At 33.7% G+C, this 72089-nt stretch overlaps 1 long non-coding RNA gene and 1 pseudogene across 1 annotated transcript; both read left to right on the top strand.

The window, feature by feature from the left end:
• Positions 1 to 1440: 1440 nt before the first annotated feature.
• Positions 1441 to 12463, top strand: LOC141498078 (uncharacterized). The gene is made up of 3 exons (XR_012471549.1): positions 1441 to 1832; positions 1949 to 2047; positions 12371 to 12463. It is a non-coding gene; the product is annotated as an uncharacterized LOC141498078 (long non-coding RNA).
• Positions 12464 to 16836: 4373 nt separating this feature from the next.
• LOC141499078 (transmembrane protein 19-like) lies at positions 16837 to 61649 on the top strand (annotated as a pseudogene).
• Positions 61650 to 72089: the final 10440 nt, after the last annotated feature.

The following is a 72089-nucleotide window of genomic DNA, read 5'->3' as shown; positions in this document are numbered from 1 at the left end:
ACTTCCTTTCCTCTTGACTTCATTCTTCATGATGGCTAACTCTAGATTAACAATTATACCATCCTGGTTATAGAGTGATGTTAATAATCATTTTCTATAGTTATTCTGTGAGTTCTTGCCACCTCCTTTTAATGTCTTATTTAGTTCTGTTAATATTTTTACCATTTTTGACTTTAATCATGTCCATTTTTGCATGAAATGCTCATTTTATATCACTAATTTTCTTGAGGAGACCTCTTGTCTTTCCCATTCTAATTCTTTTTCTATTAATCTTTGCCTCACTCATTTAAGAAAACCTTTTTTTTATTTTTCCTTGTCTATTCTCTGGAATATTGCATTCAATTGGGAATGTATTTTTTCTTTTCACTTATTCTTTCACTTTAGTCATTTCAACTGTCATTTCACTTCAGTCATTCAACTCTTTTTGATATCTTTTGGGTTTTTCTTGAGAAGGATTCTGGAGTAGTTTACCATTTCCTTCTCTATTTCATTTTACACATGGGGAACTGAGACAAACAGAATTAAGTGACTTGACCAGGATCACACAACTAATAAGTGTCTCAGACACTTGTACTTTCTAAACACTTGTTCATCAATGAAGTAGAGAGTAAGTCATGGTCCTGAGGGAATGAGGCATAACACTAAGTTATCTCAGAAAAGGAAGTGAAGATTGAAAGATCTTAAAAGGGGGGGACTATGGTTCTCTGAGTGGTGTGCTTTGGTGGTTCTAGGTGGAAGATCTAGGGCTAGAAGTTGGGGGTTCAATCAGGAAAGCAAGACTAATTTTTCTTTTTTTGAGATCATTCTTCAAACAAACCTGAATCACTCAGAAATCATAATAGTCTATTGACATTATTCCTGGTTGCCTGAGTACAAAAGGAGCTTGCCTCACCATTATGAGAAATTCAGGCAAGGGAGTATCTTTCTCCTGCTATTAAAGTTGCCTAAAGTTAACTATTGTGCAACTTATGATCATATTATTATAGTGGGATTGAATTAAGACACACCTAGCCCAGAATGCTATCCCTCTTTTTAGTCAAAACTTGTTTTCAAGATATCAGTGTGACATTGTGTGAATTTTGCCTGATGCCTTAATTCTGCCAAGGGAATTTTCTTTTTAAGCCTTCTCATGATAATGAGAGGTCATGTCCCCATTTAGGTGGATTTCAGACACTAAGTGACTAGGCTTGGGGGAGTGTTAGTGGTATGTTTCAAGGATGAAGACTTCTTGGAAATTCATATTACACCAGGAAGCTGTTTATTCACTTACTCATATCCAGCTGTGCTCTCTCTGGGAGAAAGAGAGAGACTGTACTTAGTTCATAGCTTTGTCAAGATATGAGCCTAGCTATCTGGCTTTCCAGAATTCCACTGGAATTTGAACTGTTTGTCACAATGTTCCCACCTCACTGAGTTCTTTCCCGTGGAAGCACAGCCTTAGGTAGCAAGAGTCATATTTTCCAATGTTTCTTCACTTTTCCTTTTTTTTTTTTGTTATAGTCAAGGAATTAAAACTTTTCTTCCATCCTGGTCAAAGAGAACCCTTTCAGAAAGCAAAGGAATGACCAATAGAAATAAATCAAGACTATGCCTTCACAACAGAGCAGTGGAAAGAGTCAGAGACTTAGGTTATAATCATATCTATCTCTTCTTTTTAGCTGTGACCTCAGACAAGTTATCCCATAATCTCTGATAATAGAATAATCATAGTCAAGAGTTGGCAGGTATTCTAAAGATTTTCTTGGCTAGGGGTTCATATTTTTTCTTTTTTTTAATATCATGAACCCCTTTGACAGTCTGTTGAAGCTGATACATCTCTTCTTTACAATAAGGTTAGTTGCCTATATTTATAATTGAAGAATATGTTTAATTGCATTGTTAGGAAAAATAAGTGTGATTTTTTTTTCCCCTGATCCTAGTTCACAGAACTCTTGAAATCTATTCACAGACCTCTCAGCTGACGCCAGATTAAGAACCCCTGATAAAGTCTGTAAGAGGAGGAAAACAAGGAATAGAGAATTTATATAATTCTCCCAAGGCCACAGAGGTAGGAAATCATCAACCTTTTTCAGCCTCAATAACTTCAGCTGTATTATGGGAACAATATACCTGTTCCAGCATATCGTGTTGTAACAGGTATTGAAAGAAATAATTTATGTGAAAGGGTTTTACTCACAAGTAGCTATTATCTTTAGGTTGAATCTTGAAGAGGGCCTACCATGTCTTCACAATTCAATTTCATGTCTGGCCTAGCATTTTTTCCTAACTCTGTCCATTCTGTTAGATTCTGAAGTTTTCACAAGAAATGTGCTCTGTTGTTTTCTTGAAGGTTTTGGTATATTCCAAAATAGTGGGTCATGAAATGTTATTTTCTAGCAGTAGAACTTATGCCCAACAGAAGTGAAATTGTGTCACAGAGATAAATTCACCTAAATGACTAGGTACTTAAAGAGAACCTATTTTAAAAAGTGAGGATTTTAATTTGTCACCAAGCAATTTTTCAGAGCCCAATAAACTAGAATTTTTAAATCTGTCATCAAAACTTTTACATATAGCTCTCCTTAATTTGGGTTTACAATAGTATTCAAAAGTGAATGTTTTCACCTTTGTGCCCATTTCAGCGACTAAGATGCTTCAGCAACAATATGTGTATACATGTGAGTATATATATATATATATATATATATATATATATATATATACATATATATATTTATATATAAACACATTATTTATATGTATATGCATATTTGCATATTTGTGTATATATGATTGCAGGGGAAAGTTCTAGAAATTCAATGTTACAGGAGCCCTTTAGACAAGATTTGGGTTAAAAATTCAGGCTTCTGTGTTTTCTTCAGCTTTTTCTATAATCAAGACAAGTGGAAAGTGAATATTGACCACATTTCCTAATTTATGTCTCTGAGATCTAACTAACATAGGCAACCCAAATTAATAGGTGAAAACTTCCCTTAATGAAACTTCCTTCCAAGATGAAAGATTATTTACCTTACTTCAATGACAATTCTGGTGGTTGATACATAATCATAGAATCTTTGAACCAAAGGGGATATTGCAGGCCACAGAATTATAAATTTATAGTTAACATAGCCCTTCTGTCATCTCTTCTGACCCAGAAAAATCAAGATGATACAGCTATTTAATGACATGACTGGGTTTTGATCTTACTTCCTCCAACACCAAACTTAGGAGTCTTTCCCCTCTGGCACCCTATACCTACTTTTACTCCCTCATAATAATAATGAAGAGTACAAGTTCTAGGAAGGTGAAGACATTCCCATTAATGACCCAGGTATTCAGTAATTAGACTCCAAGATCTCCCAACTACCAATCAATTGTTCTTTCCATTTTAGCAAAGTAATAGTATCTCCTGAGTGGACACTTAGACTAGAAAAGAAAGTATAAGCCAGGGTTCTTGCACTTGAAAACCATGTATTTTCAGTTAGTTGGGAAGATAAATTTATACATCAGAAATTAAATGTTCATTCAAATCACAGTATCATAGAATTAGAAACAAAAGGGATCTTAGAGAGGACAAAATCAAATAGCTAGCAAGATGCATTTCTTTCAATGTATGTTTTCCTGGTTCTGAGTTCAGTGCAGTATAACAATCTACCTCTGTGATATGGGATAAAGATATTATATGAGAAATTTATAGGTAAATAAAGGAGGAAGAGAACAGGTGATACACTCTCCACTGAGGTGGTAGAATTTAATTTGAGGTTTTAAGGAATAAAATACATGCAGATGGAGAGATGATAGATGATTCTTCCAGGTAAGGGCAAAGAATGAGAAAATGTTAGAAAGGAGCAAGATATGATCGGGGAATACTAGGGACACTAACTTGGACTGGTTTTATAGAGAGCATGAATTACCAGATAGAGAAGTTTGACCTTTGTCCTGTAGCAGTAGTTTTTGATCAGGGAAAAAATATAATGAAAGTCATGTGTTAATCTAGACAAAATATACAAGGTGGAGTGTATAAAAAGAGACTAGATGGCAGCAAGACTAATAAGGAATCTAGTATAAAAGCACCAAGGTTGAGTTTATGAAGGCATAAACTAAGGTGACACTCAAGAGTGGAAAACTCCTGGAGGGCAGGATCTGTATTCTTTTAATCTTCATATTTCATCCAGTGTCATCCTCAGTATCTTACATGAACCCTATCAAATTAGCAACACTGTTAACAATATTATATAAAGGTGATCACTCTGTTTCAATATGTGACCCCTATTCTTTATCTTGGTTGTCAGTATATCTTTACTTCTTCCCTGCAGAGGGAGAAGAGTTTTAGAAAATGGCCCAGCCAAAGGCAACAAAGGAGGAAATGAAAAATAGGAAAAGAGTAGATGTAGAGACCCCAGAATCAGCCTGGTTTCTGAGCAAATGTAATCAACAGAAAACAGATGCATAGTCCCACTGTGTCTAAATCCCCACAAGGTCTGATGACAGTATTTGTCCATCCTTTATCCATCACCTCCAATGCCTGGGCAGGTGCGCCTGGAGGTGTTTGTGAGCCAGACCTGGGTGTCAGTCATGTCAAAGTGACCCCAGGTCACTCGTCAAGCTTTTCTTCAATTTGTTTCACATTTTAGAATCCCACCTGTTATTTGGTCCCTAGGAAGGATGCATTTATGAGGTTTTTTTTTTGTCAGAGAGAGAGAGAGAGAGAGAGAGAGAGAGAGAGAGAGCACAAGAGCTGGCTGCCTCTGGGACATTTCAGGAGCCAAGCTCTGAACTCAGGCACAACCACATTAGCACTAGCATCTGGGTCCCTGAGCCCTAATGAACTTTCACGTTTGGCTCGGGCTCAGCATTGGGTCTTGAGCCAGACTGCTGCCCAGCTGACGGCTGTTGCTCTGAAGCCAGTAATGGGAGAGGGGGGCAAATGCCTCACCTCTACTGGGAATTGGGGAAAATGGAGCACTTAGGACTTAGCACAATGTCATATGCACTGGGAAACACATGCGCACTGGTTAAGTATTTAGAGGGGAAATCACCCAGGAAAGAGTACAGGATTTGATCAGGTTTTCAAGGGAAGATTATCTCAAGGTGATTGGAATCTGCAAAAGTTCCTTGCATATAGTAATTGCTTCATTTGTTGTATTTATGACCTTAGAACCTAGCATAGCATCTGACACACAGTAGGTACTCAATAAGTATTTGATTGAGTAATAAGGAAAAAAAATTTCTTTGGCTGTGGGGGATGAACTCTTGTGGCATCTTGGAAGTCAAAATGCATATTGATTAAGTAACATATTGCAGGATTTCTAGCTTGTTTGTTTTAACCTTGCTTCTGCCCTTAACTTTCCATGTGCTACTGAGCCCATTATGAGAGCAGAAGGGTCAGGGTGAGAGGTTAGTGAATGCATAGCCTTATAGATTCATTTGCATAAATAAATTTGAGTGGAGTATTAATTGGATACTTATCATTCCAATATTTTTATGCACCACATACTATATACTTGAATACAGTCCTAGATCCTGTCAGGGTGCAAAAGAATAAAAAAAAATCTATTCTTGGCCTTAATAAGTATGCAATCCAGTTCATTAGGAATTGGGAGAAAAGGGAGAGCAATCCAGTATCAAGTGTGATCAATACATCATGTGTCAGGTTTCAGCTGGACTTGGAAGGATGGCTAGGATTTGGGTCAGTGGAGTAACCAATTTCAGAAATATCATCCAAAAAACCTCCCAGTGTTGGATTCTCCTCTTTTCCTCCCCAATAATTAACTAAAATATTAGCAATGGTATTCCCTTTAGTTCAGAGACCAAAATTTGTGTTATCACTATCAAATTTATTTGCATGATAGAATAGGCATATGTCTAACTTAAAAGAATGGAGAAGTTTAGCTTGGAGATGAGAAAGCTTACTGAAAATTGATAACTTTTCAAATATTAGAAAGGATGTCATGTGGAAGAGAGATTGAACTTGTTTTGCTTGTCCTCAAGAGTCAAAGTAGGAGAAATAGGAATAAGTTAAATAAATAAAGAGTGAAGTCTTATTTAAGGGACTAAAACACCAAATATTTATAGGACTCCAAAGTGGAATGGGCTGCTGCATGCAAAATGTAGAATATTAAATACTGAGGAAATTGAGCTATTGGAACCATTGAACAAATATCTAAATTTTTTGTGTGTGAAGCAATGAGTTAAATTACTTGTCTAAGGTTATGCCACTAGTAAATATTAAGTGTCTGAAACTGAATTTGAACTCAGGTCCTCCTGACTCAAATGATAGTACTGGATAAGGAAAGAAGAGGACTTACATGAGAGATATTACAAAAGTGAAATCAATAGGCCTTGACAAAAGAATGAATATGAGGGATGAGAGATAGTGAAAGTTCCAGGATAAGGATAGTAAGGATGGGAGATATTGAAGAATCTATGTTGAAAGACTGAGAGAACAGTACTGCCTTCTACAACAATAATGTGGAAGAAAGTAGAAGGAAAGGGTTTAAAAGGGATTTGCTTATGTTTTCACATGAAACCTGGAAGAGTCTTTATTTTGATGATTTAAAAGAAAAGGTTTATGTTTGAGTACCAGTGTGAAGGACCTCCCATATATAAGTTCCTGTAACTCTGTCTCCAAATTTCTAGATTTGCTAGTGCTGATATCTATATCCCATCTTCAGAAGATGCAGAGAAAGTAAAAGAAAAATTTAAGTATAATAATTTAGCTTTTCCTTTTTGTCATATCTAGCATCCATCATAGTACTGTTACAAAATGAATAGCCAACTCTGAATAGAATGCATTCCAGGAAGTAAGAATAGTCAGGGAGGGGAAGAATAATTTTTCTTCTCTATTCCAAATTTGCCAAAACATTGTTGGAGGGATGTATACACCTTTGGCAACACCTTTGTAAGCTTGTAGAAAAAACAGAAAGGTATTAATAGATAACCTATAGAATACAATTAAAATATAAAGTAAAATTCATATTATGCTGAATAAAGTTTGATTAAAAGAAAATATTTTTTATCCTGTAAAAGGGTTTGGGGGATTAATTATTTTATGCATTTTTTAACATCAATCTCTTTATATTATTACTTCATCATCATATTTTAAATGGACTTCAGATCTAAAGTCTTAGGAAAGGTTGCTAATCTGTATATATATATATATATATATATATATATATTTATATTTTATGAACTACTGAACAAATTTCAAAATAATATTAGTAGTTAATGATAGTTTGGGGATGTAAATTAATCTTCTGTAGACTCTCTTAAACCAAATTCAGGACAACTCTACTAGCAGATAAGGTGAGGATATCTCCTATCCTGTTTTCATATGATCTGGTTCTCCTCAGCTATATCTGTATATTTTGAAAGTCATTTTCATTCTAAAGTAATTGTTTGGACATTATGAATATTTTGTATGATAACATTAACTTCTACATGGACCTTAAGATTATTTTAATCGATTTTGTGTCTAAGTGATTGTGCTTTAGTCTGTAATATTATTGCAATTCCAGTATTTTTTTTTGTGGGTGGAGGGAGAAGTAAGCTAGCTAAAATATTTTAATGTCTCTATTTATACTATAGGGATGCATAATCTGTTAGTTCATGAAATATAGTGCACTCTTGATTCAAACTTCTAGCTACTAGGTCATAGCTTGATGGTTACTGGGTAGATTACTTTGTAATTACATAGTCATAGAGTGTCATTTCTATGATTTTTCTGAATAATCTACATTAATCACTAAGTCAAGGTTCTCTATGGACAAACACATCCATAACGTCTAGTACCAATGACCTGGTCACGAATAGGACCATAATATCTTATATTTTCATAAATAAATCTATATTCTCAATCATTTTTGATACTTATTTGTTGACATTTATCATATGGTTTTCCATGAATGGTCTTTTGCTTCTATTCTTTAATCTTAATTATTTCAAAGAGCATATCATGTTCAAATAACATTTTGATATGACTGGAAAAATAGATGTATGTTAAGACAATGATAAAGTGCTTAAGTTCATTCACCATTTAATAAGAAGGATATTTAGTTCTAATTTATGAAATTAATAATGATAATGAAATAAATAATGGGAACACAGTTCTTTTAAGAAAGACCTAATTGAATTTAAAAAGAATCATAATTGGTTCAAAATCATCTGTTGAAAAAAGTCTCAAACTCATGCTTGTAATAATTGATAAATTCACATAAGTGTACTAATTTTAATTTTTGCTCACAATATAATACTTTTTTATTTCAAACTCATTTATACAGGTCTTTGAGCTGCTTGTCACATGCTCTAAATTGTCTATTAATAATCTTAAATTTTGATGAGTAACTGATCATCTTTCAATAGCCATCTCATAGTGATAACTAGTGGTTGGGGAACTTTCTAAATATATCATATTTCATTTTTCAATGGCAAAAAGTGAACATTAGGACTTGTATTGCATGTATATTAATCACTTTAAACATGTTCTTCCCATTAATTTTGACTTCAGGGTGCCATTATGTCTCTTAACAAAATTAATCACAACCTTTGCTTTAATATCTTTATGTTCCATTTTTCTTACCTGGAGGAAAACAAGGTATTTGTGGAACTGGTTTAACCTACTAATTCAACATTAACTCCAAATTATTCATTCTCTTCCTTCTTTGTGCATTAAGAATTATTTAAATATATCACATCCAAATTCTATTTTGATACGACAGGAAAATGGATGTGCATCAAAAGATGAATAAGATACTCTTGTTTTACTCGTCATATAATAAGGAGAACATCATTCTATTTAGATAAGATAAAAATGTAATTAAGATAGATAAAGCCATAATGAATTTAAAGCATCCTCTGAATAAAAAAAGCCACATTTGATATTGCTTGACCATAATGACATTTTGCAGGTGCTATTCTCCAAATGGAGAATAAGTTTCTTTTTAAAATACACATATTGAATATACCAATATTCATAATATTTTCAAAATATTCCATTTATTACCCACACTTACATAAGTCATACATATGGATGGAATAATCATCAAAGAAAGCACAAATGGTACAGTAATTTTAGCTTATTCATTCAATTATTAATATATCAATGATAAAATTTCTTTATATACCTGAGATCTAGTGGTGTACCTTTGATGATCCTCAATATTATCCTTTATTGTCTATCCTTTTAGATTTTTAAAAATGAGGAATGTTTTATATGAAATTCATGAATGCATTATCACTTGAAAATAAGGGTTTTTTTCCCAACTATTTTGTCAATACATGTAATTTTTTACACTTTCACTAACTGAAAATTTTATTTGTCCTCAGAGTCATGAACTTTTCCCTCTTCACATCTCAGTTGCTCCTCAATTTCACCTCCTATTTCCTCCAATATAGTCATCAGGATAAAGCTTATTGTTGTTACTCTGATAATTTTTTTTAGGTTTTTGCAAGGCAAATGGGGTTAAGTGGCTTGCCCAAGGCCACACAGCTAGGTAATTATTAAGTGTCTAAGACCGGATGTGAACCTAAGTACTCTTGACTCCAAGTCTGGTGCTTTATCCACTACGCCACCTAGCTGCCCCCTACTCTGATAATTTTATACTGATTAGGGAAACATTCTTGTTTGACCTGAAATTGTGGGTACTATTGACAAAAATGTCATATGTAACACCTTCCTATAAGTGAAGAGATCTATTTCCAATTTTGTTAACATGTAGTCTTGATACAGAATAAAATTTTTTGCATCTTTTTTTCCACTTCATAAGTACTTGTGGTTTTACCCAATTTACTGGTCATTGTCATCTGTCTACTCTGAAATATTTCCAACAAGTTGAATATTTTAATTTCTCATTTATTTCATTTATCTTCTTAAAGTACTAATAATTGTAGCTGCATCATTGACTCTTGCCATTCTCCACGTCAAATGTATTACCTTGGTGGGTACTATTATGGTCAATCCATAATATCATGAGACTATGTTTTTGGTTTCAGAGACCTTTTAATCTCACTGCTAAAGTGATAACTCACTCAGTTGGGTCTTCAGAGCCTAGTTGGCCATTACTGAAAGATTCATACCAAACCTTCATAGATGACATAATGTTTTAGAGTCTACATAGCACTTTCAGTGCATTTTTCCAGCAGGTATTTCCACATATTCTTGCTACTTCCACCCAAGCCAGCCAGGTTTCTGATGTGTTGGAATTTGAGATGGTTACTATCATTATTGTTTTCATTAAAAATAAGAAAGATGATGGTGGTTAAGGTTCAAAGAAGATAGAAGAAAAAAAGAAAATGAAGATTCCTGATTGATGGAAATGATTTATTAGCTGTACCATGTCAGAATAACTAGGGTGCTAGGTAAAAAATGTTGAAGCAATATTGTAGACAGGTTAGAACCTAAAATGGAAAACTAAAATGAAAAGATACCTATAAGAGAATCAATATGACCTCATTCTAGAAGGTAATAAGTATACAAAAAGAATAGTACAATTTCCTTAGACTCTCAGACTAGGACTGTTACCATTTTCTTTGTAGCTTAGAGGTTCTAACTTTAGAAAAACAAACAGTCCAACATCATATTATGTGAATAAACTTAAGGCACCCATGACCTTAAAGAAGTAGTAAATGACTCAAAAGACTGATATGAGAAATATTTGAATTAAGTTTATGCATAGATATCTAGGCATTCAAATAAAAGAATGATTTCCTTTTCTCACTGCTTTGATACAGCATCCCATCTACTCACATTTTCAATTTCCCCCTTTTATATAAGAAAATAGCCTAGAAAAATAATATATTCTGAAACAAAACTGAGTTCTTTTTCTACTAACTTTATACCTTATCTCTTTAATGGCTCTTGGTGGCAAATGATTTTTGCCATAAAAAGTCTTCTTTTCCAGATTTTACTATATTCAAGTAATTGATGATTTTATTTGTATTAACCAGGAATCAGTAACTGAGGGACAACTAAGTGGCACAGTGGATACAGCACCCCTCCTAGAGTCAGAAGGGCCTGATTTCAAATCTTACCTCAAACACTTAATAATTACCTAGCTGTGTGACCTTGAGCAAGTCACTTGACCCCATTGTCTTAAATAAATAAAATCTGAAAATAAAAAAAATCAAGTAGGGTATATTTTAGATAATCCTCATTGCTAGATTATCCTTCTCAAGGATGAGTAGGTGTTGAGTGTAATAACATAGCATTCAAGCTTTCCCTAGTTTTTCTAAGTTCACTTATATCATATTTGTTTTTACTTATAGAAAGGTCTAGTTTAGTTATTAGGGAAATAAATTTATCCCATCATGATATGTCTGTATCGACACAGGAAATAGATGAAGAGGATGCCAAAAGATTTGATGCAAAGAAGTATTCATCTACCTGCATATCATAATATAATTTATACTAATTAACGATGCTTGCTTAGAAAGTATCCCCCTTTAGTTTAAATATGATGATCTAAAGAAGTCTGCTCCAACTATTGGCAAAAGAATGGGATACTTACCCATCCTGGAATGCAGCTGGTTAAATGAAATATTAATTTTATCTTTCAAAACACAGATTGGAAATGTACCCAAGGCCCACAGGGAGGTATCAAAGAAGATACATTTTGGAAAAAGCCAAGCATTACCTTTTCCAGTCCCATTGCATTCTCTTTCCCCATTCCCATTCTAAACTCCCTTTTCTATTTTTTCCCCCTTTGGGATCATTTTTAGAAGATAAAGACAGATTTATCATTTTTAGCCAAAGCAAATGCTTTCTAAATAAGTTGGGGCAATGGCTGCCAGCACCAAGAACTCCCTTGTTCACAAGAAAAATTCTGCCAATGACTTTCATCCTCTTGGGCAAGTTTGCACTCTAACTGTAAAGGGAAGGAAAAAAGCCTCAGATCAAGTATGTGGCACCCAACAAGATAGACGAACCAGGAATATTTATGAAAACCAGATCCTTTCTCAAAAAAGAAATGTAGTTTCCTAGAGTGGTGTGAATTGGACATACTGTCTTGCAAATTTTCTCTCAATATTCCACCCATTACTAAAATCACTGCCCCAGTAGATGCTACCACACTGGGAATTTGATGGAAGTAGGAATAATGCTGAAAGAGGGAACTAAGCAGTTAACCACAAGATTCTTTGTAGTTAAGTTTTGTCATTTACAATGCCTTTCTTCAGAAAGATGCTTTTCCTTGCATCATCTTCAGTGCCATCAACAATTCTTCAATGCATTTTCTATTTTGGTTGGTACCTGCCAATTTTGAAGCTTACAACAGCCATTTCACGTGTGTTTGTGTGTGTGTGTGTGTGTGTGTGTGTGTGTGTGTGTGTGTATTTTCTTTTAAATCTGATTTCATCTGGTTAACCTTTCTCTCTTTGTTGTTTCGCTTTGAAGATACTCAGCAGAGTGATGAAGCTATGGATGGCTATAGTGAAGAACAAGGAATGGATTCACTGCATATCGTATTTAAACTTCAATGTGTATTGCAAAAGGGTGAGTAACATAGTTAGAAAATTACCTGAGAGTGAGACCAAATCTCTTGGGCTTCCATTTTTTTACACAATTTAACAGAAATTTTTACCAACTGATTTGAAGATACCTTTTAAAGTCTGCACCATGATTACTTGTTTTTCCTGCTTATCATGGATGAAGGATGCTACCATCATAGATTTAGAATTAGACAGAACTTTAGAGGCTATGAAAGTCAACTCCTCCATTTCATAGATAAGGGAATTGAAGGAAAGGCAGGTTATATATCTTTCATAGGGTTTCAAAGCTATTAGGTATCTAAGGAAAAATTTGAAATCAGTTCTTCTTCACCTTACTTCCAGTCAAGTATAGCATTTACTATATCCTGCTGCTTTTCAATATATGTTAAATCATCAAAGAAATTAACTCATCAAATTATTTGAGAATGCATTTAATATGTAACATTGTGCCAGATATCATGATGAACATAAATAAATGGAAAGAAAATTTCTGGCTTTGAAGAGCTTATAATTGAGGTGGGAGATAAGGTTTCTGCACATGTGTCCAAACACATATGAAGCTGCATTAAAAAAGTCCCTTTCCTTTGTGCTTTCCTGGCATAGCTTTTGAGGACTCAGCTTGCTTCCATGAGACCATAGAGGAGGATTATCAACTGTAATGATGCATCCTTCTCTGGGGCAGCAACAGCACAATGAAGCCCAGTCATCAGAGTGGAGAGATACAGGGGTCTTTATAGGCTGCTATAAATGTTTACTGACAGGACCTTTGTATTTGCTTTACAAATGAAAGAAATATTTATAACTCTGATGCCCAGAATTACCACTCCACACAGCCCTCCTGAGGACAATTGGTTTTTTACCACCTCTCTTTTTTATTTGGGAAAAAAATAAACTACCTTAGAATTTGGAGGCAAACACTGTCTAATATGTCAGACAGTCACTTCAGGAGGACTTTAGAGGAGATCAATCCACATCACAACATTGGAGCTTCAGAACAGGCATACTGGTTAAAGGAAAGACTCGTCCCTGCTTGGAATAATCGGAGAATGAATAACCAGGCTTATAAAAGGACCTTCTCTTCTACAAAAGGGGAGAGGGCATCACATGCTATTCTGATCCCTTGAGCCTTCTTCCAGTCCCCATTCCAAGGAGAAAACTCTCCCTTATCCAGTCCCCTGAAGGATGATCAGATATGAAAACTAGCAAAATCCTGGCTCTTTGGAGTTTTATAAAAATTATTACCCTACCTTTGTTTTTTATTGTTATTATCATCTATTTGTTACTATGAAACAGCAGCCCTGGAGCCCTAAACAATGCCCAGGCAGTACAAAGACTCTCTAAACACCCAGTGTTTCAAAGCACACTGTTGCATACACGTGAGTGTATGAGAAAAAGATAGTTTTAAAACCTTGTCTCTTTACAATAGGCTTTCTATAATGATTTAATGGTGGGTGTTGATGGTTACAGGCTGCCTTTCTCCCTTAATGGTATGAATAAAGCAATAGGGCATCTGTGATATGCGAATGTATAAATTTCACACCAACAAGGGTCGTTTGTGTTTCCCATTGCTCAGAAAGCACCATTTATATTTCTTAGATGTTTTATTTATTTGTCCAAGTGTTTCTTTTTTTTACTAGTTGGTGGTAGTTCTCCTTTCCCATCTTAGATCCTTGACTTTTGACCAGCTCTTTCCTACTAGAAAGAAGGATGAGAAGTGAGCAGTAATAATATTAATCATAATCATAATAATATGGCACCTCAGGTTTTGCCTTCATTTAATCTGAGTTTGAATTTACTGTGAATTCAGAAGCATTTTAACATCATTCTTCCCTTTATTTATAAATTAGTATTGAAAATTTAACTTCTTCCTGTGCTTCTCATACCTCATCTTCCTTTTTTCCTACTTGTAAATATCCAAAAGAGGCTCATTTACTTATTGCTATAGCATTTTAATAAAGCTTTAAGATAATGCACCTTAAAAAGGGGGGGGGATTAATCTAGAACATATCCTGGTTTCAGAAGAGAGGAAAAAGCTACTTATAGTGCCTTGTATCATGGGTGTGCATGAAATCAGGTATACCAACACATTTAGACATATCTGGACTGAGTCGTATAAATTCCTAAGTTTATTATTATTATTATTATTGTGTATCCTCTATAAATAGGGTACATTATAAAGGGAGAGGTGCAATGAGTATACGGTTGTGGTCTTGCTTATAATAAAGTAAATACATCTCATAAAATGAGCTTTGTCTTGGATTTAATAATGTCTTTCAATTTCTTTCATCAGATATGATCCATATTTATAGAAGTCTTAGCCACCCTTCAATTAGTTACGCTGCTCTGCCCCAAAGAACAGATGTTTGGGGTCAGGATTACCAGAAAACTAAGATATTCCTCACCTGGGACCAGCATCTTACCTCAATCCCTCTAGTTATGATATAGGTGTATCTTTGGGTTATATATATGTATATATATATATATATATATATATATATATATGTATATATATATACATATATATATATATACATATATATATATATATATATATATATATATGTGTATATGGACCAAGTCCTGGCATGTCCTACCAAGATGGAAGGAATTTGCACATAAGCATGTAGAGTGTTGGATGTCTGTTCTCTGAGGACCAGCTTAGTTAGATTTCAAGAGTCTCATCAACAGAAGGCTGGCCACCAGGTGAGGGGTTCTTCCAGCAGCAGCATCTGTTCAAGACCATTCACCAAGTGGTAATGGGGCTGAGTTGTGCATCAGTGAAGGGAGTGCCCATATCAGTGAAATCATGGATCCCTGAATTATTGCTTCGGGACTAATGCTATCACATGAACCTGATCTGAACTCTGTAATCCTTTTGGAACTCTTTCCCTCATTGTCCATTATTATTGCAGCTCATATCAGAACATCTGTCAAAGATTGCAGTGGGACACATTTGGCAGTCATTTCCCCCCTCGTTCATTTAATGTTATCCTTTAAGGGACAACCATAATTGAAGATGCAATATCACAAATGAAGATACTGAGCTAAATCTAAATGAAGAAACAAATGGAACTTGAGCAGGGTGAAAAAAGAGATAAATGCATTTGTATTATTCTAGATATTGGACCAATATAGAATTTCAGAGTTGGAAGGAAATTCATTGCTATCTGGTCCCATCTCCACATTTTACTGAGGCCTGCAGAAATTAAGTAATTTTTCTTAGGAGAGAGTTTTTCATTCTTTTTTTGCTTATGCAGGACATGATTTTCCATGGTACTGATTGCAGCTTACAGTATACTAACTTAAAGTTGGAGATTTATGATGAACAGATAACAAAGAATTTGTTGTTCTATATATAGACTACTATCATCTCAAGGGCTTGCTCCCATTCCTGGAATGTTCTCCCATGTTCTCCCATCTCACCTTAATCTTTTTGAATTTCAATCTCCTTTAAAGGTTTAGTTCACACAAACTTCCTGTACAAAGCCTCCCCATCCCAGAAGGTTTCCCTCTTTTAGAAATTTCTTTTAAAATTTTACTTTCTACAAATTTTGAGTTTACCCATGTTACTTTTAAAAACACAAAAGTAATGTAAGCTCTTTGAGGGCAAAGACAATTTTGTTTTTTCTCTTTTTGTCACTTGTATCTAGTATAGTGCCTAGCACTTGGTATATGCTAAATAAGTGACTGTTAAATCAAATATACCTTAATTTAATAAACAAAAGAGTTTTGTTAGATAGATTTCTAGGTTACCTGAGGAATGGCCTGTTTGTCACAATGTTTGAAAGGTTTATGAACATCCTCAATCACAGCAGCTTTGATCAGTCCAGTAGATCTATGATCATTGGGCGTCTGCCTACCAAATCATAAGAAGCAAAACTTTTCAGGACAACTTCCTTCTCTGATCTCTGGCAAATCCAGGTCAAAGTCAATTTCCTCTTCAATTCTAGGTGTTAGACATTCCAAGTCAAGCCTGAGGCTATCAGGTGACTGTGCAAAAAATAACAATCAGAAACAACAACCAACCAGCACTATAACATCACACCAGTGGTCTTCTAGGACAGTTCTCTTTATTTCCCAGTTATGTGTGTTGCTTTGTGTGTGTGTACATGTGCATGTGTGTGTGTTGGGGAAAGAAGAGTGCCCTTATTTTCAGCTCTTGATGACTTCATGGCTGCTCTTGAGGAGAGGAGTCAGACTGTCCCCTCCTTCCTACCCTCTGCTTTTCACACTGGCCCTGTGCTCAGTGGGCTACTTCAGAAGTGAAAAAAAAATCACTTCTGTGCAGGATAAACAAGGCACAAAAGGAAAGCAGCCCTAAGAAGCCTAGGCAGGAGAAAATAATGAATATGTTTCCAGATGACAGTTGTGATGATACCGAGTCAGCCGAATCGAAGCAGACAGTTCCAGATGGCAGAAGATGCCGAGGAGATGGCTTCAGTACCAGTAATGTCTGAAAGGAAAGAAAGGAGCCAGTCTAGACCAAGAGAAAGACCCTGGAGACAGGAGATGGGTAAACAATCTAGAAAGTAAAATATCCACTGGGAGAGAGAGACAGCCAGATAGATAGAGACAAAGAGAGAGGGAGAGAGAGAGAGAGAGAGAGAGAGAGAGAGAGAGAGAGAGAGAGAGAGAGAGAGACAGAGACAGAGAGAGAAAGAGAGAGAGAGAGACAGAGAGACAGAGAGAAAGAAAGGATGGAGAGAGAGAAAGGGAGGGAGAGAGACAGACACAGACAAAGAGACAGAGACAGACAAACAGAGAGACAGAGACAGAGAAAGATAGAGACAGTTCAAGCATTTCTGTAATAAGCTGAGGTAGCTTTATTTCTGAATCTTAAATACATGCCCTTTCAAAGCTTTGCTTTTCTCTCAACATTCATTATTTGTTTTTTTCTTCCTTTCTTTATCATTCTTTATCTCTCTCTCTGTCTCTGTCTCTCTCTGTCTCTAGCTTTAGCCCCTGTTTATTAAGTTGCTCTGTTTCATTTCATATCAGTACTATATAAATAAAGTCACTTTAGAAACCCTCTCCTCCATCATCTTGGGGGCATATATAATAAGCAGGGTTTGCACAACACACTGTTTCATATATTTTTTAACTACTAGTCATAAACCTACATTTAAATGTCACTATTAGCAAAGTCACAAATAAATCTGGCTACATCTACACCACACACACACACACACACACACACAGCAGATGGGACATCAGAAACCATTAGCACAAAAGGGGACCTACACTTTAAAAAGCAAATAATTGCTTTCCGTCCTGTGTCATGTTTTAATTAAAGATAGCAGTGTAATCTACAATATATCTGGAAATTATTAGAAACCTTTTCCAGAGGCAAAAAGGATCGATACCTCTTTGTCTCTGTGGCATAAAACATCTCTGGGTTACTTTGTTCCTACTTGCCACAGTAAACCCCAAGTTGAAAATAAACATAAAAGGAATGGGGGGAAGCCTTGGATTGGCATTTGGAAATAAACCTGGTTGTTTGTAGTGAAGCAATTGGCACTGGCAGAGACCTTAAAGACTTTCTTTCTCACATAACCTGCCTGTGACCTGAGGTCTATGGACCCTGGAAAGATAGTGGATAGATTTCAGGGGATCCATTAGCTATGATAGGAAAAAACAAACAAACCAAAAAAAACCTATCCATATTTGTTTTCACTAATCTGTAAATAAAATTTAGTACTAGCTTCAGTGATTTAGAAACAAATAAAAACCATACATTTTCCTTAAAAAAGATGTCTATGGAATTCACCAGACAGTCAGAGCTCTATCACATACTTACACACACTTGCACACACACACACACACACACAAGACACATATATGCACTCACATAGACATGCAAAGTCTAAGCTCCCTGATCTATTTTAATTCCTTTATTTTGCAGATGAAGAAACTGAGACCCAGACAGAGAGGAAATAACTCAAGTAAGGGAGTACTTTTAGCAATTGGCAGAGCCCAGGACCAAAACCTTTCTTTCCTCAGTTGCACTTCAGTGGTTCCACAGCCCCAAATTACATCTATGCATCAATAGCTTCTAAGCCATCTGTCTGGTGTCCTTTGCTCTGGGGAAGGAGATGAGCAAAGGAGGATTATTAGAGGGCTTCCTGTCTCTCATGTAGAAAAGGTAGAAGTGATGAAAGGGATTAAGAGCCATCCAGAGAATAGATAATGGCCTCTGCAAATGGGTATTGAGGATTCTATTCTCTTCAGTGTCAGCAACTCATACTGCCCTGAGAAAATCCTTTGTACTTACCGCCTCAGTTTTCTTAACTGTATAATGGGTTTAAGAAAGTGACTTCTTCATTTACTTATTCATTCAATCAATAATCATTTAATAACTGATTATCATTAGGAAAGTCCTAAATTAAGTGATTGGAGTGAAGGGAAGGGGAATAGGAGGAAACTAAAAATGATGATAATAATTCAAAACCAGTCCTTCAAAAACATGCCATCGTGGGGAGTTTTATGTACTCATTTAACTGATAGATAATAGACTATCAGTACACAAAATAAATATAAATAAAATACACTGGCAATTCTCAGGAGAGAGAGTACATGCCTCAGGTTGATACAGATAAAACAAGTTGTGAGAGAGCCCAAGATATGTGCTGCTTGCATAAATGCATAAACCACCAGTCTGGTAAATTCTTTGAATGTCTTTAGATAATGAAATATAATTCCCCTAGAAATCTCCCCACCTCCCCAGCCATATACCATACCCATATACCATATGGCAATATAGAAATGACAAAATGGAATGACCATCAAATTATTATCTATGTGATATTTCATTGATGAGTGTCTAAACTCATGAGACCAAGTGATTTTGAATCCATTCTCCTTGTAGTTATTTTGTTAAAACAGAAAACTACTAAAGCACATGGAATTAACCATTAAAGGATGTTAAGATGGTACTTAATATCTGTTTTACTATATACAATTTGGTAGTAATGCATCTGCTGCTTAAAATTCTCTCTTCAAAAAAAGAAATTTGGTATTTTAGAGGAGAAAACTCTTGGTTTTACTTTAATGCAGAGTCTGTGTGAGTGTGTGTGTGTGTGTGTGTGTGTGTGTGTGTGTGTGTGTGTGTGTGTACAGTTCATTGTCTCATGAAAATTGGGGTGGAAGGAAGAGAAGAGAAGGGAGGACTGTTTTATTTTCTCTTTTTGCAACAGCTCCATCTTTGGGTTTCCAAAAGGAACTATCTTTCTTACTCAGGTTTTATAAGAAGAAAAGCTGTAAATCTTCCCTCTGTTATGTTCCTTTGTTCAAGAGAATAGAAAAATAAACTCCATTACTCTATTATCAGGGAATAAAGAAAGAAATAAAAAGATAAGAAAAAGAAGAAATTAAGAAAGTGGAAAAGTAAAAGAAGGAAAAAGAGAGAAAGGAAGAAAGAAAGAATAAATAAGGGGTGAGAGAAATAAGGAGAAAGGAAGAATGAAAGAGAAAATGGAGAAAAAATAGAGAGAAAGAGAATGAAAGAAAGTAAGAAAGTATGAAAGAGGAGTAAAGAAAGAGGAGGGAAGAAAAAGAGATAAAGGAAGAGAAAAGAAGAGGAAGAAAGGAAGAAAGGAAGGAAGGAAAGAAAAGAAAGAAAGGAAGAATGAGAAAAATAAGGAGAAAGGAAGCATGAAAGAGAAAATGGAGAAAAAATAAAGGCTGAGAGAAAGAAAAAGAAAGAAAGAGGGAGGAAGAATGAAAGAGGAGAAAAAGAAAGAAGAGGGAAGAAAAACAGATACAGGAAGAGAAAAGAAAAGTGAAAGGAAAAAGGAAGGAAGGAAAGAAAGAAAGAAAAAAGAAAGAAAAAAGAAAGGAAGGAAGGAAAAAGAAAGAAAGAAAGAAAGAAAGAAAGAAAGAAAGAAAGAAAGAAAGAAAGGAAGGAAGGAAGGAAGGAAGGAAGGAAGGAAGGAAGGAAGGAAGGAAGGAAGGAAGGAAGGAAGGAAGGAAGGAAGGAAGGAAGAAGAAAAAGAAAAAATTAATTGTGTGGGTAGGGGTTGGGCAAAGGCTTCTCTTATGTGACACAACTAAGATCCAGGAACTCATTTAATTAGTCTTCCTCGGGTGGCTTCCCTGCCTGGATCGTAGCCCTCTGCAAGGCAAAGATTTACCCAGGGGTTTCACAGCTCCTGTCTCAGGCAGAGCTTGGCACTGACATTTTCCCTTTAATTTGTTGTTTGGAAACTACAGCACCATGTTAATGATTGTGGGGAGTTAGATGGGCAGATTTTTTTTTTTTGGCAAGTCATTTTAAAATCTTCTTTCTCTTTTCATGAGACCTAGATCAAAAGGTCTCATTCTGATATCAGGAGGAGACAACAGTTCAACAGTGGTGGATCATTTCCAGACAGATACAGACCTGCTCTCCAAATTCATGACCCTAGTGAGCTACCTAGGGATGGAGTAATGAGCTCAAAAAAATAAGAGGAAGTGCCTCTTTCAACTCAAATCCATTGTTGCAGTTGGAGCATGATCTCTACAGGCTAAAGGAGGCAAATATCCTGGGAATAGGCTATTTGTAGCCTAGTTTACAAGGTTCACTGGAACCTGGAAAAGCATGCAAAAGAATGCATTCTGAGAATAAATTTAGAGTGAAAAAAAATCACAAGGAAGGTATGACAAGAATCTGAGCCAAAGTGAAGATTAGTTTTATGCTGGAAAATTCCTTTACTATCCCTACAATGTCACTTCCCAATGGATAGGGATTGGATCTGTGATTTCACTGGGATAAGGAACTGCCCAAATAAAGTAACTACTTGTAGCCAAGATCAGTACTTTCTCTGCAATCAATTACTAAAGAGTTGCCTAGATATTTTAGAGATTAAGGTCAGAGGTGGGATTAGAACTCATGTCTTCCTGGTCTTGAAGACAGCTTTTTGAACTAAAGCATGACATTTTCGCTTTTAAAAATTCGCATTTATATTGTGCTTTAAGGATTATAAAATATTATCTCCAAGGGAGTCCTATGAGATGGTTAATACAGTTTTATTTTCCCATTTTATAGTTTAGGAAACTAATGCTCTGAAAAGACCAGTTATTTTTCTGTGTTACACAGGAGTATTACTGGTGTTTGAGTTCTGACACAAATCTTTGTCTTCTGAGTCCTGGGCCATCTCTTCCACTGGACCAAATAGAATTTTGAATAGAATATTGAACTTAGAGTTCAGACCCTACCTATGATAATAACTGATTATATAAATGGATAAATCATTTTTTTATCTTGGTTTCTCAGTTTCCTCATCTGTTAACTAGGAATAACAATAATTAATACATCTTTCATGAGATTGCTGCAGGACTCATATATAAAAGCTTTGTAAAACTTAAAGCAACATAAAAATGTCAGTTATTATAAAAATCATTGCCATTATTACAAAACTATCTCCTGTTTAAAAGTTTATGAGGTTTTAAGAGGAGAAAACAAAATAAAAGGTATGTAAATTAGAATGGTTAGGCTTTGGAGCTTCCTCAGCATATTCATAGACTATCACTCAAGGCTTTGTGCTACATCTTAAGACATTGAATTGAGTTCCCCTTCATTGTGATGGTCCTTACTGGTTTCTCTGATTCCAATCTGCCTCTTCCTCCTTCCACCTTTCATGCACACAACTTCTCAAATCTTCTTAGCAGACTATTTTTCATTACTCTTCTACTCAGAAAATTCTACTGTTCCCCCAAATGACTACCAGATAAATGTCAACCTCTTTGGATCGAATTATAAAATCTTCTAAACTTTAGCTACAACCTGCCTTTGCAATTTAATCCCTCACTACAGTTATACTACAGTCAAATTGATCTATTTACCAAATACCCATGCTGGCCTCTGGGGTAAGCACCATAAATGGCTAGAGTAGGTGATTCAGACAACACAAAGGACATTCTTATCCATGCTGGAGTCTGGGGTAAGTACCACAAATGGCCAAAGTAGGTGAATCAGACAGCACAAAGGACTTTCTTAAATAAACTTTCAAAAACTAAATTGAGTTGAACAGGAGGAGAAGTGGATACCAGAACGCAAGCCACAATGCTATCTGAAGGAGAGAGTTCATGCAGAGTACTGCTATTAAAGGAAGGAATAGAATAGATTCAGTCTGAGTGGAGAAGATGCATGCATACATGCTTATAATTTTAACTAATAATTCTTTCCAATTCATGGCTATATTAATATTCTAACTCCTTAAGGAGCACAAGTTCTATGGTGACCTCTAAGCTTTAACAATGTAGGTCGAAGTTCTTGTCACCCCAGAGAAAGACCTTGTTTCCTCAAGTTAAAGCCTTGGCAAACTTACCACATTTAAGATTCTGCTTTTTGCTATACTCTAAATGTGCCTCACTACCTTTGCTCCTACTATACCAACCCCTTCTCCATATGTTAATACAATATGTCTTTCAAGACCCAGTTCAAATCCAGTCATTTCTGTAATACAAAATTCAATGTTATGCTGTAAAATGCATAGGAGTTCAGGGGGCAGCTAGGTGGCGCAGTGGATAGAGCACCGGCCCTGGAGTCAGGAGTACCTGAGCTCAAATCCAACCTCAGACACTTTATAATTGCCTAGCTATGTGATCTTTGGTAAGCCACTTATTCCCACTGCCTTAAAAATAAAATAAAATAGAATGAAAATTTTTAAATGCATAGGAGTTCAGAGGAGAGAGTACAATGAAACCTGAAATAGTTGACAATCTGCTAACCTTGAAACAAGATAGACTTCTGCATGATTCACATCTCAGAAATATAGTGGTTCTGTAGCAATGAACAAATCTATGTACATAGCTGACTGTAACTTTCCTCATCTGTAAAATCCATCCATTCATTCATTCATTGACTGAGAATCCATCAATTGCTTATGTGCCAGACACTGTTCTAGGCACTGTGTTATGAAGACAAAATAAATAGATTCTCAAGAAACTTATTTTTCATTTGGGGTGAATAGGGAGACAGAATATTAAGTTTTATTTGTCTATCTAGTTATCCATCTATTTATCTATCATTCCATACTTCTATCAATCTATCTTTCTATATATATCTATCCACCTTTTCACTATCCATTTATCTATCTGTCTATCTATATACCTATCTATCTTTCTATGCACCTATCTATATGTCTAATCATCTATATATCTAAACAAATAAGAGACAACATAGTTTCGTGGGGAAAGAAGTAGCTGCTGAGGAGATTGGGGTGGATTCATGGTAGGAACTGGCACATTAACTGATCCTTGAAGTAATTCCAAGGATTCTTTGGAGTTGGCATATCTTCTAAGTATGGGAGATCATGGGAAATACAGATAGGAGATCAATTTAACTGGAATATAAAATTTTAAGGTCAGAGACAGTTTTTCTTTTGTATTTCTATTCCCATCACCTAACACAGTGCCTGGCACATAATAGGCACTTGAGAAATGCTTATTGATTTGATTTAATAAGTAATAAGGGGATAACAATTGTAGGATTCTTGGAAGAAATTATAAAATAATGTATCGATGCATTCTGCAAAGCATAAAATGCTATATAAAAGTGATTTCTTCCTCTTATTCCTGGTGATAGTTATAATGGTCATAATAGTAGAAGCAGAATCATAGTGGCAGTATTAGTAAAGGAGGAAGAATTGAGGGGCGTAGAGGACAAAGAGGTTAGGTTGAATTTAATAGAACAAAGTACACATTTGTGTTCTAAGTCATAAGAATGACTGAATTAAAGAAACAAATAGGTAAGATGAATTGATTCTTTATTTCACTAAAAGTATGTGTTGAGTGATCTAATTGAGGGTTTTAAAATTTAAGTAAAGAGGAGGAAAAAAAGAAATTTTCATTTATATCTTATGGCTTTGAATGTCTGACTCCTTATTCTTATATTTCCATTTTGGGAGAGAAAAGAAAAAAAAAAGGCTTGTACTGTTTCTCTGACTGCTGGAGTCCCCTTAAGTGCTAACTGCCTGTTGATGGGACACTTTAAATGTTTGAGAATAATAATTGTACCTGGCCTTTTGCCTTAACACCTTTAAAATGCATAGGGCTTTGTTTTTTAAAGGTGACTAAGACAGTTTAATATCACAAAAGGCTGAGTGAGTATCATTGGCAAACACATTTCAAGTCGGAGATGGGTTGGCCCCCTACTGTTCACATTATAAATTCATTTTGTGGGCCTCTAAAAGAGAAAAAAAAAATGTTTCTTGGCGATTTTTTTCCCCTTGAAGCTGTTTACTTCATGACTCCTTGGCAAATGTGTTTGTGTGTGTGTGTGTGTGTGTGTGTGTGTGTGTGTGTGTGTGTGTGTGTATCTTTATCCCCTCTGGTCTAAGGGTTGATATTGGTAAAAAAAATCTGGAAAAAGCTGTGTATGTCAGTGGTTGAAATTTTTTTTACAAAAATAATAATTTGGTTCATGCACCTATTATCACCTTATTTTTTTTTTGGCTATGATTGCATTTTGTATGCAACCAGATAAATTGACCACCTCCATTCACCTTACAAATCTCTCTTGGTATACACACAAACACACACACACACACACACACACACACACACACACACATAAACAATTTGGTGCCAGCTTCTTCATTTTGTCCTTGAAGAGGGAAACAAAGATCTATTTGCCCATGAAAGGATTGGGTTGCATTCAGAGGGGACCCTTACATCAGGTGATACAGAATGCTTTAGTTTCTAGTTGTGGATTGTAGAGGATTGGTTGAGTCACCAGAGGTCCTAAAGGGTCTTAGTTGAACAAGGAACTACTGAAGATCTTTCTAATTTTGACTGTGATTGTAAAATGATAGATATCTAGACTCTAAACTATGTGAGTCTGTGGTTATGCATGCTCTTCAGATCCTAGGAAACCAGCAAAACAAACTGCTACATATAACCTCCCTTGAGCAGTCTCCTGTAATTGTGTAAAATGTCTAAATTCTCAAAGAAAATTATTTTGGAGAATATTAATATTATTACTTTTAATCAGAATCATCTGTCAGCCAATAGCACCATCTGGGAAAAAGAGCAGCAACAACAATAAAATGCTTAAATTCTTTGTAAGGTGGGGAAGGAATGACAGTGGTAATAGAAGATTTTAAAATTCAGCAGTTTAGGCTGCAATAAACTGATCTGAAACAAAAAGCAAGGAGACAGAACCATTTTTTTGTTCAAAAAATACAGATAATCCAGAAACTGTAAAATTTAGCTATTAGACAGTTAATAGGCCTTCCGATTCATTCTAGTTCTGCATTCCCTGAAGAGGTTCACATTAAGAGTAGAAGATGTGACAAATATTAGAGCTGAGTTTGTAGAAGCAACCTCTAGGTCCTCATTTATAGTGTAGAGTTATGAAACAATGGCCTAAGTTTCTTCAGTTCCCTAACTGCTCTTAGTTTCTCTGTGAACTTGGGAAAATAACTAAGAGATCATGATGAGTCCATGGCCTATTCAGTGTCTACTCCTTCCTTTAATCTTCTAAAAAAGGGTAATTTGGAGGCAGTTAGCTGTATACAATGATGAGACCAAAATAATTCTTCTTGTTGTGGTTCTTGTCCTTTTCCTTGTCCTTGTGCTCATCCTTCTTCTCGATCTTGTGTTAGTTCTTCCTCTTGGTCATAATATTCCTGTGGATGTACATTATTCCAGAGAAACAGAATTGGACAGAAGTGTGGGCCCTACTGGTAGTGCCTCCTGGTCCAGTGCAACTAGTAAATTGCAAGCCTCAGAACATCAGCACAGCGGTACAACTAGATTGCACAACCCCAGTGCAGGGAGGGGAGGAAAGGCACTGTCACTGGGAGATTCCAGTGTACAGAAGATCAATGAGCCAGCTTTAGACCAGAAAACTTTGGACAGTACCCCAGTAACAGAATTCTACTTTAAAATAGCCAAAAATAAGTAAAAAATGGAGGAAAACTCAAATCATTATGGTGTTAAGGAATATCATAACACCATATTAGAAGAGGACATTGTTAAAAGACCTGCAATGAAGCCTCAAAGAGGTATATGAATTGTCCTCAAGTCCAAGAGTCTTCTTGGAAGAGTTCAAAAAGGACTTTAAAAATCAAGTAGAAGAATTGGAAAACAAATGAGGTAAGCAAGAGAGTACCAATAGCTAGGAAAAGGAGAGACTCACTGAAAAAAAAACATTTCCTTTTAAAATACAGTTGAGCAAATAGACAAAGAAAACAATGTCTTTAAAAATAGGATTGGTCAAATGAAAAAAGAGGTGCAAAAGCTAAATGAAGAAAAAATAATCTCTTGAAAATTAGAAATGGGCAAGTTGAAGTTAATGACTTTATAAGACATCAAGAATCAGTAAAGCAAAATTTTAAAAAATTTAAAAAAATATGGAAGAAAATGCAAAATACCTCATTGGGGGAAAAATGATCTAAAATGATTCAGAAGAGATCATTTAAGAATTACTGACTACATGAAAGCCATTTTTGAAAAAAGAAGCTGAACAACATCTTTCAAAAATCATCAAGGATGGAGAATATCATCTGTATCCAGAGAAGGAACTATAGAGTTTAAAAAAAGTCCAAAGCTTATTATCTTCAATTTTTGAAAGTTGTCTAACTCTGTTTTCTTTCTTCCTTTTGGATCTGTTACTTCTCTCACAACACATACAATTTTGATCTATGCATATCATGGATACAAATATAAAGACTGCCTTCTGATTGCCTTGTGTTGTTATAGAGGGGAGGGAAGGGAATGAGGAAAGGAGGAAAAAAGTTGTAAAACTCAAAACCTTGCAAAAAATAATTGTTAGAAATTACCAATGTAATTGGTATGTACTTGCATGTAATTGGAAAACAAAATACATAATAAAAAAAGTAATCATCAAGTAAAACTGCCCTAATGTCCTAGAATCAGAGCCATCAATCACCTCCTGAAAGGGGTGAAAATGAAAATGCCAAGCAATATTGTAGCCAAATTTGAAAATTATCAGCTCAAGGTGAAAACAATAAAGGCACACAGAAAGAAACAATCCAAATATCACAGGGCCACAGTCAGAATTACACAGGACTTGGCAGATTCAGTATTAAAGGGTTGTAGGGCCTGGAATAGGATATCCCAGAAAGCTTCTGTTACAAACAAAAATAATTTATCCTGCAAAAATTGAACATATTCTTTCTAGGAAAAAAAGATGGATAATCAAACTTTCCTGATGCAAATAAGAGCTGAACAAAAAATTCAGTTTTCAAATATAAGACACAAAATATGTATGCATAAAAAGGTAAACAGGGAATTTAAAAAATGCTATTCAATAAGTCTATACTGTTCTTATCCCTAAACTAGAAGATGATACATATAAATCTTGAGAACTGTATCTCTATTAGAAGGAGGATACTTGGACAGATGGTATGTGAATAAGTTGATTTTGGTATGTTAATATAAAAAATGAGGTTTGGAAAAAAAGGATTGTATTGGGTAAAGAGGAAAGAAGGAGGCAAAAAATATCATGTAACAAGTTTGCAAAAGACCTATTGCAGTAGAGAGAAAGAATGGAGGTGGTGAGAATTACTTGAATCTTATTTTCATTGGATTTGGCTCAAAGAAGGAATAAACATATGTACCCAGTTGGGTTCAAAAATCTATATTATCCTGCAGGGAATTAAAAGGGGAAAGGGGGAAAAAGGAAAGGAGGAGGTGATAGAATGGAGGACACAAGGGAAGGTAGAAGTAGGAGGGGAAATGGAGGATGAAAAGGGAGGGGGGAGTTGATTGAAGGAAAGGCAGATTGAGGTCTCTCTCAATTGTGGACAGAAATAAAACTGGTGAGGAAGGATAGGGTAAAAGAATAGAATGTAGGGGGAAAAAGTAGGATGTAGGATAATAAAAAGTTGGTGATCATAATCATGAATGTGATTGGAATGAATTCTCCCATAAAATGGAAACAGAAAACAGAGTGAATTAAAAACCAGAATCCCACATTATGTTGTTTACAATTAATACATTTGAAACAGAGATACATGCAGTGTAAAGGTAAAACTTTAGATCAGAATACATCATGCTTCAGCTAAAGCAAGAAAAAAATTCAGGGTTACCATTTCTGATCTTTGAAAAAGCTAAAGTAAAAATAGATTTCATTAAAAGAATAAGGAAGGGAACTATATATTCCAAAAAGGTAATACAGACATTGAAGTAATATCAATACTAAATATAGATGTATCAGCTGGCATAGCATCCAAATACTTAGAAGGGATGTTAAATGAATTACAGGAAGACATAGGAAAATAATACTAGTTAGGGGATTTAAACTTCCCTCTTTCAGAACTAGGACAAATCTACAAACAAAATAAATCAAAAGGAAATTAAGGAGGTGAATCAAAATTTAGAAAAGTTAGATATGATTGACCTCTGAATAAAACTGAATGGGAATAGAAAGGAATATATATATATATATATATATATAGATAGATATATATATATATATCTATCTATATATATATATATATATATATATATATATATATATATATATATTACCCAATGGTACAAGACGCCTACACAAACATGGACCATATATTAGATCAACTTTAAACATCTCAGCAGAAAACTCAGAAAGACAGAAATATTAAATGCATCCTTTTGAGATTATGACTCAATAAAAATTACATTACTATAGGGTCATGGAAAGATAAAAGAAAAATTAGTTAGAAACTAAATAATCTAATTTTTAAAGAATTAATGGATCAAATAACAAATCAAAATAATCGCTAATTTGATTCAACACAATAACAATACTGAGACAACATACCAAAATTAGTGGGATGCAACCAAACAGGAGAAAATTTATATCTCTAAATGGCTACATGAATATAATAGAGAAAGAGGAGGTCAATGAATTGAACTAAATTGAACTAAAAAAGTTAGAAAAAATAAAATCCCTAATTAAATATCAAAATAAAAATTTTGAAAAATCAAAAAGGATTAACAGCATTGAAAGTAATAAAATAATTGAACTAGTAAATAATACTAAAAGTTTATGAAAAATGATAGATAAGCTATTAATTAATTTGATTTCTAAAAAAGAAGAAAACTAAATTTCCAGTATCAAAAATGAAAAGGGTGAATTCATCACCAATTAGAAGTAAATTAAAGTAATTATTCATCATGAATGCCAATAAATCTGATAATCTAAGGGATATGAATGTATATTTACAGAAATATAAATTGCCCAGAATAACAAAAAAAGGAACAAAAATAATTAAATAATCCATTTCAATAAAAGAAATTGAATAAATCATCAATGAACTCCCTAAGAAAAATCTCCAGAACCATATGGATTTAAAGTGAATTATATTGAACAAGCATTCAATATAAGTATTCAAAGAATAATTAAGTATAATTCTATATGAATTATTGCAAAAAATAAGTAAAGGAATTCTTCCAAAATCATTTTATAAGACCAATATGACACTGATATCTAAACCAGGAAGAGTCAAAACAGAAAAAGAACATTATAGACCAATTTCAATAATGAATATTGATGCAAAAATTTAAAAAATATATTACCAAAGAGATTACAACAAGCTATCACTAGAATAATATACTATGATGAAGTAAGATTTATACTCAGAAGCTAGGATTGGTTCAATAATAGGGGAAAAAATGGAATAATTGTCCACTTCAATAATAAAATAAACAGAAATCATTTGATTAACTCATTAGAGATTGATAAGCTTTTGGTAAAATACAGAACCTGTTACTATTAAAAATACTAAAGAGTCAAGAAATAAATGGATCTTTCCTTAAAATCATAAGCAATATCTATCTAAAACCATCAGCAAGCATCATGTGATGGGGACAAGCTAAAAGCATTCCCAATGAGCTCGGGGTGAAATAAGGACACCCATTATCACCACTTTCATTCAATATAATAATAATAAGAGAAATAAGAGAAGAAAAAAGAAACTGAAGGTATTAGAATAGATCATGAGGAAGCAAAACTCAAACTCTTTGCAGATGCTACAATGGCATACCTAGAGAATTCTGGAAAATCAATAAAAAAACTACAATTAACAACTTTAGTTATATGGCAGGATACAAAATAAACCCACATAAATTATAATCATTTCTATATTATTTTTGACAAAGTCCAATAACAAGAACTAGAAAGAGAAATTCTATTTAAAGTAACTGCAGAAAACAAAATATTTGGGAGCATCTGGCAGATCTAGAAAGTGGAGGAGTTTATGACCAAGTGAGAGATAGAGTAAATTATAAATTGCAAAAGGATAATTTTGAATCATTAAATTGGAAAAAAAAATTTCTCAAATAAAACCAATGCAGGCAAGATTAGAAGTAATGCAGAAACAATTTTCTTGGTGCTTTTGATAAAGCACTCATTTCTAAAATATATATAGAGTACTGAGCAAAATGTATTCTTCAATTGGTTAAAGGATATGAATGGGCAGTTTTCAGAAAAAGAAATTAAAGCTATCTATAGTCATATAAAAATGTTCATTATCATTATTGATTAGAGAAATGTTCCTTATCATTATTGATTAGAGAAATGAAAATTAAAACAACTTTGAGGTACAGCCTCACATCTATCAGATTAGCTAAAATGACAAAAAAGGAAAATTATCAATGTTGGAGAGGATATGGGGAAACTGCAACACTATTGTACTATTGGTGGAGTTGTGAATTGATCCAGGCATCCTGGAGAGCAATTTGGAACTGTACCAAAAGGGCAATAAAACTATGAATACTCTTTAATCAAGCAATACCACTACAAGGTTTTTATTCCAAAAGAGATCATAAAAAGTGTGGGGGGAGACCCAAAAGTACAAAACTTTTGTAATGGTGAAGAATTAGAAATTGAGGCAATGCCTAACAATTGGGGAATAGCTGAACAAATGATGACATAAGAATGTGATGGAGTACTACTGTTTTATAAAAGAGCAGGAGCATGTGAACTTCACAACAGGCTAGAAAGCTTTGCAAGAACTTATGCTGAGTGAATTGAGCAGAACCAGAAGAACATTATACAACAACAGCAATATTGTGTGATGATCAGCTTTAAATAAATTAACTTCTCTTAACCATTCAGTGATGAAGCACAATTCTAAAAGATTTTCAATTAAACTGCCATTCACATCCAGACAAAATGCAATCCAAAGAGTCTGAATGCAATCCAAAGTATGCTGTTTTTACTTTTTTTAAAACTTGTTTTTATGTTTTTACCCTTTCATTCTAATTTTTCTTTCACAATTTGAGTAACATGGAAATGTGTTGAAAATGGCTGTACATGTATAACCTATATCAGATTATTCATTGTCATGGAGAATAATTGGTTTAAGACCAAAAGAGGGTGGAATAAAAGTAATTTTGTCATTGGAACATAATATGGACGTCTGATATAGATACAGGAGAAAGATGGAGAGATGAAGAGTTAAGGAGTAAGATCAGAAGTCTAGCACAGGGGCATCATTATAATATAGATAGGATACTTCTATTAGCCAGTCAGTCATTGGTCAACAAGCATTTATTATTATAGATCTCTAAAGTTTTGCAAATTGCTTTACATATGTTAACTCATTTGCTTCTCATAAGAACTGCTATTATCATTTCAAATTTATAGATGAGAAAAATGAGACAGAGAGGTGAAATGACTTGCCTAGGATCACCCAGCTACTGAATTTCTTTTTTTAAAAAAATTTATTTATTTAAGGCAATGGGGTTAAATGACTTGTCCAAGGTCACACAGCTAGACAATTGCTAAGTGTCTGAGGCTGGATTTGAACTCAGGTCCTCCTGATTCCAGGGTTGGTGCTCTAGCCACTGTGTCACCTAGTTGCTCACAGATAATGGATTTCTGAAAAAAAATTATTCTTTTAGGGGATAAATTGATGATGAATGACATCAGAAGGAAGTATGACTTGCTTTTTAAAAATTTTTGCTTCTACTTTTATCTCTCAAGGAAAATGACTTTTGTGGTGAAAATTATAAGACAAAAATTATTGAACAAAAATGCCTAGGAACTTAATAACCAACATAAATAAGACGAATTCTTCATTTTCTTTGATTAATTCATGACCCCTCACACTGCATGACATCTTTGGGCACTGAAACAAAGTGGTAGATTTGATTGCTGAGTCATCAGTGATATATGAAAGGAAAACAGAAAAGTTGCTATAATGAAGAGAAATGCTAATATAGTATTAATTTTATTATTAATTTTTGCAAGGCAATGCACATAGCTAGGTAATTGAGGTGAGATTTGAACTCAGGTCCTCCTGACTCCAGGGCTGTGCTCCATTCACTGTACCACCTAGTTGACTTTGTAGTATTAATTTTTTTTTTAAAAAGAGGAGACAGAATTTTCAAAGTATAGTCCAATGAGACTGGCTTTGATACCTAGGGAAATTCTATAATAAGTCAGCAAAGAGGTAGTTGGTGACCATCTAGTAGAGGAAACATTGATGAAAATAAACCATTTAGGGTATATCAAAAAAGGAGTTATACCAGACTAACCACATTTCATTTTATCGGCTTGCCAGAGGTATCAAACTCCAAACTCCAAAATTTGGAGTGCAACCACAATTAGATTAAAATTTCATTGGGAAATATTTTTAAGATGAAGTACAATACAGTATAGCTAATGTTAATTTGTGGTTTTCTAATTTAATTTGATATTCATTACTACAGGAAGATAATAATTAGATTAAGAAGTGATTGAGTATTTAAACTCAAAATTAAAGTCTTAATGTCAATGTGGAATGAAGCTTACATGGAATGATTCAGGAATCTGTAACTGAGATTTAAGTTATTTTACATTTTTAATGACCTATGTAGGTAAGGGTATGAGTAGCAAACTCATCAATTTTAGAAATCCAACAAACTAGAAATAATAACTAACACTCTAGAAAATGGAATCTGAATTAAAAATAATCTTGACATGCCTGATCATTGGGCTGAATCTGCTAAGTCAAAAAATAAGGTGGGAAAATGAGTCAAACATTTAAAAAAGAAAAGAAAAAATAAAGAACCAAACTATAGAAGGTTAATATGGTGACAGGGAAAATCAAATCAAAAGAAACAAAAATGTCCCAAAAGCTACATGAAAAGCTAAAAAAAATGAATTGGTATCATACTCAAAAGATAATTCCCAGAATATCTCAAAAATATTTTCAAAATAGAATGAGAGAAAAAGAGGAAAAATTGGAAAAAGAAATGAAAATGATGCAAAAAAATGAAAAAAAAGAAAAAAACAACTTGGCAAACATGATACAAAAATACTGAAGAAAATAACACCTCAAAAAACAGAATAGGCCAATTAGTCAAAGATGTAAAACATTTACTGAAGAAAATTCCTTAAAAATAAAAATTGGCCAAATGGGAAAAAAACTGTACAAAAATTTGCTGAAGAGGAAAACTCATTAAAAACAGAATTGGCAAAAGGAAAAAGAAGGCACAAAACTTCACTGAAGAAAATAATTTCCTAAAAATTTGAATTGGATTAATAAAAGTTAATGACTCCATGAGACATCAAAAAAATAAAATAAAATTGAAAGTATGAAACAAATAGGAAAAAAATATGAACTACCTCATTGAAAAAAGTAACTGATTTGGACAATAGTTTAAAGAAGGAAAGATGATTTAAGAATTAATCCCTGAATAAGAAAAAAATACGCAGACATCAGCCTTCAAGCAATTATCAAGGAAAACTATCCTGATATCATAGAATCAGAGAGTAAAATAGAATATGAAAGAATTTACTGATTACCTCCTGAAAGAGATCTTAAAATGAAAACGCCCTGGATATTATACTCAAATTCCAAAGCTCCCAGGTCAAGGAGGAAATATTTCAAGGAACTAGAAAGATACAATTAAATATTGTAGGGCCACAATCAAAATAACTCAAAATCCTAGAAGTTAATATATTAAAGAATCAGAGGGTTTGAAATATAATGTTCTAGAGGATAAAGGAACTAGGATTAATAGCAAGAATCACATATTCAATAATACTTAGTATAATCATTCAGGGATTTAAAAAATATTCAATAAAATAGAGAATTTTAAGCATTCCTGATGCAAAGATCAGAGATGAATAGAAATTTTGAACTCAAAAACAATACTCAAGAAAAATTTTAAAAATCAATAGGAAAGAGAAATCATAAATGACTCAATAAGCAAACTATTTAAATTCCTACATGGGATGATAATACTTGTAACTCAAGAACTTTCTCATTATTAACGCTCTTAGAAGTAAAGATAGACAGAAGGCATAGGTATGAATTTACTACAATGTGATGTTATCCAAAAAAATAAAAGTTATTGTCTGAAGGAGGGATGCATTAGAAAAAAGGGAAATTAGAATGGGGCAAATTATCTCATAAAAGAATCATGAAAGGGAAACAGTGAAAGGGAGTATGAGGAAGCTGAGGAAGACCTTAGACTTTAAATTAAAATTGGTTCAAAGAGAATAACATATTTACTAAGGTGGACATAGGAACATCTCTTTCCTTATAGAAAGATAGAAGGAGAAGTAAATAAAATAAGGTGATTTTAAAATAGATGAATTTGGGAAGGAGGTGGTTAAAAGCAAAATTTGCTTTTTTAGACTAGAGGAATATACATTTAGAAATCACAAATTTTTATAAGTGTTTCTGATAAAGGCATGATTTCACAAATATATAGAGAAATGATCCCAATTTATAAAAACAAAATCCATTCCTCCTTTGATATCAAAGGATATGATGAGCAAGGAGTTTTTAGATAAAGTAATCAAGCTAACTATGACTTAGAAAAAAGCTCTCAATCACTATTGATTAGAAAAATGAAAATTAAACTAATTCTGATTGGCTAACATGACAGAAGAAAAATGGCAAATGTTGGGTCGGATATGGGAAAACTGAGACACTGATGTTCCATTGATGGAATTATAAAGCGATTCAGCCTTTCTAGAGCAATTTGCAACTATACCACCCCACCCAATATAGGCTAAATAACATTTCAAGTGCTAAATTTCCCAGCTCACACTCAGTCCAGGTACTCTTGTTCCTTCACAGACTATCTCAATTCATCTATAGGAGCAATCATTACTGGAACTTCCTACCAAAATAAGACCTTCTTCATTCTTTGCAATTTTTAGTCCTCCCCTCATTTTCCTCTCACACATTGCTGTATACTCTTCTTTTTTATGAGACTACAAAAGTCATCTTTCTTTGATGACCCCAAAACATCATACATTTTCCTATCTATTTTCATTTACTCTCCCATTGTGTAGTGTTGTTAAAACAGTAACAATACTATTTCACCTAAAGTCAGAATTGTTGCTAGGATATTTCGACAGATTTCTATTTTCTTCACTGTTTCTAATTATATATTTAGAAATAAGTGTCTTAATGGTTTTTCTGCTGTCATTATGTAAATGCTGTCCTTGACTGCTTTATTCATTCTTCCTGCTTTTCTGTTTTCTGGGTTATTTGAAAAGCAAAAAATTCCTCAGCTGGATTTTCCTTCTAAAGATATTTCAAATGCTATCAATTAACCTCTATTCACTGGATTGCATTTTGTTTTGGATTCTGTTATGGTAGAATTTAAAGTGAACTGAAATTGTTTATCTTTGCTGCAAACTTTCTGTTTTGAAGAGGTTTGTGAGATTTATAGGTAAGGTCAAAGAAAAGTCTAGTCCTCCATCTTGTACTCGTGATCTAAAAGTGACCCAATCATCTCTTAACTTTCAAATCTTATGGTCTTTTCATTAATTAAAAAATTATTGTGTTGTTTTTACATAAAGATATTTACATATTACTCTCCAATTCCTACACGATCTCCTATAATAAAGTAAAACACATAAAACCAATAATAGAGAAATTACCTCCAGAAGTACACATAACATTACACATCTCTTTCCTCTATTTAAAAAGAAAAAAAAAACAACAATCTCTTTCTTTTTCTATACTCCATCTCATTGGGAAAATGAATTTAAAAAAAAGAAACACAATTATTTCAATCAATATAGTCAACTAAAGAAAAATCTCACTGGATACATTATATATCTTAAATTCATTATTTGTTTATTGTAGATAGTACATTTTATCATTATTCTTCTGAAATTATTAATGACTTTTTCATTGATCATAGTTCTTATAGCATTTAAACTTGTTTTCACAATATTGTAATAGTGTGCATTGTTCTAGTTCTGCTTATTTCATTTATCAGTTTGCAAAATTTTTGTAATATTGATGACAGAGTATATAAACTGTTCTTCTTGCTCTGCCTACTTCAATCCATATCTGCTTATATAAATTTCCCAGGTCTTTTAGAAATCCTCTATATCATAATTTTTATGCAAAATAGCATTTCATTATGTTCATATACCAAGACAATCAGTCATTCTTCAATTGTGAGGCATCATCTTAGTTTCCTTCTTTGCCATCACAAAAGAACTGCTATAAATATTTTTTGTATATGATATCATAGAAGATAAAATGGTTCATTCTGATTATATAAAACAAAACTTTTGCATTAACAAATATAATAAATGTGATGTTAATAGGAAACTATTAACAAAGAAAAATATTTGCAGCAAGTTTCTTTTAAAAGGCTCTAATATTTGATATATGAAAAATTGATTCACATGTATAAGAAAATAGTTATTATCAAATGAGAAATAGTCTAAGGATATGAACAGACAGTTCTCAAAGGAAGAAATGCAGGCTATCTAAAACATTTTTAAAATTGGTCCAAATCATTACTAATTAGAGAATGAGATTCTAATGAGATTCTATCTCATAATAATTATAATGTCAAAGATGCCTAAAAAAGGCAAATAATACATATTGGAGGGCCTGTCAGAATATAGACAAATTTTGGAGACCTGTAAATGGGTACCATATTGGTTCAGCTGTGTACCCTTTTCATAGTTAGACTACTGCTAGACCTAGATCCAAAAGAGATTGAAGATAGATGAAAGTATTCTTAATAATGGATTTTTTCTTAGCCCTTATCCCTCTTGACCTTATTATTCCATTTGAAACTGTTGACTACCTGTTTTTGCGGGGTACTCTTCCTGTCTGTGTTTAAATGACAGTATTTCCAACTTCTCCTGTCTATTTGATCATTCCATATGTTTTTTGGCTATTCATCTTTCATAACAGATTTATTAATTGTATGTGTTCCCCAAAATTCTTTCTTATAGTTCCTTACCTTCTCACTCTAAATTTCCTTTCTTTGTAATGTCATTAGCTCCCATAATTTAAATCATTATATTTATGAAGCAACTCTTAGATCTATATATCCATCCCCAGTCTCTTCCCTGATCTTCTGTCAGAATCACCTGAAGACATTTGAAATATATCCAATACTGAACTGAATTTTCCTTTCCCTCAAACTATTTAATTGTTGCTGTCCTTTATTCTCTAAGAATTCCATGACTTCAAGTAAATGGTGTCATGACATGCATATAATTTGGATTTAAGTGAGGGAATTTAGTGCAAAGGCATCATTCTCACTATCTCTTCCAGAATCATCTCAATTAAGTGAACTGGCATAGTAGGGACATGATGGCTGGTTCTGGATATAGTGGAAGACCTTGGTTTTTTAAGATTGTAGTTCTTTGCTGTATCTGGCATCTTCCAAATTTACCTATTTCTGCTGAAAATAATCATAACCTCAGCATCATTCTCAATACCACATTCTCCCCACATATTCAATCAGTTGCAAATCTTCTTTCTACCTTCACATATTCATAGCCAATCCCTCAACTAACAGAACTACTACCTTAGGTCTAATGTTCATCAGTTTTCATCTAGATTATTTCAATAAACTACAAAATCGACTCCCTATTGCAAGCTTTTCTTCTTACTATTACCAAAGTAAATTTCCATTTCCCTCCTCTACTAAAGTTCTAGAGCAGGAATGGGGACTGTCTGACCCATGGGCTGATTGTATAAAGCCTTCAAAATCATTTAGTTTGTCACTGCCATGGCAACCACAGGTGTGATTCAAAATTCAATATATCTAGGAGCTTTTTAGAATGATGTAATTAAATGTTTAACCGAATATAGCAGGCAAATTTTGTTATAAATATCCAAATGTCCATTGATTGAAGAAGAGGTCCTCCATCCTTGCTCTAGAGGCTTTCTAAATTGTCTCTAGGGTAGAATATTTTTTTTTAATTTTGACTTTCAAAGCCTTACAAAGATTGTCATCAAGTTATCTCTCCAACCTCCCTCTTGTACAGCCAGTAATACAGCTAAACTGGTCCTCTCTCTGTTCCTCAGATTCAACACTCATCTTCCAGCCCTGTACTTTTTTACTGACTCTTCCACTTTCTTTACCACAAAAAGATACTCTTTTCCATTGCAAGTTAGGTTCAAGCACCATCCTATATTGATACGCTTTCCTGAAACCCCATCAGTTAGTATTCCCTTAATTTATATTTCACTACTTTTTGCATATTTGTATTTATTCAGTTTACTTGTACTGTTAATATAGGGAATGGTTAATCCTAGTTTCATGATAGTTCTCTGGGCCTCTGGAAGGAGGTGTGATGGTCCAAGGGACAGGAGGTTACTACCACTCTCAGGTTTTTGTGCTTAGCTGCCTGTAGATGACAGTTGGATAACAGTTGTTGCTGGTGGTAGAGAGTAAAAGATATAAATAGATTTATTCCTGTATGAGTTGGACTAAACAAAGTCCCCTTCAGCTTCTCAAACACTGTTATCTGTATCATTTTTAAAACTATATAATCTGTTCATGTTTTATGCTATAAAAAAGATTTTCCTGTGAGATACACAAAGCAAGCATTATTATGCCCCTTTTTTAATTGAGAAAATAATCACTTAGAGAGGTTGTGATTTGCTTAAAATCCCACAGCTAAAAAGTATTGTAGAAGATATTCAAATCCAGGCCTCCTAGTACCATGTCCAGCTCTCAGTTTACATTCCATTTGACTACACTACTCAAGCAAGAAATGTAGGTACTTTGTAACACTTATTAAATTACATAGTTTTGTACAGAGAGATTGCTTTCTTTTTCTTCAAATGATATCTTATTTTTCCAATTACATATTATGAAAGTTTTTCAACTGTCATCCACATGCATATAAATATTTTAAGTTGCATAATTTACTTCCACCCTTCCCACCTCCCCTCTCCTCAGAAGCAAACAGTCAGGTGAATATTGTACATAAACATTTGTGTTTAACATGTTTACAGATTAGTCATTTTCAGTATGAGGAATTAGGATTAAGGGAGAAGAAAGAAAATCATGATATAGGAAAGAAATATGTAAGAGAAATTTTATAAAAAGTGAATGTAGTGTTCATTCAGATTCTGAAGGATAAAATTTGCTTTTATTTGGTTTTGTTTTTCTTCCTCTGGATGGGGATAGCATTGCCCATAGTCAGTCTGCTAGGGTTGTCCAAGCACTCTGAACTGCTGAGAGGTGGTTCATCCATTAAGGTTGATCATTTCACAAAGTTGTTATTAATGTGTGGAATGTTCTCTTGGTTCGGCTCCCTACACTCAGCATTGGATCCCGTAATTCATTCCGTGCTTCTCTAGAGACTGATCATTCCTGGTTTCTTTTCTTTTCTTTTCTTTTCTTTTCTTTTCTTTTCTTTTCTTTTCTTTTCTTTTCTTTTCTTTTCTTTTCTTTTCTTTTCTTTTCTTTTCTTTTCTTTTCTTTTCTTTTCTTTTCTTTTCTTTTTTTCTTTTCTTTTCTTTTGGTGTATGCAAGGCAGTGGGGTTAAGTGGCTTGCCCAAGGCCTCACAGCTAGGTAATTATTAAGTGTCTGAGACTGGATTTGAAGTCAGGTACTCCTGACTCCAGGGCTGGTGCTCTATCCACTGCACCACCTAGACACCCCTATTCCTGGTTTCTTCTAGAACAATAGTATTCCATAATATTTATATGCCATAACTTGTTCAGTCATTCCCCAGTTTGATGTTCATTCCCTCAATTTCCAATTTTTGGAATTGGAGCTGCTATGACTCTTTTGAAATGTGGGAGTTTTCCCATTTTTAATGGTTTCTTCTGAATATAGACCTAGTATTGAAATCGCTTGTTCAAAGGGTATGATCTGTTTTATTATTCTTTGGGTATAGTTTCCTATTGCTCTCCAGAATGGTTAGATCTGTTCACAACTCCACCAATAATGCACTGATGTCCCAATCATTCCACAACCTCTCCAACATTGATCATTTTCCCTTTTTGTCATCTTAGTAAATATGATGGGTGTGAAATGGAATCTCATAGTTGTTTCAGTTTGCTTTTCTCTAATCAGTAATGACTTGTAACATCTTTTCATATGATTACATATAGCTTTAATTTCTTCATTTAAAAATTGTCTGTTCACATTTGTCTATTCATATCCTTTGACATTAATCAACTGGGGGATGACTTGTAAGCTCATAAACTTTATGTAATTCTCTATATACTTTGGAAACCTTAGCTGTGAAAATTATTTCCCAGCTTTCTGTTTCCCTTCTACTTTTGGCAGCATTGGTTTAGAGCAAAATCTTTATAATCCAGTCAAAATGATCCATTTTTTCAATTTAAAATATACTCTATTTTTTACTTGATCATAGATTTCTTCCCTTTACATATATTTGACAGAGAGAGCATTTCTTGGTCTACTAATTTATCCATGAAATCACGGTTTATGTCTAAATCCTGTACCCATTTTGACTTTTTTGATATAGGGTGTGAGATGCCAAGTTTTTGCCATATTATTTTCTAGTTTTCCCAACATTTTTTTTTCAAATATTAAGTGTTCACCCCAGAAGCTAATGTCTTTGGATATGTAAGAGTAGATTACTATAAGCATTTTTTACTATTTCTTTTGAATTATCTCAATCCATTGATCCATTATTCTATTTCTTAACCAATGCCAAGCAGTTTTGATGAGCTATTTGAGCTAGGGTACTTTCCTTTATAAATTTTTCATCAGTCCCCTTGTTATTCTTGATCTTTTGTTGTTCCAGATGAATTTTGTTACTATTTTTTCTAACAGTAAAATACTTTTTGGTAGTTTGATTGAAAAGGCACGGAATAAGTAATTTAATTTGGGTAGAATTGTCATTTTTTACATTAGCTCAACCTAACCATGAGCAATGGACATTTTCCAATTGTTAGATCTGATTTTATTTCTATGAGAAATGATTTGTAATTGTGTTTATATAGTTTCTGGGTTGGTCTTGGGAGGTAGATTCTCAGGTATTTAATTTTGTCTGAGTTACTTTAAATGGAATTTCCCTTTCTATTTCTTGATCTTTGGCTTTATTGTTTATATATAGAAAAGTTGATGATTTATGTGGGTTTATTTTATATCCTGATCCTTTGCTAATTTTGTTAATTGTTTCAAGCATTTTTTTAGATGATTTCCCTGGGTTCTCTAAGTATATCATCATATCATCTGCAAAGAGTGAAAGTATGCTTCCTTATTGCTGGTTCTGATTCATTCAATTTATTTTTCTTCCCTTATTGCTAAAGGTAATATTTCTAATACCATATTGAATAATAATGGAGATAATGTATATTCTTGTTTCAACCTGATCTTATTGGAAATGTTCCTAGTTTATCCCCAGTACATATAATATTTGTTGATGACTTTAGCCAGATACTGCTTAGTATTTTAAGGAAAACTAAACTTTCTAGTGTTTTTAATAGGATTGGATGTATTTTATCAAAGGCTTTTTCAATAACTATTGAGATAATCATTATTTCTGTTGGTTTTGTTATTGTTATGTTCAATTATGTTGAGTGCTTTCCTAATATTGAACCATCCCTGTCAACCTGGTATAAATCATATCTGATTATGGTGTATTATCCAAGTAGTAACTTTCTGTAATCTCTTTGCTGAAATTTTATTTAAGATTTTTGCATCAGTGTTAGGGAAATTGGTCTATGATTTTTTTCTCAGTTTTGGGTTTTGGTTCATCCTGGTTTAGGAATCAGCATCATTTTGGTGTCATAAAAGGAATTTGCCATTACTCCTTCTTCCCCTATTTTTTTAAAATAGTTTATGTAGAATAGGAATCAATTGTCTCCTAAATGTTTGATAGAATTGTTATAAATTCATCTGGACTTGGAGATTTTTCCTTAGGAGTTTTTGATGATTTCTTCAATTTCTTTTTCTGAAATGGGGCTATTTAAATATTTTATTTCCTCTTCTGTTAATCTGAGCAGTTTGTAGTTTTGTAAATATTCATCCATTTCAATCAGGTTACCGAATTTATTTTCATACAGTTTAGCCAAATAGTTCTGAATTATCTTTTAAATTTCCTTCTCATTGTTGGTTAGTCTAGCTGGGCTTTACTTCCCCCCCCCCCCAAAGAGTCAGATCTTCACTGAAAATCCTCCATGTTTTCTACCATTGAAAACTTCTTTGTATCTTGTCTTGTTTTTATGGGATCTACAGCTTTAAAATCTGGGCAGAAGCTTCATTTAGCTTTGCATAGTGAAAACTTTCAGTAGCATGCTAGATTCATGCCACCATCTTGGCTTTGCCCCTGAAGTTTCTAGAGAAATTTCTTAATGCAAAACCCATCTCTGTAAGACAAGCTCAAGTAATAGAAGGCCATCTGCATAATTCATATTAAGCTCATAGAAACATTCATTTTTTCCATATTTTTGGTATCAGGTGGGGTGGGGTTAAGTTGACGATGCTACATGGAAGAGCATCTATGGAAGTTGGAAGATGGATTTAATTTTTAAAAAGAAGTTGGGGGAAGTGGAAGAATTCAGAATTTAATTTGGAAGAAAAGGAGAGGATAACAATGTTCCAGACAGATGGGTGTACATAAAGTCTCAGGAGAAGACAAATCATAAAGAAGGAATGGTAAGTAGACTTGTTTTGTCAGATCTGAGAGAATGAGCCAGGAGATACAGAGCAGGAGAAGACTATTAGGAACAAGTCTTGATATTCTTCTTTTCTCTTTCCCATTGGTCTCTCAAATATCCTTGCTATGTCTCCATGATGAGGCAGAACACCATCCACAGATTCCCAAGTCCAAATTGAAGTGTAATAAGATGATGTATTTAGAGATAAGGGTTCTACATGAGGGGTCTAACAATTCCAACTCTTCATTTTAGAGTTTAGAAACCTTTGGTCTAGAACATCAGAAATATAGTCCTAGAAGGAATTTTAAAAGGCATATGGTTTAATTCTCCCATTTTACTGAAGAGGAAATTGAGGCACAGCATAATTAAATAACATGCCAATGCCCTAAAATTAGTGCCATTTGCAGAATTTGACTGTCTTAATTTCATAGAAGAGGAAAACTAGACTCCAAGGAAGTCAGTCTTTTTCAGTGTCCCACAAGTAAGTAGTGTTATAAACTGAATTTGAATCTAGCCTCTCTCCAAAGTGAATATACTCTCAACTGGACTATATTCTCTCTTTTTAAATCACATTTACTACTTTTCCAAGGTCCTATATCATTCAATTTACAGAAGAAAACAAGGTACCCACAGTCCAAGTGACTTGCTCAAAGTTAACTAGGTAATAAATAAGAGTCATAATTCAAACTCTTACTTCAAACTCATCTCTCTTTCCACTACTCAACAACTCTATCCAGAATTATTTTGAGTTGTGATAACTATGAAGAATTTCCTAGAACTTATGTTTTGGGACTCCATTCTCTTAGATGATGCTTTAATAACAATTAATGCAAAATCTACTACAACTCTCAGAAAGACAAAGGAGTTAAAGCTGACTTCCTTTCCCCTGAATCTCAGACCCCTCCTCTGGCATGTTTTCCTTATTCTTCAAGCCTGCTTTGTGCATGAATTAATTTTATAGGCATTCATTTTCACTTGAATTCACATTTGTGACTTAAAGAAGGTGATGAATAATATGCTGAGCCATAAGTCTCTTGTTCCCTATAGAGTAGCATCGGATCCTACAGTCTCTGAGGATAAACTCTTGAGTCCTTATGTCTTAACAATTTTTCTACTCCTATAAAAGCATCTGTGTCTTTGATGAGGTGAACAATAAATAGACCTACATGTAACGATGAGAAAGCTAGAAATAGAATGAATGCAAACTAGATAAACAGAGTTATCCAGTGATGAAAACAGGCTGATCATAATGACCAGATCTGAGTTCAGAGTTGAAAAATTTCAGTGGTATATCATGAGGTATTTTAATGATTATAATAAACATATAACAATTATAATAAACATGGAGAGGAGAAGAAACAAGGAAGAAGGTAGGGAGAAAGTAAAGAAGGAAGGAAGGAAGGAAGAAAGGAAGGAAGGAAGGAAGGAAGGAAGGAAGGAAGGAAGGAAGGAAGGAAGGAAGGAAAGGAAACAAAGGGAAGATGGAGGAGGTAAGGAAGAAAAGAAGAAAGGAAAAAAGAAAAAAGGAGAGAAGGGAAGGGAAGGAGGAAGGAAGGGAAGGAAGAAGAGAGAGAGAAGAAGAAAGAAAGAGAGGGATAGAAGGAGTAAAGAAGAAATAAACCACTTCCTATGAGGCAGGAATTTCAGTTTTTAGCTGAGTCTTGTGCTATATCATTTTCTTTAAGATAAACAGTGAGAAAATGAAAGAAAAAGATGTAGTACCATGTCATATCTGGATTTAGCAGGTGAAGCTAGAAGAAAGGGATGAGTGGCATTCTGGGTTACCATGCACAGCACGTTCACCAGTAGCCAAACCATTTTTAGAATTGCTTCTCCTGTCTTTACCATCATCTCCTTTATTTCAAGGACATAATATATATATATATATATATATATATATATATATATATATATATAAATATATATATGTGTGTGTATATATAAAGAATCAATTCAAATTTAATAAGAGAAGTTGATATTTTAATTTGGTAAGCTCTGTTGCTAAATGTAACATCAGGATTTTTTTTTGTTTTAAAGCTAACTATATACTATATGCCCCTGATGCCTTCCCTAGCCCTCCTGCTGTTAACTTTAACTGGTGGGGCCTTTTCTCCTTCCAGAGATTGCATGCTATTTGTCTATGCAGGATATGACTAGCGTTAATAAAATCCCATCTGAAATCACTTTCTTCAGTTAGAGAGGCAGGGGGCCAGGGACCAGCAACTAAAAAAGAAGATATTCATGCCTAACAGTGATAGTAGAAAAAATTACAGCATCAGAATTAAGAGACCCATGAAGAAGCTTCATAACTGGCCTCCCTGGCATGATTTGGGCTGCAGTTTTTCTCATCTATCTAGTGGGGCTATAAATACCAGGTCTACCTGCCTCACACAGTAGGGATTCTGAGAAGATACAAATAAATCATAGAAATATGAAATTTTAGAGTTGAAAGGTACTTTAGAGTTCCCTGTCCTAACCCCCCAACCTCCACTTTGTTTGACAGGTGAGGAAACTGAGACCCAAAGAAGAGACATGATGGGTACAAAAATACATACTTTCTAGTTACAGGATGGGAATTTGACCTTAGGGATTCAGAATTTCCATCAAGTGCATTACCTTGCAATCACTCAACAGATAACAGGAAATTATTAAGCTCCTCCTATGAGAAAGGCAAGAATTCTGAGGACTTAAAAACAAAATGATACTATCCCTGCCTTCTAGAACTTTTCATTCTATAAGAAGTCACAATATGAATATGCATGAATATTACAATGCCCCTATCCTATTAGCACAAGGCTTTGTGTTCTGTCTTTTTAAAGCATTTTTTTAAACAAGAATAGGGAATGGAGGATAGAAAGATTAGAAATAGAATCAAGTTAAAATTTGTAGAGAAAACTTTTCCCTATCCTCACCCCCTCTTCACACACTCTGGAATCATATGCTTAAAAATACTATCCTATAGGATAGCTTGGTGGTGCAGTGGATAGAGCACAGCTATGGAGTCAGGAGGACCTGAGTTCAAGTTTGACAGCAGACACTTGACACTTATCATCCATATGACCATGGTCAAGTCACTTAACCCTGATTACTTCTCAGCCATGATTCATATCACCACTCAACTCAGATGGTTCTACAGGAAACAATGATGCTGGTGACTTTACATAGTTTCCCCTCACTTAAAAGAAATCTAATTCATCTACATGTCATGGCATCATATCCCTGATGTCACTGTCATCTTTGAGAACCAAGGAGGAACAACAGAAACAATATCCCATATTCTGTGTGGCTGTCCCAACCTGGAATTTAAATGGATTTGACATTATTGATAGGACCCTGCTTGTTGCTATTCCCAGATGAAGCAGAAAGTCCAAAGTACCAGCACCCAATGTCTCCATTGTTCTTCAATGGACTGGCTACTTGATTTCCTTCTCTTTTTGCAATGTACCCCACCCTGCTCCCAACTTTGTCTCCTCACTATAATTATGGCTCTAGGGACCTGATCCTTTTATTCTAGCTTGATCAGGTCAAGGAACCAAGAGCTGGAGTTGAGAATTAACTCCTCATGTACTGGTACAGAGATAAAAATGGAAGGACTCCTTAAGTCCCCTTGGAATTTTGCTTGATTCAAATGTTGCTGCCTCCTGGTGAGTTTTCCCTTATAACTCTGTTAACACGGCTGTATATTTCCAGATTTCATTTAGTAGAGTCATTTGTTTGTTCAGGGGAAAAGAGAAATGAATTCCCCAGGGCACACCAACATTGATGAGAAATACAGCTGAAGCCACTTACAGTGGAGTCAAATGGGGAAAAGATAGTAAGGGAGAATGAAAATTTAAAGTTGTTTTCATGCCTCACAGTGGAAATGGCAGCTATCTTTACAACTGAGCTTCCAATCAGAGGGAGAACTCTGAGCCCATCTGAGGTTATCTATGTTTCAGTCTATGGGACCTGTGGGAGGGGTCATCATTTTAGAGGTTTAACCCAACTCTTCCACTCATGCCTGTTGGGCAAAAAGGTTTGTTTCCTTGAAAAAATGTTGAATGACTGAAAATCTGCTTGACCTTCACCTGTTCTAACAGTCATGCTTTAACTTGAGTGTCTGAAAAATATGTCAGTCTGTCATTGAAAAAAGCTAGAGAAGGGGGGAAAACTTAAATCTATCTTTGATAGCTCAGAAAGGCTTAGTTTTCATTGGCATCTAAATGACATAAATACTCTTCACAGGATTTGTTTGCTGATAATAATTACATATTCCTCGCTTTGACTTAATTGTCAGATATGTCCTATCTGATGAGTATGGGGTGATAGTTTCCACTCCAGTTGTAAAAGTGGCATGGGATTATATTCAAATGTATCTATATTCTTTTAACAAATACATTGGCATATATAAATCATTCTGTCTAGTCTCACACTTATTTTCTCTTCCTAATCATCATTGTTGTCATTGTTGTCATCCATCAACAAATATTTAATAAGTACTTACTATATGCCAAACTATGATAGGCACTGGATGTGCAACTTTAAAGACAAAAAAAGAAGAAAAAAACACAAAATTTGCATAGAGTTTATACTCCAGTGGGGGGACAGAAGTACAAATACAAATATATAAATCATTAACATGAAGTTAACAAATGCAAGCATATACAAAGTAGTTAAATACAACATAATTTGAGAGGGAGAGCATTGGCAGATAGGGGAGAGAAAGATTTCATGTATATGATGGTGCTTGAACTTTATCTTGAAGGAAAAGTGGATGAGATTAAGGAGAGAAGACCCTCTAGGCATGAGGAACTGCCTAGACAGAAGGACAGAAAGATTAGTGAGAAATATATATATAAGACCATTTTGACTGGTTTTAACCTTAAGAACTTCATATGTAGTTTAATTAATGTAAGAAACTAGCTGAATAAAATCATTAACATACATAGTATCAGTACACGGAAATATTTGAATGTAAAATATAAATTATCCTTAAGTGTCAAATTGGAGGCTTATGAAGCTTTCAGATGAAAAGTTATTCTAAATCATAGGATCAATGAACTAAAAAGAAAAGGAAAAAAGAGCGACTTACAAAAAGGCCTACAATGGGTTAAAATTGGTTTGTAATGTCATTTCTCCATTAAAATACTCCAACTGTGAAGTCTCAAATGACCTAAAATCCTTTCTATTTCCTGATAGTTGAATGAAAGTGAAATAGTATTATCTCTCTGTCCACAGTTTTTCTTCCAAGACAAAGGTAAGATAAGGGGTCTTCTCTCCCCTAAGAAACGGGTGAACAGTATTTGTCACTCTACAGCTTTCAATAAGTAGTCAGCTTAACCTTAGAGAAACCCCTCAGAGACAAGAGATTGTTCTTTTCTGACCAGCCTTGACTCTATTTGAAGAAGTTCAGCCCTGTTGTTTGGAGAAAGAGACAGTGGGATGGAGGTCAGCTGTGAGGTTGTATCATTTTTCTTCCTTAAAATCCTGTTGCTTGGGACAGTTCTCCATCCAATAGCATGAAGAATTGATATCATCATGCAGGGAAATTAAGTCCTATTGCTACATTTGTCACTTTTATAAATTTTGTTAAACAATGTTTCAGAATAAGCGTTTTTATTTTGTTTTGTTTTTTGACTTGAATTATCCAGACAATTGTTTCACGGTTCCCATTTTGCTTTTCTGCCAAAAATCTGGCCACAAAATCTATTTAAGCTATTTCTTGGGACCATAACAACCTATCAGACAGGAAACAAATGAAAAGAGGATGTTTATCAATTACTGAATTCATGTAAAAAGAAGATCCAGATAATCTATATGCCAAAGTGAATTTTTCTGAATTAAGTAATTCATTTTTTAAAATGTATGAAACATACACACATATAGTCTACAATATCCATTTTATATTTGTTGTATGTAAATATATATTGTCCTTATTTGTAGATATCTATATCAATCTATCTAATTCAGAGTATCAATTTCTGATCCAGAGTAATATCAATTACCATTATCTAGTGAATTACACCAAATGGATCTACACAATAACATATTTGACAGGTTTTACTGAAGATCTCCAATGATAAAGAATTCATAACCTTCTCAAAATCTTTGCTAAGGTACCTCTAATGATCTTTTCCTTTTTCTTTCATTTAAACCTAAATTTCTTTATTAGCAAGTTGTACCCATTGCTCCTAGTTCAGACCTCTCAGACCAAATGAAGTAAATCTTATCCTTCTTGCACATGACAGCCCTTTAAACAATTGATTATTTTTCTCACATATACACAGAGCTTGATTTATTAAATCAACCAAATGATTATTTTATCTTTCTTTGAGTTTTGATACTGAAGGATTATTATTTTTGCACTTGATAGTATTTTATTCAAATTTAGGAAATTTATGAATCATACATTTTTCACGCAAATAATTCAGATCTAAACCACTGTAAAAATGTTAATTGCTCACTGGGTAGGCCAAACTAATATAATAAAAATGATAATTGTACCCAAATCAATCTATTCAGTGCCATACCCTCCAACCTACAAACATTATTTTATAATTTTATCTGGAAGAACAAAAGCACAAGAATATAAAAAATAATGAAAAATGCAAAGAAGGTGGCCTAGCTATAGCAGATCTGAAAGTTATATTATAGAGTAAGAGTTATCAAAACTATCTGGTTCTGGTTAAGCAATAGAGTGATGTATCAAAGACTGAAATAATAAAAAGGTTAAATGATCAATGTTGGAAGAGAATGTGGGAAATATTGCACTGTTAGTGGAGTTGTGAACTGATCCAACCATTCTGAAGGACAATTTGGAACTATATCCAAAGAACAATGAAAATATGCATACCCTTCAATCCAGCAATACCACAAAAGGGAAGACCCACTTGTACAAGAATATTTACAGCAGTTCTTTCTTGGTGATTAAGACAATTACAAAAGCTTGATGATGGAAAATGCCATCTACATCCAGAGGAAGAACTATGGAACTGGAAGGTAGATCAAAGCATTAAAAAATTATTTTAAATTTTTACTTTTCATTTTTTCTTTTTTGTTCTAATTCTTTCACAGCATGACCAATGTAGACATGCAGCATGATTATACATTTATAATCTATATTAGATAATATGCTATTGTTCTGTTAGAACAGGGAAGGGTAGAAGGGAGAAAAACTTTGAAAAATTAAATGTTGAAAATTTCTTTACATGTAATTGGAAAATTAAATAATTTTAAAAATCACATTTTCTAGTTATGTATAGTTATGTATATTATTACAATAATCTTGTTGTGAGAGTGAAAATAAACTCCCATCCGCCCCCCAAAATGATAGAGAAACCTCACGAATAGCGAGAGGAAAAGAAAAGTGTACTTCAGTCTGTATCCAGATTTCAACAGTTCTGTCTCTGGAATGAGTTGCCTTCTTTATCATGTCCACTAGAGAAGTTGCTTCAACATCATTTCCCACAGTTGCTATTACTAGTTCTATTTCCCTCCACTCTATCCTACCCCACTCTCATTTATTCCATTCTCTTTTTCCTTTCATCTTGTTCTTGTTCAGAAGTGTGTTGTATCTGAGTATCCTCTCCCACTATCTTCTCTCTCTTCCATCACCTACTCCCCCCCTTCCCTCCCCCCATTTCCCCTTATCCCATCCCTTTCCTCTCATTTTTCTCTAGGGTAAGATAGATTTCTATACCCTATTAAGTGTATATATTATTTCCTCTCTGAGCTATTTCTGAATGAAGGCTCACTCATTCCCCCTCACCTTCCCCCATTCCACTCCATTGTCAAAGCTTTATCTTGACTCTTATATGAAATATCTTAGCTCCTTCTTCCTCTCCTTTCCCTTCCTCCCAGGACTTTTCTTTATTACCCATTGACTACATTTTTTTACTATATTATGTTCAGCTCCTTCCTGCTTTCCTGTGCCTTTTCTGTATATGCTCCTTCTAATTGCTCTTATGAATAAGAAGGTTCATATAAGTTATCAGTATCTTCTTCCCATTCATTAACACAAACAGTTCAACATCATCAAATTCCTCAAAATAAGCCCTTCTTGTCCACCCTCTCTATAGTTCACCTGATTGCTTTACTTGGAAATCAAACTTTCTGTTTAGCTCTGCTTGTTTCAACAGGAAATTTGGGAAGCCCCTGTTTCAATGAAAGTCCATCTTTGCCCCTGAAAGAGGATGCTCAGGTTTGCTTGGAAGTTGATTATTGGCACAGTTGTAAATCAAAATCTTTTGCCTTCCAGAATATCATATTCCAAGCCTTACAAGTCCTTAATGTAGACACTGCCAAATCCTGTGTAATCCTGACTATAGAGCCATAGTAGTCGAATTGTTTGTTTCTGGTAGCTTTGACTTGGGAATTTTGGAGTTTTGGTTATAATATTCCAGGAAGGTTTTCTTTTGGCATCTGTTTCAGGAGGTAACCAGTGAATTCCCTCAATTTCTATTTTACCCTCTGCTTCTAGGATCTCAGGGCAACTTTGCTTATTATTTCTTGAAAAATCAAGTCTAGGGTCTGTTCCTGATAGTTATTTACAGGGATCCCAATAAGTTTTAAATTATCTCTCCTGGATCTGTTTTTGAGGTTGGTTATTTTTCCAATGAGATATTTCACATTCTTTTCTAATTTTTGGTTCTTTTGTTAAAGTTTTATTTCTTCCTGATTTCTCACAAAGTCATTGGCTTCCTTTTGTTCCATTCTAATTTGAAGGAGTTATTTTCTTTTTATCTCCTTTTCCAGCTGGCTAATTCTGCTTTTTAAGGCATTCTTCTGATTCTTTGTCAAGGCAGAAAGAGCTTGCTATGAATATTCTTGTTGGTCTTTTCTCATTTTTTGTGATCTCTTTGAGATACAGACATTCTAGTGGTATTACTGAGTCAAAGGATCCTCCTATTGTTATTGCCCTTTGTCCAAAGTTAAAATTGCTTTCCAGAATGGTTGAGATCAGTTCACAAATCCATATTATTATTATCCCAGTATTCCCAAATCCCCCCCAACAGTAACCATTTTGACCTTTTGTTATTTCAGCCAATATGATAGGTGTGAGATGTTACCTGAGAATTGTTTTAATCTGCATTTCTCTAATCAAAAAGGTTCAGATATTTTTTATATGACTATTAAAAGTTTTAAAATTGTCTTTGTATTGCCAAGAAGAATTGTCTAACATAATTGATCATCTCACAATGTTTCTGTAAGCATCAATTAAAATAAGTATTCCAAGGTGTTTCTGAAATCTGCCTGCTCATCATTTCTTGTAGAACAATAATATTCATTACATTCTTACACCAAAATTTATCCAGGCATTGCCCAATTGATAGACATCGCTCAATATCTAATTTGTTGGCCGTCACAAAAAAGGTACTTTAAATACTCTATGTAATGTAGACCTAGAAGAGATATTGTTGGATCAAAGGGTAGGCATATTTTTATTATCCTTTGGGCATGATTGCAAATTGCTCTCCAGAATGGTTGGAGCAGTTCACAACTCTACCAATGATGCATTAGTGTCTTAGTTTTCCCACATTTCCTGCAACATTTATCATTCCATTTTATGTCACATTAGATAATCTGATAAGTATAAGATAATACCTTAGAGTTGTTTTAATTTGAATTTCTCAAAAATGATTTAGAATGTTTTTATATGACTAAATTGTTTTAATTTATTTATCTGAAAACTGCCGGTTCATTGTCTTTCCTTTGACCATATCTAAATTGGGGGATGATTTATACTCTTATAAATTTGACTCAGTTCTCTATATAGCTTAGAAATTAATTCTTTGTCAGAAACACTACATGAGAAAATTGCTTCTCAATTTCTGCTCATTTTCTAAACTTGGTTTCATTGGCTTTATTTGTTTTAAAAAATTCACTTTAATGCAATCAAAATTATTCATTTTTCACTTTATAATGTTCTCTAACTCTGGTTTGATCACAAAATATTCCCTTTTCTGTGGATCTGACAGTTAAACTATACCTTTCCATCTTAATTTGCTTATAGCATCACCCTTATGTCTAAATTATGTACCTATTTCAAGTTTATCTTGATATAGGCTTTGAGAACTTGCTCTATTTCAAGTTTCTACCGTACTATTTCCCAGTTTTCCCAGCAGTTTTTCTCAATAGTGATTTCTTATCCAAGAAACTGGAGTCTTTGGGCTTATCAAATAGTAGAATACTATAGTCATTTATTTAGTTAGTTAGTTAGTTTGTTAGTTAGTTATTGCAAGGCAATGGGGTTAAGTGGCTTGGCCAAGGCCACACAGCTAGGTGATTATTAAGTGTCTGAGGCCGGATTTGAACCCCGGCACTCCTGACTCCAGGGCTTGTGCTTTATCTACTGCGCCACCTAGCCACTCCTACTACAGTCATTTATTAGTTTGTCTTATGTACCTAACCTATTCCATGGATCCATCACTCTACTTCTTAGGCAATACCCAATAATTTTGATGAATTCCACTTTATAAAAATAATTTTAAATCTGGTAGATTGGTCATCTTCCCTTGTATTGTTAAAAATTTATTACATTGGTATACTTTACCTTTTGTTCCTCTAGATGAATTGTCATTCTTTTCTTTTCCCAACTTTATAAAATAAGTTTTGGTAGTTTGGTATGGTACTGAATAAGAAAATTAATTTAGTTACAATCGTCTTTTTTATTATATTGATTTGATCTTTCCATGAGTAATTGATATTTTTTTTCTGGTTTGGATTTAATTTTATTTGTATGAAAGCTATTTTACAGTTGTTTTCATATGTTTCTGGATTTGCCCTGGCAGGTGTACTCCCAAATATTTTATATTGTCTGTTGTTCTTTTAAGTAAAATTTCAAATTCATTTTTGATGCTGGACATTGTTGTGAATATATAGAAATGCTGATGATTTACATGGGTTTATTTTACATTCTGCAATTTTGCTAGTTTTTATTTGTTTCAAGTAATTTTAATTGGTTTTCTAGGATTTTCTAAGAATACTACCAAAATATCTACAAAGAATGAGTGTTTTTTTCCTTCATTGTCTATTCTGATTCCTTCAATTTCTTGTTTTTCTCTTATCACTAAAGCTAAAATTTATAGCACAATATTGAATGATTGTGATGATGATAGACATCCTTGTCTCACTCCTGTTCTTATTGCGAATGCTTCTAGCTTATTCCTATTATTCATAAACCTTGCTGATGTTTCATATATATGTATATTGCTTATCATTTTAAGGGGAAAACATTTGTTCTTATGCTCTCTAGTGTTTTTAATAAAAATGGATGCTATGTTTTATAAAAAAAAACTATTTCAGCATCTATTGAGAAAAATCATATGATTTCTGCTAGTTTTGTTATTGATATGGTAATCTATGCTGTTTCACTAATATTGAACCTCTCCTGAATTCCCAGGATAAATCTCACTCAGTCATGGTATTTTATTCTGGTGATAAATTACAGTAATGTCTTTGCTAATGTTTTATTTAATTTTTTTGCATCAATATTCACTAGGGGAAATGTTCTACAATTTTCTTTTTATGTTTTGACTGTTCCTGATTTAGGTAACAGCACCATATTTCTATTATGAAAGGAATATGGTAGGACCCCATCTATTTTTCCAAATAGTTTATATGCTATTAAAGTTAATTATTCTTTAATATTTTGTAGAACTCATTTTTAAATTCATCTGGACCTGAAAATTTTTTTCTTAGATTGTTCACTGATAAATAATTTAACCTTTTTTTCTTAAAATGGGATTATTTAAATATTTTATCTTCTCTGTTAATTTGGAAAATGTATATATTTTTGTAATTTTTAATCCATTTTACTTAGGCTTATTGGTGTATAGTTAGACAAAATATTCATCTTAATTATTACTTTTATTTCTTCATCACAGAGAGTAAATTTACACCTTTAATTTTTTTGTATTTGTTATAGGGTTTTCTTTCTTTTTTAAAATCAACAACCAAAAGTTTTTCTATTTTTTTTTGGTTTTTTCCCTTAATGTATCTCTTAGTTTAATTATTTGTTCAATAGTTTTCCTACTTTCAATTTTATTGATTTCTTTTTTGAAATTCAAAATTAATGAATTGATATTTAAATGAGGATTTTAAATTAGTTTTTCCTACTTTTTTTAGTTGTATGCCCAATTAATTAATTTCCTCTTTTATTCATAGCAGCATTTAGAGATATACATTTCCTTTAAGAATTACTTTGGCTGCATCTCATAAATTTTTGTATGTTGCCGCAATTATTGCTGTTCTCTTTGATGAAATTTTTTTTATTGTTTTCATGTTTTGTTGTTTGACCCAATCATTCTTTAGGCTTAGATTATTTCATTCCCAATTAATTTTTAATTTCTCTATTGGTGGCTCTTTTTATATTGCATCATGATTTGAAAAGGATGCATTTAATATTTATTGCTTTCTGCATTTGATTGTAAGGTTTTGGACACTAATACTTGATCAGCTTTCATGAATAAACTTTTTTCATGTATGCACAATGATATGTCATGTACCACTGAGAAATAAGTATATTCCTTTCTTTTCCCATTCCATTTTCTCCAGAGGTCTATCATAGCTAACTTTTCAAAAATTCTAATCACCTCCTTAACTTCTTTCTGTCTATTTTGTGGTTAGAATTATCCAAATTTGAATGCAGGAGATTTGGGTCCTCTGCTAGTATAGTTTTGCTCTTTATTTCTTCTTGTAACTTATTTACCTTCTTTTTTTAAGATTTGAATGTTATTCAAATTGATGCACATGTGTTTGGTATTGATATTATTTGGTACCTTTTAAAAGGATGTAGGTTCCTACTTAAGCTCTTTTAATTAGATTTATTTTTGTTTTTGCTTTCTCTGAAATCAAAATTGCTCCCTTTTTTTGTTACTTCAGCTGAGGCAAAATGTACTCTGTTTCAGTCTTTCACTTTTACTCTATATGTATCTCTCTGTTTCAAACATGTTTCTTCTAAACAACACATTATAGGATTTTAACCCACTCTGCTCTTACAGAAAATTCAGTCCCTTCAAATTCACTATTATGATTACTGTGTATTTCCCTCAGTCCTATTCCCCCCACATTGATCCTTTGTTCTCTCCTTCTACCTGTTATCAGCTTACCAATATTTTGTTTCTAACCACTGCTTGCCTCAATCTGCCCCCTCTAACCTTCCCCCTTCCCTTTTCTTTTTCCTTTCAAGAGCATTTTTGGTACTTGTGACCAATTCATATTCCTCTTTGAGGCTTAATACATAAGCATTTTTAAATTGTTTGCTTCTGCGTTTGTGTTTTGATTTGTCCTTGTGCTATAGTAGATTCTATGATAAAGATTTTGGGGTATTAGGGGCATTGTCCCAAACTGCTTGTGCTGGGGCCCAGGTGCCTTATCACTGACTTTCTAGGTAGGGATCTCTAACCTGACCTAGTTGCACCTATTGTTCCAGGATTTCATAGGCTCCTAGGCCTGGGCTGTAAATCTCACAACTGACCTAATGTGCCATTGTCCTTCTGAGTCAGGCCTCATTTGCTGATCTGTAGCTAAGAGCCTCTTGCTGGCTTGCCCAGACATTGTCTGCTCTGGACTCCACTGCCCTTTTACCAAAGTGAGATAGACCTTTCTTAGAGTCCTTTTAAGTTACCCTAAGCTGGAAAATCATTTCACTATAACTTTTTGCATGTTCTGTTGCTCTAGAATTTGTTTAGAAGTTTCATTAATGTTGCTTCCAAAAGAAAGTGGTGAGAGCTCAGGCAACTTCCTGGTTTCTTTTCTCTACCTCTTCGCTGCTACAAATAATTATTGTATTTATTTAATTCTCTATAACTATTTCCTTCAACAAATTCATATTTTTTGTTGAACTCAAGGTGCTTCACTTATGTGGTTTACTTCCTTTGGATAAGGTATTGTTTATCATGTTATAATGTATGAGTAGGTATGATTTAGTTGAGTATCTTGTTAGTTTGGGTTCAACACTAAAAGTAAATGAGCTACTCTTAGGTTATTGAGCTATTAGCAAAATGAAGTTTCCTTAGACGCAGCATAGAAAGGATATTCAGCAATGATATTCTGGTATTTATCTTAAATAGATATGGCCCTTGCTTCTGTCCATGTGACAGTTTATCTGGTTAGTGAAAGGTAGTGATAACCATCAATTATGGAACATTTACCAAATCTAAAGGACTTCAACTTCTATTTTGCATACATATCACCAAGAACTATGTCAAAACGGCTGGAAATTACTTGAAGGATAAGTTGAGGTATGCTATAAGCCTTAGCTTCTGGATCAATCAAGTCTCAATGTACCTTTGTTACTTTTCAGGGAAAAACTAACAACTTGTAAGAAGGAAAAGTAAAGATACATTTTCTCCCCACAAATTTATTTTTTGAAAAAAAATTGGTACTTAGCATCACACAACTATACATACACACACACACACACACACACACACACACACATACAAGTGTGTTATAATCTATAATGCTTTAATGCTTGGTCAAAAATAAAGTCATACCCACCTTAATAGTAAAAATGATATACCCTTGCAGCAACACATTATAAAGTCTTTTTAAGCTATATTCTCATTTGATCTCATTTCTACTACTTACTATTTGTTTGAATTTAAACAATCCTATTGACCCCTCTGGGCTTTAATTTCCACATCTGTAAAATGAAGGAATTAGAGATCACTTCCAGCTCTAAATACTAATCAACCATATGAGGTAAAAAAAGCACTTATTGTGATCCCTATTTCATAGAGGATGACCCTGAGAACCCTAGGAAGTTAAATGACTTGTCTAATCAAGGTGACTTCCTGCTGCCTGAAGATTAGTTAATGAAGTTCTAATTATTAAATATCTACTAGAGGTAATAGTCTGTGCCAGAAATTGTTGAGAAGATAAAAATATATGATGCATAATCCCTCAAAAAGCTTACAATTAACCAGGGGAACATAAAAAAGTAAAATCATTTAAAATAATATAAAATAACAAATAATTTCAAATAAAAAAACATAAAGAGGAAAAAAAGAATATGCATGATTTTCTCCTTTAAAATATGTATTATCAGGGGTGGCTAGGTGGTGTAGTAGATAAAGCACTGGCCTTGGAGTCAGGAGTACCTGGGTTCAAATCCAGTCTCAGACACTTAATAATTACCTAGCTGTGTGGCCTTGGGCAAGCCACTTAACCCCATTGCCTAGCAAAAAAAATATGTATTATCATTCTCTCCCTTGTATGGAAAGGAAACTGATGGCTAGAAAGATCATCTAGTTTGTAATAATCATACAGTTTTTAAGTGTCAAAGATAGAATTTTAAGTCAGAATTCTCATGATTCTATAGCCAAAGTCCTTTTCACTCTACCATTTTTCTTTTCTCAAAGAGCATTTTATCAAAATAGTAAAGACGATGTAACAAGATGATACATAACAACTTTGAAAGTAAAGGTACAGACAAAAAAGATACTTAGAATGATGTAAGGGGTAGGCCAGAGTTCATTCCAATATATCCCACTAGGTAAAGTCCAGGAAAGAGGATGTTGCAGAGTAAATGTTTGAAGAGCTCTGAGTATATCAGTTATACAAAAGCTTGGGATATACAGAGATGGGAGCAATATAATAAAAGGCTAGTAAAAGTAGAGAAACTCAGGAATAATCAAGTGCTTTAAATGTTAGGCCAAAGTTTGATACTTATCTCACTAGGCAAAAGAAAATCAATGAAAATTTAAAACCAGAGGTGTAGCATAATTGGATCTATACATAAGAAAATTACTGGGCAGAGCTGTGAAAGATGAATTGGAAAGGACAAAGAGGAGGACTTGTTAGAGACTACTGTTAATACCAACATGTAATATTAAATGCCTGTATTATGATGATGACAATATAAATAGAAAAAAAAGGTTTGTTTTGAGAGATTTAGGGACAGAAGGAATTGACTGAACTTGATAAGTATAGGATTCACATATAGTTTCTTCTGTTTGCTATCTGTTTGATCGAGGACAAGATGATTAAACTCTCTGAGCTTTAAATATAAAATTATGATCCTCTCCAACCCCAAATATAAAAATCCTTAATTCTATGTTAACAGACAAGATATCCTGAGAGATGTGAGAGAGGGAGAGAGAGAGAGAGAGAGAGAGAGAGAGAGAGAGAGAAACCTCAAAGAATAGCTCCAAATTTTGATCATGAGAGACAGGGGGGAAAAAAGTGAATGAGGAAGAATTTAAAAAAATATTAACACCTTAATAAGAGCAAAGTACTGACATAAAGATTAGGAATAAAAGTTGAAAAGGAATGCAGTTTCTGCCTTCAAGGAACTCAAAACCTAATGGGGGTAAACACACCTACAGAAATAAATCAGATGGAAAAGCCTAATGATTCTCAGGACACAATAGCAAAGAAGAGAGCTATACATCTTTATTAATATGTTTCAATAATAAAAGCTTTACAATTTCAGAGTTAAATTATTTGATTTTACTAGGGAAGAATAGTTTTAAGGGAAAGAAAAGAGTTTTCATTTTAGGTATATTGTTTGTCCCACTAGAATCCTAATGAAAATGGTCTATAGGGAACTGAAAGATATAGATTTGCCTATGAGACTATATGTTATCTGCATAGAGGGAGTAGTTGAAATGATGTAATTGATTAAAATGACCAAGAAGAAGAATACATGGAGAGGAGAGGAGGATACCAGAGTTAGACCTTTACAGAACTCTATAATAAGGATAAAAAAGACGAGAAACCAGCAAATGAGATAAATAAGAAATGAATAGAGACAAGTGGGTTCTGGACCTGGAGTCAAAAGAATCTGAATTCAAATCCAGCTCAAGACCCTCATAAGTAAAATAAAATGGGGAACCAGAAATTAAATGAAGAAATTTAACCTGAATCTCATCTCAAAACACTGTAGAGCCTGTTGCTGGCTTATTGCATCCATTTGCAAGGTTTTAAACAACTGACCCTGAACAATCATTAAATGTCTGTTGATCTTACTCCTTTGGAAAAGGTAATGGTGTATCATGCCAGTGAGAATGGCCCATGGGGTCGTGAAGAACCAGATATGACTAAAAAACTGAACAACAATAAAAAGTGAATAGAGAAGAGTGAGTGGAATGAGGACTAGGGCTAGCTGCTCTAGCCTGTGCTCATCCTTCCCAATGCAGGGAAGGGTCTTCCAATGATGGTTTTCTTATTCCTGTGGAAGATCTTGAGACCAGTACATACACAGGATATATAAAATGATGACTAATATAGATTCTCATTTCTTTAATTTTTCTAATTGTATCCATGACTGAAACCATCTATTATGGCTTCTTGACCCCTATTTCTCCATGGTGATAGCTGTTTTCTGTGATAATTCCTGTTTGGATTGCATTTAATGTCTTAAAAAAGAAGAGTCTGGATCAAGGTGGTGCCTTGGGAGTAGTAGTTGTTGGATTTATCTTGATGAATGCAAGATAAGGAAAGCAGAGTAAATGTTTGAAGGACCCTTAATATACCACTAAGTATATCTATATCTAACTAGCTAGGTAGCTTTTTTACTTCTGTGATGATATTTTTCATTTCTTCCTCAAAACTCACCAAGTATAAAAAAAGAAAAAAAGAGACATGTCGATTTCAAATTCAAAGAAGTGGAGGGGGGCAGAGAAATTGGACTCAGGTTTTCTGTAATGGAGCTATACTTACCTTATTCTATATGATAGAAAATGGACCAGAAGAAATCTACATTGATTTGTTTTGTCTCTCTTGACTTCCTTTTCCTCTTCTGTGGGAGATGGATAGGATTCAGAAATTGGTTCTGTCATAAGGACTATTCATCTATGACTAATAAACTTGGAATGAGTTCTCTTTAGTACCAATGGACAGATCACTGTGATAATCTTTCTTTTCACCTTTCTTGGTGAATCTTTGTTGGACAAGACCTACTTCTTCTCACATCTGATTTTTGTGAATGATGGGGATTCTTCTGGTCCCCAATGGCCAGTTGTTGCATTTGTGGAATTGACTGGTTTATTGGGATCAATTATTGAACCATAACTAAGAGGAACAAGGCAGTACTCTGATTGGGATACAAGCACCCACACAGTTGTCAGTCAGCCAAGTGGCGAGACAAAATACCAGCAAAGTCTGTTTTTTTTTTTTTTTAGTTTGTTTGTTTTTTGCAAGGCAAATGGGGTTAAGTGGCTTGCCCAAGGCCACACAGCTAGGTAATTATAAAGTATCTGAGACCAGATTTGAACCCAGGTACTCCTGACTCCAAGGCCAGTGCTTTATCCACTATGCCACCTAGCCACCCCAGAAAGTCTATTCTTGATAACAATCCTCTGAACCTATTTTTTTCCATATTCATCATTCTCTGCCTTTACAGCACAGGATGGACTCAGGCCCACAGAATGAACAGTTGTCATTTTCCATCATTTGGAGATCCAAAATGAGTCTAGTTGAACTTTGTGATTCCAAGATTTAACTTCAAAATAATCATTTGACCCACTGCACTTGAAGGGATTTAATTAATTGTGCTTTGTATTTTCCCATAATAATAAATCTCATGACACAACACAAAACATTCTAGGAAAGAAAATTCCACAAAAAAGAAAACCAGACATATCTTCCTGTACCTGAGCATGCAGGTTTTCCAGTTTAATGGAACTGTTGGAGCAAAAAGGGAATTTTTTTTCTATTGGCTTCTGCAAATGAGGATATACTCCCCTTCTAATGCATCCTTGGAATTTTTGTCAACAAAGAATGGGGAACCAGAAATAACGTGAAGAATAACGTGATTCTCATCTCACTCATCTCACAATACCGTAGAGCCTGTTGCTAGCTTATTGTAACCATTGCAGAGTAAATGTTTGTGTGGAAACATAAACAATTTTTGCAACTGTGAACTTTCCCATAGTTTTTCATCAATCCACCATAAATACTTGTCCTTAGTTTAAATGTTGTTTTTAGGTCCTAGTAGACAATATCCATATCATAGCATTCTTATTCTTCTCTGTTTAATTAGTGGAAAAAAGTTTAATACAATAGTTAGTTATTGTTATTCTTATGTCTATCAGAAAGTGAGAAAAAACTAGATGAATAGCATGGATTTTAATGTAAATCACAAGTCTAAAACTTTTTTAAAAACGTTAAAAAACCTTAAGTTTCTGCATAGAAATCAATTTATTGTAGATTGTTTCTGAAAGAGTTTTTCATAATAGGCCTTTATTAAAAAGAAGCATATTTAAAGTAGTGTAAGATTTCAACTTACAGTTTCCATTTGAGGTATTAATGTTTAATTGCTGTGGTACTATTGAGGACATGCTGTCTTTGACTGTTTTCTTTTTTTTCTTTTTTCTTTTGTAGTTTAGTTTAGTTTAGTTTAGTTTTGTTTTGTTTTGTTTTGTTTTTGCAAGGCAGTGGGTTTAATGTGGCCCAAGGCCACATGGCTAGGTAATTATTAAGTTTCCTAAGGTTGCATTTGAACCTAGGTACTCCTGACTCCAGGGTCAGTGCTCTATACACTGCACCACCTAGCTGCTCCTTGACTATTTTCTAATGACCTATGAGGGACTCATCGAAAGATGTAGTTTTTAGGTGTTTTTGCCAAAGAGACCTCCTGCATAATTTCTTTATATCACCTTCTCAAGATTGCTTCCTCACTTATCACTTTTATTCCCAAATTTTTAATAGTTCTGTTGACTGTTTTTTATAAAAGAAACAAAGCGGTTTTACTACTCCAACCAATTTTATCTTCTTTTTTCTCCAGGTTTGAAATTTATTTATTTTTTCATTCATATGTAAGAATAGTTTTAAACATTAATTTTTGTAAAGTTTTCTCCCATACATCCTTCCCTCCCTCCCCTCTCCCTAAGATAATGAGTGATCTGATGTGGGTTATATATGCAGGATTATATTACATATTTCCTTGTTGGATGTGTTGGTTATGTTCTGGGAGAAAAGGTGGAAGAAGAGGGAAAAAACCACAAGAAAAAGACAAAGCAAGTTTTGAAAAGTGAAAATAGTATGTTTACATTTGCTTTCACACTCCATTATTCTTTTACTGGATATGGATAGTGTGGTCCATCATAGGTCTTTTGGAATTGTCTTTGTTCACTGTATTGCTGAGAAGTCATAATTGATCATCGTACAATACCATTCATCTTCTGAGTCCTACTAAATCTGTGTTATTCTACACCCTTAGAAAAGTGAGGAGGGAAGTACATTTTCTTACTACTGGGAAATGATATCAGAAGTCTGTTAGATAAAATGAGGAGATTAATGAGCAGATAGCCTCAATATTTTAGCAAGATTCCCTAGTTTATAAGGTAGTAGGAAGGAAAAGGTACTTTTAAGAAATTTGATAAGAAAAGTTTTAGAAAAGCTGCGTTGTTATATAGAATAGAAAATTCTGTTAAAATTAAAAATAAGTAGAATTGTCCTATTGCAGGAAGTGTCTAATTGAAATTAGATAAAATAAATTTGTGGTAGACCCAATCAATGATCATGGTTTCATGAGCAATACTAAGATAAGTGAATAAGGGCTTTTAGAGTAAAGATTAGAGTTTAACTGACTCCCTAAAATTCACAATTGGAAAGGGAAGAGAGTATAACCAGAGCAGGGGTGATGGCCTGGTTAAGTAGATAAGAGGTGTAGAATCATTGCAAATCTTAGTGAGGACAAAGAATAGGTCTAGAAAGGATTAAGCATAAGGAGAGATGGAATAATTTAATTGGAAGTCAACTGAACAAAGGAAAAAGCCATACTGTACTCAGTGAAATTCCAGCTATAATAGCAGACTTGGAGGCAGTTAAAACTGCTTACAAATTTTTGAAAATATGTAATAGCAGTCAAATATTGAATAAAAGTATTTAGTCCTTAAAGGATGAATTTGAACATTTATGAAAGAATGTGAATATTTACTACCCCGGGAAATACCTAATCAGAAAAGTAAGAAATCCATTAATTATTTCTTACACTGTTAAAACACAGGGTAGGAGAGATGAGTGGTATGAGAAAAGTAACAAGAGAAGAAAAAATAATATATTGAAGAAAATTTAAAGTCACAGCCTCTAATCATGAAAAGACTCCACATTAGGGCTATAACAGATCACATGAAACAGTGTAAATATAATTAAATTCTTTTCAAATAATATTAAATATCTACTGCTACAAGACTTTTTTGCTAGGTCCTAGGAATACAAAACCACAACTGTCCCTCTTCTAAATTAGCTTGCTTTCTACTGGAGGATGAGATGGATGGATGATAATCATTTAGTCAGTGTTTATTCTATGCTATGTCCTTTGTTGATGGCTAAGTCAAACAGAGGATAGAGTGCCACACCTGGAGCCTGGAAGATCAGTGTTTGAACACTACTTTAGATATTTAATAGCTGTATGACCCTGTATAAACCATTTATTTGTCTCATTTTCCTCAACTGTAAAATGAGTTGGAGGGAGAAATGACAAACCACTTCAGTATTTTTACCAAAAGAATCCTCAAATGGGGTCATGAAAACACAACCGAAATGACTGAACAATGATTTTGTCCAAGAATTTTATATTTTATTCCAAGAGACCACCCAACTGGGGAGTGGTGACTATAACTCTCAGAGAGTTTTGGTGTGGAAAAAAACTAGATGATGAGTAGAACACATAATTCAGCTCTTGAGGTTTGTATTTCCATAGAGGGTGTGATACAAATTGATTATAATTTGAAGACATTTCTGCCACTTGATAATTGTATTTCCAATAGGACAGCTGAGAAGAGTACACTTGGATAGAGACTGTGGGCATAAAGTGATTCTGAGGTAATGTTGTTTAAAAATCAATTGATCAATCAATCAACCCTTGAGAACTGTACTTCTCTCAAACTTTTAAAAGGAATATATGTTGGCAGAGGTTGTGAGTATAATTCAGATTTAAAGCAGTCAAGAGAAGAAAAGAAAGATTATACTAGGAGAAGGTGAGGCATTAGAGGCACAACACATGAAGAGGCACAAAGAATTTAATATAGTAGAAGAACAGAAGGGAGAATGTGAGCACTGAATAAATGTTACTTTCAAAAATTTGACCCCCAAAAGTAATATCATACATTAAACCAAATTGGGCTTAAAATTTTATCCTACACTAAAGGATCAATAAAAGTGAGGGCAAGATGAAAATAAAGATAAAGTTGAAGTAGAAGTTAAAAAGAAAAGTTAAAAAGAAAAGGGTGAAGGAAAGGAAAAGGTGTGATAGGACAAAAAGACTCATCAAGAGGCAGTAGTCAAGCAAAATATTGGTTAGAAAGGATAAGGGAGAAGAGAAAAATGCAAATGGGGAGACAATATGGAGGGAAATATAGAGTTAATAATCATAATTGTAAATGTGAATGGGATGAACTGTCCTATAAAATGGAAGTGGATAGTAGAATGGATTAAAAACTTGAATCCTACAATTGTTTTTGGGGGGGTTGGGGTTTTTTTTTGGTTTTTTGGGGTTTTTTCACAAGGCAAATGGGGTTAAGTGGCTTGCCCAAGGCCAAACAGCTAGGTAATTATTAAGTGTCTGAGACCAGATTTGAACCCAGGAACTCCTGACTCCAAAGCCTGTTCTTTATCCCAATATGTTGTTTACAAGAAACACATTTGAAGCAGAGAGATACACATAGGGTAAAGATAAAAGGCTAGAGCAGAATATGTTATATTTCAGCTGTAGTAAAAAGAATGAGTAGCAATCCTAATCTTAGATAAAGCAAAATAGATCTCAATAAAAGGAATAAAAAAAAAAGGAAACTGCATCTTCCTAAAAGATATCACAGGTGATGAAGTTGATGTGAATAGGAATAACTAAAGATGTCCCTGGATAAGAGGCAATCAGGGTAAGTGTGAAGTACCTAAAGCTGAATTCAAACTCCCATACTCCTGACTACAAAGCCAGTACTCTATTCACTGTACCACCTACATAAAACATCAAGTCATGGAGCATCTAGAGTCTTAGAAGAGAAACTAAACAAATTACAGGGAGACATGGACAGTAAAAATATAGTAGCGGGGAATCTCAACTTCCCTCTCTCAGATTAATTTAACCATAAACTAAACAAGAAGGAAAGGCAGAAATATCATATGCATGCTTTTCAGATCATGATTTAATAAAAATTATAAATAATAAAGGGCTATGTAAAGATAAACTAAAATTCAATTGATAACTAAATAATCTAATTTTAAATAATGAGTGGATCAAAGAACAAATAATAATCAACAATTTCATCCAAGAAAATGACAATAATAAGTCATCATAATAAAACTTGTGGGATACAGTCAAAACAGCTTTTAGTAAAAATTTTATATCTTCAAATGCTTACATGAATAAAATAAAGAAGAGATCAATGAATTGAACAAGGAATTTAAAAAAGCAAGAAAAAACAAATTAAAAATCCCTAATTAAATACCTAATTAGAAATTCTGAAAATTGGAGAAGAGAATCATAAACCTGAAAGTTAAGAAAACTATTGAATTAATAAATAAAACTAAGGGTTGGTCTTATTGAAAAAAGATAAATCTTTACTTAATCTGATTAAAAAAGGAAAGAAAACCAAATTATCAGTATCAATAATGAAAAGGTGAATTCAACAAGTAGGAAATTAAAATAATAATTTGGAAGCATTTTTTTTTAAATATATCTACCCAGTTCAAGAAAAGAAGAAATAAAATAATTAAATAACCCAATTTCAGAAAAAAATGAAGAAACCATCAATAGATTCCCTAAGGGGAAAAATCCTCCAGATGGATTTAGAAGTGAATTCTAGCAATCATTTAAGGAATAATTAATTCCAATTCTATATAAACTATCTTTAAAAATATAAGAAGTTCTGTCAAATTACTTTTATGACACAAATATGGGGATGATACCTAAACCAAGAAGTGTCAAAAACAGCAAAGAAAATTATAGAACAATATCCCTCTAAATGTTGACGCAAAAATTTTAAATAAAACTTTAGCAAAGAAATTGCAACAAGTTATTGTAAGGATAATATCCCATGATCACATAGGATTTATACCAGGTAGGCTCGAATAATTCAAACATTAGCAAAACAAACAATATATTTTACTATAACATAACAAAATTAACAGAAATCATATGATTATTTCAATAGATACTGGAAAAGTCTGACAAAATATAACACCCATTCCTATTAAATACTGAAGAGTATAGGAATAATAGGATTTTCCTTAAAATGGTAAGTAGCATCTATCTAAAATCAATAGTTAAATTATATTTAATGGGAATAAACTAGAAGCAATCAATAAAGAAAAAAATTGAAAGAATTAGAATAGGCAATGAGAAAACAAAACTTTCGCTCTTTGCAGGCAACATAACTTTGAGAAACCTAAAAAACCAATTAAAAACTGTTTGAAGCAATTAAAATTTTATTAAAATAGTAGGATAAAGACTTGCATGAAGTGAGGCTGAGTAAAGTGAATAGCACCAAGAGAACATTTTTCACATTAAAAACATTGTGAGTTGGGCACAGTGGATAGAACACTGGCTCTGGAGTCAGAAGTACTTGAGTTCAAATCCGGCCTCAGACACTTAATAATTATCTCGCTGTGTGGCCTTGGGCAAGCCACTTAACCCCATTGCCTTGCAAAAAAAAATATAAAAAAAACTAATGTGAGTTGATCAACTATATGGATGAAGCTCTGTTCAGTAGTTTAGTGATCAAGGAAATCATGAAAGACCTTCTTTTGGAAAATGTCATCCACATTCTCAGAAAAAACTATGGAGTCTCAATACAGAGCAAGAAATACTTTGTTCACTTTTTAAAACTTCTTTTATGCTTTTCTTTCTTACTCATTTTCCCCCCTTAGTTCTAATTCCTCTTTCACAACAGGAATAATATGGAAATATGTTAAACATGTACATTATTCACCATCCTGGGAAGTGAGGGGGAGAAAGGAAAGAATGGTAGAAAAATGTGGCACTTATAAACTTGCAAATGGTTGTGTGTTGAAATTACATTTGCATGTAATTAGAAAAATAAATAAAATTAAAAAAAACAGCCTAGGTGGTGGCTAGGTGTAGTGGATAGAGCACCAGTCCTGGAGTCAGAAGTACAGCCTCAGACACCTATTGCCTAGCTGTGTGGCCTTGGGCAAGCCACTTAACCCCATTGCCTTGCAAAAACAAAACAAAACAAAACAAAACAAAACAAAACAAAACAAAACAAAATAAAAACAACTTTTCTGGTAATTTTCAGTTCACATATTGTTGAAGCCTAGCTTGCAGAATCAAAAACATAATCTTGAAGGAACATGAAATGAACAATGTCCAATAATTTTAACATTCTTTGGCACTGCCCTTTTTTTTAGAATTTAGATGTCACCTGATTTTCTCCAATTCAAGGGTCACTATCAAGTTTTCCGAATTTGCTTGATGTATTGAGTACAGCACTTGAACATCATCATCTTTTAGGATTTTTAAATATCTCTGCTAGAATTCCATCACTTCCACTAAACTAATTTTCAATCCAAGTTACTTAAATTGAAATTATTTTCCTTTTTTTTGTAAATAATTACCTTTTAAATAGAGATGAGACATGAGAGCAGAATCAGGAGTATATTGTGTTCCAGATGTCTAGAGAGCAGAGAACAGATCATCAATAATGTCACAATCTTCAAAGATGTCAGTTAAGATGAGGTCTTAAAAATGTTTTGAGTTAGCTATTTACCTTAGAGACAATAGTTTTTGTAAAAAAGATGATCAAAATTCAATTTTAAAAGGTTGAAGAAAGAAAAAATGAGGAACTGATATATCTGGTAAAGTTAATATTTAAAGAAGTTTATCACTAAAAGGAAAAATAAAGATAGGTTAAAAGGAAAGGCTAAGGGGAGTCTCTATTAGGATTAAGCAAAGCAAAGATCTTTAGGTAGATGAGAAGAACCCAGTAGAGAATATTTGAAGATATGTAATAAAGAGATGATGACTAGAGGGCATGGTCCTTAATGAGGCAGAGGAAAGCAGTATCAAGTGCATGAATAGAAGGATTATCCTTAGTGGCAGGGGTACTTCATTAAGACTTAGCAGGAAAAAAATAGATAATGATAGCTTAACAACTCTGAAATGTAAAAAAAGAGAGGAGATATTAATAAGTTCATATGGAGTGGTCATTCATAGTGAAATAAGTGACAGGATAATGTGTGCATCAGTATGAAGATATGGTATGATAGAAGATGGTAGGAAACTATGGGAACTATGATAGTTGATCTGGATTAAGGACAAACCCCTTCTAGTCTTATGATCATATAAGTAGTAGAATAAGACTATGATGAGTTTTCAGAACTATCTCAAAAATCTGATGGTCTTTGTCTTTCTTATATTCTGCATGACTTGAATGTGACAAGACCTGACACATTTAACCCATGTTCTATGCATGCCACTGGTTTTCTGCATTTAAATAATTAGAAGTGGCCACTTCCTTATTAGTAATGTATCACAGTTAGCAATATGAATACAAATTGAGATATCACACTCACTTATGATGATAAACAGAAATATGAATTGAATTTGAACTTTAGGGGACTGAACACAATAGTTATTTGATAGAAAATTTGTTTTGTTTTGGTTTTTTTTAGATTTTTCAAGGGAGTGTGGTTAAGTGTCTTGCCCAAAGCCACATAGCTAGGGAATTATTAAGTGTCTGAGGCCAGATTTGAACTCAGGTACTCCTGACTCCAGGGTTGGTGCTCTATCCACTGCGCCATTTGATAGAAAATTAAATGTTATCATGGGTCTGAAAAAAGACATTTCATTATTTGTTAAAATATCTCATTCATGTTTCTAGCTAAGAAATGCCTTAAAGCAATATAAAAAAGGAAAATCTGCCCCAGAGAAAAGTGCCTAGGATTTCTTGGTAACATCTTCTATCATATCCTAAAGTCCTTCAGTCATTGTCTTAAGTAGACACTAGCCAGAAGGATTTATTACTTCCCATATTTTCTTCTTTCATAGTCAGCACAGTATAATTCATTAAAACTTTTTCTTATTAAAATCTATGATAGCCTAGACCCCACAGCTACCAGTTATTTCTTAAGAAATACCATCAATTCATCAATCCTTTTTTTTTAATCTGGATAGAAAGTTGCCTTCTGGATCAATCACTTTATCAAAGGGAATGTTAATTTCCTATGCCAGATGAAAGGGTCCTGAGACATTTCTCCAGTTTAATCAAATAATATAATTATAACTGGTCTTATATTCAGGTTTGATTTCATTTGCAAATAGAGTGCATAAGTACTTGCATTGCAGTATAATTTGAGGGACATTCAGAAAAGGATTTCATACAACATTAACCATATCTCAAGTAGAGGTTGATTATGGTTTGTCCTTAGTTCTCAAAGAAGACCATGACATCAAGGAGGTTTTGCCATGACAAGTAAATGAATTGGTTTTAAGTGAGAGGGTACTGTGTAAAGTCACCAGCCTCACTTTTTCCTCTAGAGTCATCTAAGACTTATGACCAGATATGGATCAGGAGGACTTGAGATGGAACTGGGTGTAATGAGAAACCTTGGTTTTTAAAGCTGGGTTCTTCCCAAGTTACAATTTGACAGAAACAATGCCCATTCAATGATTAAGATGAGGAAAAGAGGCCAAGAATGACCACTTCAAAATAATGAAGTTAGGAAGGTAAGACTCTTAGGGTTTCTCAGTGATTAATGCAATCAATAAAGACAAGAAACTAAAATACTCTTTAGGAAAGTTCAAAAGGAAAAATAAATAAATCAGACCCTCAGGATTTTTGGCCAAAACAGAAACAAGTATGGGAAGAAAGAAAATTTTTAAAAAGGAAGAAAGAAGAAAAGGGAGGAAGGAAAGAACGAAAGAGATAAAAGAAAGAAAGAAAGAAAGAAAGAAAGAAAGAAAGAAAGAAAGAAAGAAAGAAAGAAGGAAAGAAAGAAAGAAAGAAAGAAAGAAGGAAAGAAAGAAAGAAAGAAAGAAAGAAAGAAAGAAAGAAAGAAAGAAAGAAAAAGAAAGAAGGAAAGAAAGAAAGAAGGAAAGAAAGGATGAATGAATCGACTGCTCTTGTAACTCAGAGGTTGATGTTTATCCTTCATTCTTGGAGAGGACCATGTCATTAGGGAGGTGATTTTTTTTTGTTTCTTTAGTTTATCATTGAGAATATCTACTAGAATGCCAGTGTATCTAGACAGAACACATAAAAACATGCGTTAAAGCTTAACTAAGCAAATCAGGGAATCTCAGTTGAAAAAACCCCCTCCGTATCCATGTATTCCAACTTGTATCTGAAGAGGAATCACTTTTGTAATAGAAGAATATAGAATCACTGTAATTTCTCCAGATTAAACAACATATTCATTTCTTGGTGTCACATTGCAGAGAAAACATTAACAAACTTGTAGAACTTCTAAAGTATATTGAAGTGGTCAGGAATCTTGAGGTTATGGCAAATGAAAATCTGCTGGGCTGTTTAATTCAGGGCAGAACAAACTTCAGAAGTGCATGATAGTGTTTGTGTTATTTTTGAAAGGTTGTCACAAAATACTTCTGACTTATCTCAAAAGGCAAAAATCAGATATAGAGTCAGGAGTTGCAAAACTGCAAATTCAGTTTTATGTAAAGAAAATCATTGTGTTCACAATTAGAGTGGTTTTAAAGTAGAATGTTTCTCTGGGAGATAGTCAATTATCCTTCACTGGTGATCTTCATATAAAAGCCAAATATCCATGTGACAATATAGAAAGGATTTTTTTCTTTTTATAATTTAAGATTAGGTCCTCCTAATTTACCCAGGTATATCGGAACTCTTGAACTCAAACTAAATACATTTTCAGTCTATTTAGCAGCAGTGTTTCTAATCCACTAAATAGAGAGTATTCTTGAATTCTTG

Source organism: Macrotis lagotis, chromosome X (assembly GCF_037893015.1).
Source record: "Macrotis lagotis isolate mMagLag1 chromosome X, bilby.v1.9.chrom.fasta, whole genome shotgun sequence".
Lineage (NCBI taxonomy): Eukaryota > Metazoa > Chordata > Mammalia > Peramelemorphia > Peramelidae > Macrotis > Macrotis lagotis.
This window is presented reverse-complemented; position numbering and strand designations above follow the sequence as displayed.